The sequence below is a fragment of the Felis catus genome, chromosome F1 (assembly GCF_018350175.1).
Source record: "Felis catus isolate Fca126 chromosome F1, F.catus_Fca126_mat1.0, whole genome shotgun sequence".
Classification (NCBI taxonomy): Eukaryota; Metazoa; Chordata; class Mammalia; order Carnivora; family Felidae; genus Felis; species Felis catus.
Window position 1 is genome coordinate 39,976,218 of NC_058384.1, and position 69,001 is coordinate 40,045,218.

A 69,001-nucleotide genomic window follows, 5' to 3' on the forward strand; every position below is an offset into this window, starting at 1 on the left:
CGGGCCTCGTCCTCAGCCTTTCTCCTGTTCTCCTCCTCCTCCCGTCGGGCTCTCTCTTCCTGATTTTCAGTGGGGAGGAAGAGAGAAAATCAGGGGTGAGGGTATGAACCCCTGAGGCTGGGCTGAGGTCTGGGGTGTTTATGGGTCATGTGAGTAGAACTTTTCCCTCCATCAGGCAAGAAGCTTCCTGAGGGGCCCCCCAGCACGGGGCCTGACACACATGAGCTGCAAAGACTTTTGTTTATGAATGAGTGAAGAATGATCTCACCATCCCCTCAGGCAAGGAGCCCCCCACCCCCACCCCAGGAGGCCTGCTGTTCTGGAAGAACCTCCAACACCAGCACAGGAAAAGGGCCAAGGGACCCCCTGTTCCCAGGGAGCCTGCACCAGGGAAGGGACGCGGCAGGAGAGGACTTCGCTGCCTTATAATGGAAGTTTGTACCTTTTGGCCCCTTCTTACCCACCCCACCCCCCACCCCCCACCCCCCGCCTCTGGCAACCACCAATCTGTTCTCTGCATCTATGAGCTTGGCGTTTTGGTTTTGCTTTGGTTGGGCTGTGTTTCAGATTCCACATATAAGTGAAACTAGACAGTATTTTTCTTTCTCTGAATTGTTTCACTTAGCATAATGCTCTCTCCAGGTCCATCCATGTTTTTACAAATGGCAAGATTCCCTTCCTTTTTTATGGCTAATATTCCAGTGTTGGGGGGGGGGCTGAGTGTGCATGAGCATGCACACACACATATTTTTATGCCTTCCTTCATTGGCAGACACATGTTGCCTCCGTGTCTTAGCTCCTGTAAATAATGCCACAGCGAATGGAGCGCAGATGCCTTTTTGAATCAGTGTTTGCATCTTGTTCGGGTAAATACCCAGAAGTGGAACTGCTGGACGGAGAGTCTTGTAAAATATTAAGTTCGTGAAAACCCAGACATTTCGGTCTCAGTTACTGCTTATTATCAGATTCCAAACAGTGCCCCACATTCACCAGGGGCTCGTTGACTGAATCAATGTGAATGACTAGGGAGGGGCCTGGGGGCCTGGAAGGAGCTGGGGGCCCGCTGGGGGCTTCTGTGGGCCGTGGACTAGGGGTCACTCACTGCCAGGCGAGTCTGACGTTCCTTCTCCCGCTCATTCCGGATGCGCTGCTGCTCGGCCCGCTCAGCCCGTCGCTTCTCCTATGGGGAGAGGGGCACAGCCTGCCCAGTGCGTGCATATGGAGGAGGTGTCCCCAAAGGTGCAGGGACCAACCAGGGAAAGAGGTGGCAAGAAAACGCACAGGGGATTTTCCCCTCGGGAGCTCAGGGCAGTGAGTGCCCTTCCTCCAAGGGCTTCTACTCTGCCAGCTCCCTGGACACAGAGCGCCTCGACAGGTGCACCAGCTCAGAATGCCCTGGCTGAATAAAGATAGCCCACAGCAGGCGTGTGCGGGTGCCCCACGCGGAGCATTACTCATCGTGGGGTTGTCCTCAACGATTTGAAAAATGTCAGGCGGACTTCTCCCGTCTCCCACGAGTGCTGTGCCCCTGGCCCCGCCCTGGCCCCAGCCCCAGCAGCTGCTCTTGGGTTCACGGACAGATGGCCAGACCCTCAGCTGCCAGCCAGGGCGGCACAGCAGTGCCACAAACACAGCAGCGAGTCTGGTGGAGCGAAAAACAAAGGAGTCAAAATAACCCCCCCTGGTTACGATTCGGGACTGTAGAGGCCACACTCATCTTCCCTGCCTTCGTGAGGGGAGCTCCCAGTGGGAGGGAGTGGGGGGCAGAGGTGGGACAACAGGGATTTGACTCGTCACCCCCCCAGCCAAGGCCTGGGGCACCCGGAGACCATCAGCAGCTCTGGCTGCCAAGAATGGTCCGGTCTGGTGGGGACGGAAGGCAGGGACCCAAGAAACCACAGTGCAGGGCCTCAAGAGTGGCTCCTGGCCGCTGGGATCCTGATGGAGAGCCCATGTGCAGCAGGGTAAGGGCCCCCCCCCACCCCCGAAGGCGGTCCAGAGGAGGTGGGGCCTAACAAAGAGGGTGGACGGAGCGGGGTCTCTGGGGGCATTGCCACGGGAGGCTGGACACCCACAATCCTGTCTTTGAGGGAAATGAGCTCCTCTTCCTCTTTCTTCCTGTTCTCAAAGTGAGCCTCGATCAGCGTCTGTAGCTCATTCAGATCCTTCTCCATGCGCTTCCGGTGGATATCCTGCGAAGGCACAGCCGGGCTCAGAGGCTGCCAGGTCCATAGGTCCAGGGAAGAAGTGGTTGGGTAGATGCCACCCTCCGCAATGCAGGAGGGACAGGCAGGGCGAGGGCCTGGCCGGGGAAGGGGCCACCGTGGCCCGAACCCAGGATGAGGCCCTGCCGGGCCTGTGCCGAGCACCATCCTGCCTGCGCCCTCCGCCTGCCGGCCCCCCAGCTCACACGGCCTCTGTCTCCCGGCCCAGGCCCGTTCCCCCCGCAGGCACACTCACATCAAAGTCTACTCTCTCCCCATCGGGGATCTTGGGTGGCACCAGGTTGGGCATGAATGGCCTGTTGGAGAGAAGAGGAGGGAATCCATGAATGCCAACCCCATCCCGGACCCAAGGGGCTCTGGGTGGCCAGCACAGGAGGGGCCCTTCTCCGTCCTGCAGACACTCGGCCGGGCAGCAACAATGACAGCTCCCCGCCAACGACAGCACCTCTCGGCACGTGGGCACACTGCAGCCCTTTCGCGTGCGCCCTCTCGTTTTATCCCCCTGATACACCCCTGACGCAGAGACCCCCCCCAATCTCACTGAAGAAAACGGAAGCTCAGGGAATGACTCGCTCCGGACCACGCAACGAGGACGTCACAGAAGCTATGGCGCGTTGAGTCCGACTCCGAATTCCCACGGCCGGCCCGTGAACCCCTGGCATCCTGGGGTTTGGTCCCCGCCCCAACACATACTTGCTGTGTGACACCAGGTCCAGTGGGCTCCTCAGTTTCCCCGTTTGCCCTCAGGTCTGTGAGGGGCCGAAATGAGATACTGCCATCCATACAAGTGGCCGGGGAAGGGAAAGGTGCGGGACAAATGAACGGGGCTGGGATTGTCTCTGGGGCTGGTGTTGGCGGGGGGGGGGGGGGGGGTCCCAACTTGGGGAGCAGCCTGCGACTGTGCTGAGGCGGCATCTGCGACAGGTTTGGCATCACCGAAAGGGAGAGCCTCCCTGGCCCCCTCTCCACCTGACACCCACCCCGGCAGCTTCCAGGTGGTTTCATTTTGCGGCACCAGGCCGTCCTGCCCCGCCCCTTTGTGACACTTTGAAGCCAGCCAGGCTGGCACGCTGTCACTGCTTGGCTCCCCCAGATTTCCGTCCCTCTTCCTTCAGGTCCCACTTCAGCCGTGCCGTGAGACAGGAGAGGCTATCCATCCAGGGCCACAACTAGTCCACCCCTTTCCTCTGGGTGAACACAGTGCTTTCCATGCTGGGGTACGCAATTGGTAATGGAGCGTGAGGTGGATTGCAGCCCCCCTCCTCCCTCGGGCCAACTCTTGTGCAGTACACAACCTGTACAACCATACAGGTGCCTGCTGCACCCCCCAGCCCATGCCCACTGTATCACACTGCACTCCTGTCCTTCCTCACTGGCCTTCTCCTCCCAGGGCTTCACCACAAGTGTGTCCCACTCACCTGGGCTTTGGTTTGGACTCCTCCACTGGGCCATCTGGGGAGGAGAGAAGCACACAGCCACAGGGTCAGAAGGCCCCAGATCTGGTCCCAGCTCTGCCCCTGATAAGCTGGGCACCCATGCACCTCTGTTTCTCCATCTGCACAATGAGTTCCTTCCAGCCCTGGGGATCCCCGGTTCCAGGAGCATCACGAAGAATTAAAGCAGCAGAGCCACAGACCCCACACTCCTTCTCCCATAGTGGCTCCCAGGGGGTCATCTCAGGGGACAGCTGGGTCCTGACAGGAAGAACACCCTCCCAGAGTGAAACTCCAAAACCTTCTCTCATTCACCGGTTTTGGGCACTGTCCCCGGGGGATCCTGGCCCCAGAGTCCCCTCCAAGGCCCTACCTACTTGGTTGCTCCCTGGACTTCCTGGCCTCCAGGGGACCATGCCAGGGGACATGATTTCAAGACCTAGCTGGCTGCCCCTCCCCTCCAGAGCCAATGCACCCTTGGTAAAGGCTGCAACATGACAATGACCACTGCAGTGACCCCCCCCATATGGGCCATCTACATCTTGGGATTTCATCCTATAGACACCACACCTTACGAGTGGTTTTGCCTGAGCTCCAGGAGCCTTGTATGTGTAGGCGACTTCTGGGGCCCTGTCCAGATTGGGGACTGGACACTGGTCCCCTCTCCCACAGGGCACCACCCAGACAGCTTCTCTGGCACGAGGGGGACAGAGGTTTGAAGGCCAAGACCCCAAACCTGCATGGTCATCAACTCTGTCCTCTCCTCCCCTGAACCCCTCCTCGCCCACCTCCCTGGAGGGAGCCCTGTGGTCAGTCTCTCCTAAAGCTGCTTGGAGGGGCTCCCTCGATGCCCCAGTACCTCTCTCTTGATGTCCAACAGTCCTCACCTTCAGTTTCTTTAGCTTCCTCTTCTTGTCCGTCTCCTAAACAGAACGTGAGAAATTAGCAAAGATCCTTGTTCTAGACCCAAGTCCCCCCCTTCCAGAGTCTCCCCCACAGACAGGTCCTAACCAAAGTGCACCCTTCTGGTTCCTGGGCTCAGGGGATGTCTATTCGCACACATGCCCCCGGGCCCAAGGCTCTGCCTGACACGAAAGGAGCTCACAGTCAAGGTTCATTGATCGAACAACTGGGGGCTGAATCCCAGCCCAGGCAGGATGTACTATTGCATAGGTTGGAAAGCAGGTTCCAGGTGGATTTCTCACGGTCATAGGAGTGCCTCTGGGGGCTCCTGCCACCCCCCCCTCCACACCATGAGCAAGCCCCCCCTCACCCCAGACAGGGCCTTACCTTCTACATTGGTCTCCTCAGTCTCAGCCTCACCTTCAGCCTCTTCTGCTGCTGCCTCTTCCTGCTCTGGAGAAGTGAGCCAGAAACAGTGAATACCCAGGCCCTTACTTAGGCTAGCAGGCAGAACCCAGATCAGAGAGGGGTGGGGATGGAGGTCAGCAACATCCAGGATCCAGAGGAATGTTGGAGTCACCAATATGAATGACAAGGGGCTGCTCCGTTCTTGGTTTAAACCAGAAGTTGGCAAACTATGAGCCAAGGGCCAAATCTGGCCCCCAGACTGCTTCTGTAAATAAAGTTTTATTGGAACACAGCCACATCCACTCATTTATATACTGCCTATGGCTGCCTTTGCCATATTCTAGCAAAGTTCAGTAGTGACAACAGACCCTGGTAAACCATGGCAGAAGGGCATGATCAAGCTTGTGGAGAGTGCTTTTGTTCTAGACTTGTCTCTCTGGGAGTTTGGGAATTGCAAGCAGGCCTTTCTGAGCATGGAGACCTGTTCTGTACGTGAAGGCCACTGGGAGGGCCAGAAGTCTGGGGTAGGAGTGTGTTAGGGTGCGGGGGGCGGGGGTGTTGTTGGTACCAGCAGAGAAGGGCCTGCAGGCCCAGAAACACTCATTGCTGGGGTGGGAAGGTCTGGTGGCTAGCTATTTCTGCCTCACTCAGCACCTTTGCCCAACAGCCTCCCTGGCAATACAACTCCACCCTGTTCCCCAACTTTCCACCCCCAATGTTCCACCCAGTGATCTGACACCACAGGATGTATCCTGCTTAAGATGAGGTGTTGGGGAAGCTCCTGTCCTCGACTCGGTAACTCTAGGGACCCTTCATCTGTATCCCAAAGAAACCCAAACAGCAAGACAGTGGGAGGGTAGATGAGGTGCCCACTGTGTAGACATTTGTACTGCCCAGAGAGTTGGTAGGATTCTTCTATTTTCATCCCTTTGCTTGGCAGGATATGGACCCCACCCAAGTCAGGCACTTGGAGTAGACAGATCAGACAGGATGACGCCAGGCTCATGGCTCTGCCCGTAGGAGGCATCTGGTCATGCTCACTGGCTGATGGGCTGACAAGTGTGGCCTCCTGGCAGAGGGAGAGGAGAAAGCCTCAGGAAGGGACAGAGAGAGGCCATAAGGAAAGAAATGTTGGCCCCCAGTCACTCTGTTCTCTGTCTTCTTTTCCTAGTCTGGGCCCGGGGATGCCTCTTCTTTGATCCCCACAGGAGCCTTACCTCAAAGAAGATCCTTCCAGAAGGGGCAAGAATAGAAGACTGGCCAGCAAGAATATGACCAGTTGTGGGGTCCTCTTCAGGCCATCTTGTTAACCCCTGTCCCCACCCCATCTAATGTGTCAATTCTCTGTAGAATACCCCCCGCCCATGCAACACGCTCAGTGAGGCTCTCCTGGCCTCCTCACTACATCTTGAGACATCACTATTAGAAACTTCTTTCAACTTCAGCCCAAGTCTGTCTCCCTTGCCCTAGTCCCACTCCTAGGGGCTGGAAACAAGTCCCGCCCCCCCCCCACCCCACCCCACAGCAGTGCACATTTGAAGGCTGACGTCATGTCCTTTCTGCCCTGGCTATTTCCAGTTCCCCCAGCTGCTCTTCAGATCGCTCTGTCGCCAGGTCCCTCACACCCTGGCCACCCTGCCTGGGTCCTGTCCACTTGAGAGGGAGGGCCCAGTATCTGCAGCGGGGGCAGAGAAAGGCCACTCCTTCCAGACATTAGTCGCCTTCTGTGGCCACATTCGGAGCAGGCCAGGGGACAAGCCAGCCTGGGTTCTTCCCACCGCCCAGCCCAGGAGAAAGATCAGAAACCAGGGGAAAGAAGCAGCCACCTGGCCCTTGTGAGGCTGAGAGGAGGTGACTGACCCACTCCACACCTGTCCCTCCCCCCCCGCCCGGCCCACCCCACTCTGCCACAGAACGGGGCCCGTCCACGGCAGCCAGGCTCAGGACAGCAGGGAGCAGAAAGCACAGGAAAGTAAAAGCTGTACTACCGTCTTCGTCCTCTCTCCAGTCCTCCTCTTCTGAGGGTCAGGGAGTGGCCGCGGCAAAGGGGAGAAGCGAGACAGGTTAGTCTTAGCAGAAGGACGGGGACAGGAGCAGGGAGACAGCGCACGGTTCTGGGCATGGGCTTTGGAATTAAGCTCCGGTTCCAAGTCCTGAATCACTACTTCTAGCAACTGAGGCAAATCGCTTCCCAGGCGCCTTGTCAGTATAATGGAAAGAATGATCCTCGGGTCTCCGCCCGTGATCTAGCAGGCATAGAGCACTCAGTGGGAAGGCACTCAGTAAATGACGGTATCGGGCCATCTCCTCCCTCTCTAGACACGAGGACAGAGACCCTGAAGAGCAGAGAGTGGGAACAATTCCCGGCTGTCAAACTTCTCCCGTGTTCCTACCCTGAATGAGCCCCTCAGGTATCCCACAAAACATCTCCAATTTCCAGGAGTCACAGTTCTGAGAGCCCCAGTGGAGAGCCTGGCACAGGGCAGTTTTGTTGGTGTCTTTCAAGGAAGCAGCCCCATCTAAGGAAGGCACAGCATTATCACACTGAGGACACAGACCAGCCCACGGCATGCAAACACCTGCCCAAAGAAATAGCTCACAGCAGAATGCACCCTTTCTCTACTGGAAGAAGAGACAGGGCATCGTCCATTCTGCAGGCTGAGTGGTCATCCATGTAGACCTTGCTCTTTCTTGGTCACGTATAGCCAGGGACTTAGCTATGAGGGAGGCGGGTAGAGTCCCTTCGAGCAAGGTGATACATGGAGCTCAGTCCACCATCACAGTGCAGAACCGTTTTGCTAATTCACAGCCAAATCCCACTGTGTGTAGCAGGCAGATGAGCCCCAGATCCAAAGGTCTGTATCTCAAATATCGCCCCCTAAAATGCACAAGCTGGCCAAGCCTCCAAAGCGAAGGAAAACCTACCACATCGAGAGTTTATGTGGGTCACGCAGCAGAAAAGTGGAGCCAGCTAGATTTTTTAAATTCACAACATAGTTCAAATAGCTTCTAAAGTATCTGGTGTTCCCGGAAAACCAAAGCGACGCCCATGGCCCCTCTCAGTTTCCCCTGTGAGTTTCTCATGTGTCTACTCTTTGGCCAGGCACCCTGGAACAGCCTTAAATGAGAGTTGAGAGAATTTGCTGAGCCTCTAAGGGGCAGGATGCAAGCTGCCAGGCCTGCGGAAGCCTGAGGGGTCTGAGGGCTCCTCTGGGCCACTTGGGGCCTGGGTGGGGACTGGAGTGAGGCCTCGTAATCACGTCGGTGTGTCAAGCACTCAGGAAGGCAGAAAGGTTAGGGTGTTCTCGCGTGAGATATGAGGCACAAAGCTGAGGAGAAATGTGAGAACAGATCAGAGTAGGAATGGGTCTATGGGTCAGAAGGGACTTTCCAAGGTGTAATGATGTCTTCGTGTTTAAATAAAATGTTCCAGATAACGGAACAGTTCTATAATCTCATTTTGAAAAATTATTAAATTGAATGCATTTAGGTGTGATAATGGTGTAATGGTTACGTCTTCTCTTTTTAAATTTTTTTTTTCAATGTTTTTTTTTTAATTTATTTATTTTTGGGACAGAGAGAGACAGAGCATGAACGGGGGAGGGCCAGAGAGAGAGGGAGACACAGAATCGGAAGCAGGCTCCAGGCTCTGAGCCATCAGCCCAGAGCCCGACGCGGGGCTCGAACTCACGGACCGCGAGATCGTGACCTGGCTGAAGTCGGACGCTTAACCGACTGCGCCACCCAGGTGCCCCAACGTCTTCTCTTTTTAAGTAGCGCTTATCTTTTAGCGCTTAAGTACCTACTGAACTATTTAAGCATGATGTCGGGGGATGATTTGTGATGTCTGCTCTAAAATAACTGAGGGGAAGGGTGCCTGCGCGGCTCCCTGGGTTAAGCGGTTAATCGACTTTTGATTTCGGCTCAGGTCATGATCTCATGGTTCATGAGTTCGAGCCCCGTGTCAGGCTCTGTGCTGACAACTCTGAGCCTGGAGTCTGCTTCGGATTCTGTGTCTCCCTGTCTCTCTGCCCCTCCCCGACTCACGCTCTGTCTCTCTCTCTCTCTCTCTCTCAAAAATAAACATTAAAAAATAATAATAATAAAATAAAACAAACTTTTATAAAAATAACTGAGGGGAGATGAAGCATAAGTGAAAAAAGATTGGCCATAGTTGATGACTGCTGAAGCCGGGTGATGGGCGCGTCGTGAGGGAGGGGAGGGCGTTATTCTATCTTGCTACTGTTACATGCATTTAAAACTTTTCATGGTAAAACAAATAGAGAAAAAAAATCACACGTAATTAATTGGAAAAAGGGGGTGATTCTGTTTGAACAAAATGACAGACAAAGGAGACAGGTTTAAACCTTTTGCCTGAGACCTGAGCAACCGAGGCTAAAACGATTCCCATCCAGGGGCCATGGCTGCTGAAGGGTCTCTGCTCAGCTGGGAGTGAGGGGCAGGCACAAACTGTTTTCCCAAGGCCCCCAGAATATTGGATTCCTGGGATCTCCCCTTCCCGGCCCTCCCTCTGCCCGAGCTCCATACCTTCTGCGGCTTCTTCTGCTCAGGAGAGAAGACCACGGCCGTAAGAGAGGAGACAAGAGGCGGGTCAGTTTCCAACCACGCTGCCCTCCATCCACATGAGTACACAGGCGTGTGCTTACCTTCCTGCTCCCTGCCCGGCAGAAGGACACGTTGTCAATAGCGCATCGCACACACACCACACGCACACATTGGCCTTTTCCCGAAGATGACTCCGCTATTTCCCTCATTGCCTAATGAGGCTCACCCCCCCCTCTGCCCACCTATAAAGGCACCCCCTAACCTGGCTCAGCCTTCTCCGCCAGGGTTACCCACTGTCCCCAGCAAACCTCTGCCTGGGCCAGCTTGCTCTCTCCAGCGTCTGCCCGCTTACCACTCTCTCCCCGCTCTGAGTGTTGCCAAGCTGTCCCCTAGAATGCCCTTCCCTCGCCCTTCACTATCCAAATCCTACCCAGGTAACCCCTCTTGGTTAATTGTTTCCAACATGTAACATCTTAACATCCACAGGAGAGCACGCTCTGTGAGGGCAGGCGTTCTGCATCCTGATGCCTCTGCAGGCTCCCTGGTGAGCACCACCCCCAGGAGATCATTGTGAGACCGGCTGCCAGTGTCCCACCCCCAGGGTCTCCCAGGCGGGGCGGTGGGCGGGGCACTCCAGGAGGAGTAGGTTCCAAGATGAAGTGCTAACAGTGAGCTCTGATTTGGGTTTCATGGGGTATGAGCAGCTCTGCGGCCTCGAGACAGTCACTGAACGGCTCTGGATCCGTTTTCAGGAGACACAGCTTCCAAGCTCCTCTGCCTCCTAGTCTCTGAGCCAGACAGGACCCCACCTCACCCTGGGACCTGAGTGTCTCTATTTCCAGAAGTCTCCCAGACTGTGGCCAACCCAGGGTCCGCAGCGCAGAGGCACAGAGGCACTTCCCCAGATCAGCAACAGCCACTCCCCTCCCTATCCCAGGTGGCTCATGGCCCCGGGGGGGGGGGGGGGGGGGGGGGGGGGGCGGTAAGGGGCAAGGTAGGGAGGGGTCAGCACCCCAGACAGGATGCTCCAGATACTCACTCCTCGTACTCTTCCCCCACCTCTTCCACGTCAGACATGGTCTCCGCTCTCCCTCCGGAAAGAGAAAAATGTCAGTATGGGCAGAAGGGGAATCCAAGCCCTCTTCAGCTCTGAGAAGAGCTTAGCCTCAGGCTACTGCCTGAGACACGGGGAGGTGATGCTAGCCCTGCCCCTCATCAGCCTGTGACCTGCAGCCAGGAGCCTGCTTCTCCTTCTGTCAAGGGGGGATAACAATCCCACATCACCTCAAGGGCAACCGGTCCAATGTCCATTTCACCCATTCACCTCAAGGGCAACTGATGATGTCCATTTCACTCATTGTTCTGCAACAGATACACTGTTTGGAACTTCCCTGCTCTGGTGCAAATCATTGCAACTCTCAAAACAATGTTTCTATAGTTGCTCAACCTTTCCTGTCCACAACCTTGCCAAGCATTCAGGGCAGCAAAGCTGTGCAACCCGTACCCCGTGTAGTTTGCTCATCACTGCAGAACGTTCCCCTGGGAGAGTGGGTACATGGACTGTGGCACATCCATAGCGTGGAATACTTTCTCGGTGATGGAAAGGAACAAGGCGTGATACCCAGGACGCCTTGGATGAATCTCTAGGGAATTACTCTCACTGAGGGGGAAAAGGCCAAGCGATATGATATCATTTATATGACGTTCTTGAAATGGCAAAGTTACAGAAATGGAGAACAGATCGGTGGTTGTAGGGGGTGGAAGGGGAGGACAGGTGGGCGTGCTGACCCAAGGCACACAGGAGGGGCACCTGGCTGGCTCAGTTGGAGGAGCATGTGACCCTTACCTTGGGATCATGAGTTCAAGCCCCACATTGGGTGTAGAGGTGACTTAACAATTTTTAAAAAGGTGCACAGGATTTTTGTGGTTTTAGAACATTTTAGTGTCTGGAGTGTGGTGATGAACACATGAACCGACACAGATTAAAGCCATACAGAATTTCACACACACACACACACACACACACACACACACACACACACCTGGTCTGAGTAGAGCCGGGGAAATCTGCGTCAGATTATGGCTTCTAGCAAATGCCCATATCCTAGTTGTAACCTGTACCATAGATGTGCAAATACACCATTGAGGGGAACTGGGCAAAGTGTGCAAGAAAACTGTATCACTTCTTAGGATTGCATGTTAATCTACTACTGACCAATAAAAATTCCAATTAATGTCTGCCTGGAGAACTCGTTTTGAGATGCACCCTTAACTGGGATAGGAACGGACAATCGATATTCCAACCCTCTTCCATCAGCTTAATGAGTGCGTTTGGGCAAGTCTTTGTTTAACGTCTCTGAAGGGCAGTTCTTTCTCTCTACCCTGGAGATAGACCCTACATATCCTGGCTACCCAAGGATCGTTATGAGGAGTAAATCGACATTAAGGAAATTGGAAGGCATTAGGCAGTGTGACGTTTTGTTTCCGTGCAATTGCAGAGAGAAGCCACAGGGAGACGGGAGACAAATCTGGTTTTGAATCCTGGCTCCACCTCACGTTTGCCTGTGACCTTGGAAAGGTCACTTAACCTCCCTACACCCCAGCTCTTCTGTGAAATGGCTCCTCCTCTGGGAGGCTCAGAGCTCGTGTAAAGTGCCTGGCCCAGAGCAGACCTCTGACTAATAACTGTTATAACCCAACCCTCCCGGGCCACATGCGTGTACAGCCCCGGGGGCACCGTTCACATTGGCTGAAGCGTGAGCGGCGGCCCCGCGGAGTTGTGCAGCGTGAGAGCTCTCAATCTTCCTGAGCAAGAAAAGGGATAAGGTGATGTGAGGGTGAGCCTACAGTGAGGCAGGAGTAGAATCAGAACAAAGGACACGGCCACCCTCAGTGAGGCTTCTCCTGGGCCCCTGCCTGCTGTCCCAGCCGCGTCCAGCCACCAACTTCTGACTCAAGCCACAGGTGACAGGGGCAGAGGGAGGGCACCGCTCACTGCCCTCTCCGCCTCTCCCTGCACATCCTACTGGAGTGGCGCCCCAGGCACCCACCTGATGACATCCAGTGAGTCCCTGTTCTGATGGGGTGGGGTGACGTCAGCTGCTTTCAGGCTGAGGGATCTGAAGGATTCTCTGCGCCCAACTGCCCCTCTGAGTGGAGAACTCTTCAGACCCAATGCCCCCTTCAGCCGCCGGCCGGCTGGCTACTTATCTGAACCTGCTCCCAATATCCCCGGGTCCTGCTGGGTTCAGGACAAGCATGGCTGTAGCGAGGCAGGCCCCTCTCTAGCTCCCTCTGCTGGCGCAGGGTGGGGGCAAGTGAGGGAGGGTTTACACAGAAGATTTGGACAGAAACTCTGAGCCACTTTTTGGCTCCATTTGGATGGAGGCGGGTGGGAAGAGATGTCAGATGCATACAGTATCATGCCGGGGATGGAACCTCATTCTGCTAAAGAAAGACCCAAATGCCAGAGCATCTCCAAAATAGGTCTTCAGATGAGAGTGGCCAAAGAGAATAGCCCCCTCACCCCAGATATGCACTGCCCCAAGCACCAGGACGGTAGGCAGGAAGAGAATCCTGGGAGGAATCTGTCACCTCAGGGAGGACAGAGAAGTTTCTCACAGGGGCTACGCATGCCAGCCTGGGGCATGTGGCCTCTAGCTTTCTCCCCTCTCTTGCCCTCCCTCCTGCTGGCAGGACTCTGGGCTCAGAGGAAGAAAGAGCAGCTTGGAGCCCTCTCCCTGCTCCTGGGAGCACCATCCAACTCCCAAAAATAGCAAACTGACCATGGAGAGTAAGGGAGGGCTTTCAACCAAGAGGACAGCAGGCAAGCCAATTGCCCGAAGGCAAGACTGATGAAGGGGAAGGCGATAGGCCGAGGCCGGGGCTCTGGAATGAGACATAATCAGGAACCTGGCAGGACCAGGAGTGAGAATGTCCTGGAGCAGCTGTGTCCTCACACCCAAACCCTCACCTGCTTCCACAGACGGCTTTCTAGCCAAACTCCCTTACAGCCAAGAGATCAGGGTCACCTTTCTTGGGGAGTAAAGCAAAAACAATACAGGGCAGAAAGAACACTGGCCGTGAGGTCAAAAGGTCCGGGCTCAGGGGCACCTGGCTGGCTCAGTCTGTAGAGCCTGAGACTCTTGATCTCAGGGTCATGAGTTCAAGCCCCGCACTGGGCATAAAGATTACTTAAAAAAAGACAACCTGGGTTTAACCTCAGTTTTTGCGGTGTGACCTTAGCTAACTCATTTCATCTCTCTAGGCTTCTCCTATCTATAAAATAGATGAGCTTCAAGTTCTAGTCTCACAGAAACAAGTCTCTGAGTTTCTGAGGAATGTGGGCCCCATCCCTCAGCCCTTGTCCCCAACATCCAGCTGGAATCCTCCCAAGCCTGCAGCTGTCAGCCCACCAGGAGAGCTAGGGGACAGGGTTGAGGGGGGCCAGCAGGCAACCCGATCCTCTCAGATTCCTCTTCTGCCCGGATAGGGCTTGCCCTATGAGACATGGGTCAGAGGAGGAATTCTGGAGGTCAGATGGCTTCCCAGCTGCAGTAGGCCTGGAATGTGCATTGACACTCCTTACACGCTAGGCCACCCCTTCCCTAGATGTTTCCTCATTCGGCCCAGGAGAAGCTGGAAGTCAAGGGAATATCCTTTCTCTGCCACTCCCAGACCCTGAGCAAGGTCTGTCCCTACAGGGCATGTTGGGATGGGGTGGGACAAGGGTCCACGGGGGGCCAGGGGGCAGCTGGACTCTAACCCCTGGAGCTGGGTTCACACCCCATAGAAGGATCTCTCACTGGGGTCTCTCCCCCATCAGCCCCCCCCAAATGCTACTTCACAGGGCTTTCTCTCTGGGGAGGAGGGTGGTCCTGGTGGAAGGCAGATGAACGTCACATGTCTGCTCACAGAGGTGCTCCCCCGGTCCCTGCCTACCTCCGGACATGGGCTCCTCCTCAGCGCTTACAAGACAGTTTCTGAATTCCTGGAGATGTGAATTTCACCACCGGGACTATTCTGATTGACATGACTGCAGTCTTGCTCTGCTCTCTGGGAGTCAAGAAGGACCTGCCTGGAAAGGTTTAGGGGGCCCTGGGCCTGGAGGTGAGGGGCGGGACTGAGCAATCTGGGGGAGTTCCTGTTGCTTAGAGCTTCACTGTCTGTAGAGCAGACAGAGACCTAGCAATTGTCTCCCCCACTCTACAGATGAGGAAATTGAGGCCCAGGGAGGGAAAGGCACTTACCCAAGACCTGCCAGCGATACAGTATCTTTAGTGGCAGATCTGGGACTCAAATCCAAGTCTAACATTTCTAACATACTGCCCTACTGTGCTAGTCTTGGAACCTGATCCCTGTGACACCCCTGTAAAGCGTGGCCTCTTCTCACAGGGAACGTGGGCCGCTAGGGACTCTGACGTCCACTCCCCGCGGACGCAGGCAGACTCTGGATACAAGTGCCAGGCTGCAGGACACCTTTCCTCTCCTCTCTGCTCTCCCCATCTCGAGCCGCACCCGGGTCTTACCTCAAACCAGGAGCTGCCGACAGATCCCGAGGTATCTGCTCCGCCTCAGCAGGGACTGGGTGAGGGCAGGGGATGGAGAGGGCTTTAAGCAGGACTGTGGGCTGGGGCCTTGTAAGCCAAGCCCTGCGGTGGGAGGAATGTGCAGCAGGAGACACAGCGGGGGCGCGGGGGGTGTTGGCTGCTATTTTGTCAGGTGCCAGGGACAGGACTAAAGGAACATGCACCCCACGCCATATAAGCCCATGTGGTTGTCCAGCTGCTCAGATAAGCTATTTAAAACCAGAACAGATATGCGGGGAACAGAGGAGGGAGCAGGCATGTAACATAAACCAGCTGTCCCTCTTAAGAATCCTGATAAAGCAGGTGCCAGAGGCCCAGGCCCGGGAAGGCAGGCTGGGAGCAGTACTGGGGGGCAGATGGCAACCTCTAAGACACTTCATGAGTCTCTGGGCCAGGGGTCTGGCGGGCAGGGGGAAGGGCTTATCTGCAGCTGCACGTAAAGTGATGCTGTGGGTATAGACGTCTTCCAAGCTACTGGCTGCTTCTAATGGGCCGAGTGGCCTTGTACAGGATGCAGGCTCAGCAGGCCTCAGTAAGGACATCTGCAAAGTGGGTCTTTTCCATGACCCCCCAGAGCCAGGTGGCAAGTCCTCCTCACTGGGAAAGGACTAAAACTGATACAGAATGTCAGACACAAGGTAGAACCTCCAGTCAAGAACGATGGTTGTCCTCGGACAGGCAGCTGGGTTGTGCGAGGGGGCTGTGAGGACTGCTGAAGCGCGTCCCCGCGCCCCGCGCCCCCCACCCCCCGCCACGCCCAGGGCTTTAAGATCAAGCAGTACAGGACCGTGATTGGCTAAACCTACTAGACTGTGAGATACGTAGGTCAGGGCCCAGGGTTTTTTGTGGTTTGCTTGCATGGATATGCCCACAGCCCCTAGCACAGTGCCCAGGGCATCTTGCAGCCCAGTACGTGATGGAAATAAAACGGAGGGGGAAGGCAAGTCTGGCAGCAGCCGAGCTAACTACCCCCCTCAGTGTCTCTGGGTCAAGGCCCGTGTCCTACCTCTGAAGAAGGAACACCCCTCCTCTGGGCCAGGCCCACTCCTCCCGTGTGCCCCCCGGCCCTTCCAGCCCCTGCCCATCAGGGATGTACACTCTTGTCTGTTTCTCTGTGGATGAAGAAAGCCAATCTCCCCCTCCCTCCTCCACCCCTGCCTGACCACACACCCATGCTTCCCAGTCCTTGACTCTCCTCTCAGTCTTGCTGCCCTGGGAGCCACTATGCGGCACCAACAGCCATCATTTCTGCATCCCCTGCGTGCAGGACTTCCACTCGCTGCTCATCCACTCTATCACACTCCTGCCCCATCACCTCAGCTGAGATTGTCCCCTCCATGGTCCCCAGTGGCCTCTGAGCCCAAGGGCCTGATTCCCCCACCTCCAGGCTGATCCCTGCCATGTGGTCCTCCACGCTGCTGGGAGATCCGTGGCATGGCAAGCTGGGGCCAGGTGCCTGCCGGTCAGCATCCTGGGGGAGAAGGACCCCAGGGAGGCAGAGAAGAGGCAGGGAAGAGGCAGGTGGTGGGAGCAGACTGACAGAGGAACGGTGAGCAACCAGGCTGTCCGGAGAGAGATGGAAGAAAAGCATTATCATCCTCTTTCCTGTCTAGCCCACAACGGCCCAGCCTTGCTTTGTGCCCTGGCCTGGAACCTTTTAGAATTTAAGAATTGTTGGTCTTAAATTTTCCCTTAACTCGAGTCACTTTAAGTGGTTTACTGTTCCTCGTAAGCCCAACAGTCCTTCAAACGGGCCATAATTTGCACAGATGCCTGGGAGAGGGACCTGGGCACCTCAATTGCCACAGATCCCCAGGGAAAAATCCAGTAGGTTCTCACTGTTCATGGACTATGTGAGGCTCTCACAAACCGTTCTAAAGCAGGGAGTTAATTCGGAGAACGGGGAGGCAGTGAGTCAGGGAGAAAGTCTAGCCACTTTCCAGCAGCCACATCTTGATACGACAGGGCTGTTCCCGACCTGTCCGTGGATGCCCCTGTCCCTGCAGGTGGATATACGGTGCTAGCGATAGCAAGGAAGGGGAGACAAAGGCTGGTCCCCACCCAGAATTGCACTGGAAGAAGCGTATACTGGAACACTGCTTGCAGATTCAAGGGCCCACGAGAGAGCGGGCCATGTGTGAGGTCCCAAGGCCATGAGGGCAGGCAAGCAGGTCAAGGAGTGGTGGGGGGATGCGTGGGGGGACCTGCTCTGTCTGCAGAGGGTGCTCGATGTCACCTCCTCCAAGAGGCCTCCCCTGTCCACTCAGCCAGCCAGTCACCGCCGTGCTGCATTTCATCCTCACACCCGTCCCCAGCTGAAATTATCTTGTGCATAGATTTGTCTCCTTGTTGGGGGGCTGGCCCCCTGACAGGAATGAGGTCAGGGCCTTTGTAGGGGGGGATCCATGAATGCTAGGGACAAAGAGTCACGAGGTCGTGTCCCTCAACACTCTGTCCTGCGGCCTGTCCTTGATGGTCACCCACAGAGAGGGTGTGCAGCTGCCAGGACACCCCAGACACCCAGGACGAAGCCATCCCCCTCAGGCCCCACTCAGGCCTCTACTCTAGAAGGTTTCTGGGAGCCTCTCCCAAGAAAAGTCTATGCGAGGACAGTTCTTGTCTGCTGAACAAATTCGCCCGCCAGGGGACTTTCCAAAGATTAGAATAGACCATCATAAGTCTTTAGGTCCCTGTTTGAACCCTGAGTTCCCAGCAGGTCCTTTGAGTCTCTGGGCAAAGCTCATCACACTTCTCCCCTGCCCCTGGTTTTGTCCAGCAGTGGAGACCATGGGGAGTGAGGAGGGCTAAGCATGTGGGCCGGGAGACAGAAGAGAGGAGTGGGTCTGGGGTCTTCCCTCCCAGGAAGTGAAGGGGCCTGGGGGTCCCAAGCCCCTCCACAGTCCGCCTTCGTCCCCCAACCTCGGGGGGAGGCAGTGGGGTACAGGGCAGTGCCTCCACGTCCCACTGTCCCTAGCTCAGTGCAGGCACAGGACCAGCCACAGGAGACCCAGCAGCTGAAAATGGGCCAGTCTGGGGTCACTGGGAGGTCTGAACAGATGGGACCCTGAGGGCCTTCTGTCCCCCAGTCCACAGGACCCAAGGTAGGAGCCCTCACTCACAATCACAAAGGCTGGGACAAGGCTGGTGGTCCCTGGCTGGCTGCTTCTGTCCCACAAGCTTTGGGAACTGGGGCCTGATGATGGCCTTAAGGGCGGTGTTCTGAGAAACCCTGGAGTTTTCCAGGTATGTCTGCAGGCAGAGGACAAAGGGGAAGCGCGCAGGGCTCTGCACTTATTCTCCCCCACCTCCCCCAGCTGGTTCTGGGTAAAACCAGAGCAGTCTGGAAGAAGAGTTCTAATGAAGTTCAAATGAAAAACTAAGTAAACGTGTGGGTGTGTGTATATGTGTGTGCATATGTGTGTGTGTGTATAGTACATAGTGTATACGTGTGAGATATGTGTGTGTACACATGCATGTGTGTATACACACACACACACACACATATATATTTTTCAATTACAGCATTAAAGGGTTGGATAGGGCACCGGACTGACCAGGTTGGGTTTGTCCTAGATTCTCAGAAAGCTCAGCAGTCTCCAAGCCCACATGGGCCATGATGCTGGGGAGGACTGGCTTGGGGGAGAATGTGTTTGGGGAAGTGTGACAGCAGGCCTGGTATTGTAGGTGGCAGTTCTGCCCTCCACCAAGTTCCCATGCTAGGATAGGGCAGCAGCCCGCCTGAATGTGAGGAAAAGAGGGGCTGCAGGGAGAATGGCAACTGACCCCTCCCCTCAGTCCAGTCACAACAATGATGAACCTGGTTAAAAAGCACATCTTCCAGGAAGGAATCCATTTTTAAGGTATTATTAGTCACTTACACCTGAGAGTGAGCGAGTGTATCAGACCTTTCCTGAGAACAGCTTTTCCAGAAAGAGGGTGAAGGGGCGCACAAAAAGGCACTGAGCTCCCGGCCAGAGCCGCAGGCCAAGGAAGTGAGAGGAAAACAAAGCGGGGAGGGGGGCGCATGGAAGACAGTGCAACTCCTTTACAACCCAGCCGATGGGCCTCAGCAAGCTGGAAGCAGGCCCGGGGGCTAAGGTGCGTAAATCCAGGCCTCAGCGAGGGACACCACAGGCACGTGGAGGCACCTGCTGGGAGCAGATCACAGAGGTGACCCTGAGGTTCTTCAGAGACAGAACCGCCCTGACCCTGGACGTGAGCGGGAACTATCTCCGGACGGGGTGTGGAGGTCACACGGTGCTGACGAGAACCAACGCTGTGCTGACACTGGGTCCCGGGATCCGCTGCGCCCGCAGTGGGGTGACAAGGTGCCGGGGGACACCTGCCCCCGGATGCTGGGCTGGGCAGGAGCTGGTTGAGTCTCCCCGACACTCCCGGCCCCAGGTCCAGAGCCAGAAAGGGGGCAGGGGCAATGAGAGACAGGAATGCTGCTGGAGACAGGGCCCGGCCTGAGGGAGGGCCCCTGAGATGATGCAGACCTTGCGGGTCTGTCCCGGCAGAGGGCTCGTCACACCTGTGGGGGCAAAGGTCTGTCAGAAAAGACAAGGAGGTTCCTAGAGCTGGGAGGGAAAGGGGGCCTCCGGACAGGAAGGCATCCCTTTGCCCAAGGCCCACACTCATACCAGAGACCCCAAACCTGCTGGTTGATGTTGGGGGCAGGGAGGGGCTTTGCAGAGCTGCAGGGAAAGCAAAGCCAGATCGGGGTTCAATCAGCATTCTCAAGTCTGGGTCAAACAAACTTGAGAGCAGAACCAGGGTGTCCCGGGTACTAGCCTGTGCAGCTGGAGGCCAATTAGTGTGTACGTGGGGGTGAGGGGTGGAGTCTCCCCAGGCCCGGCCCCTCTCTGCTCCCCTCACCTCTGCCTCCAGGAAGGAATCTGCTTTCTTTCCCAACTGGGTCCTCCTGGTGGCTGCCGGCTGTTTCCGCACCTCCTGGTTTGGGACATCAGGGTTTGGGGGGGGGGGGGGGGGGAACCAAGGCTGACTGCGGAGGGACTCGGGAACCCCAGGTTCCTCCCCTTCCTGAGAGGGAAGACCCCAGACCCACTCCTTCTCTCTTCTGCCTTCTGGCCCACACGCTTACCCTCCTCACTCCCCATGGTCTCCACTGCTGGAGCTCTGTTTCTCTCAGGGCTGTCCCTTCTCTCACCCGGGTCATTCTACCACAAAAGGCCTGTAGCACGAGATCTCGGGGAGGGACGAGGTACCTGGGGGTTCTGATCTCCAGATTCCTGGGTCCTGCTGATCCACAGGTTGAGCCTTGATGTCACAGCCCCTGAGAGCCTCATGTTCTCCTGAAAAGAAAGCCTCACATCTCAGGGCTTGGGGCAGCTGGCAACGGGATGGCATTTTCAGAGGTCCTGGCACAGGGACATGACTCTGCCTCACTGCCGTATCCACCTAGCACATGCCACATATACCCCGGGAGGCCCCCGACGCTCCCCCAGGGAATGCTGCACACAGCTTGGGAGATGGGCTTATGAACAGCAACTCGAGTCAACAGTAAGTTCTGCCAAAACGGACATGAGAAAACGTGGAGCTTTCTTTTTGAGAGAGCGCAAGTGGGGGAGGGGCAGAGAGAGGGGGACCGTGGACCTGAAGCGGGCTCTCTGCTGAGAGCAGCGAGCCCGACGTGGGGCCCGAGCTCATGAATCGTGAGATCACGACCTGAGCCAAAGTCGGACGCTCAACCGACTGAGCCACCCAGGCGCCCCAGAAAACACGGAGCTTTCCAGTATTGCCAGGGTCAAGTTCTGCATTTGGAGGCCTCAGGCCTAATCAGCCCGAAGACACCCAGCTGGGCCTGAGCCCCTCACCTTCCGGCTGGAGGCTGGGTCTGCTCGGCTCTGGCCCACCAGCTCCTTCTCGAAGAGCTGGCGCTTGCTGGCTACGCCCACGGGAGCCACAAAGAACTCGGTGCGGGAGGAGCCTGGAGACTTGACCGATTCCGACCTCTGGAAAGAGAACACTGATGGCTGGCCCACGAGGGTGACGTGCACAGACCACACTTACCACGCTCATCAGGTGCCCCGGCCCCTCCACGAGAGCCCTGCCCACCTGAACAGCGGTGTGGTATCTCTCCAACTTCTCGCCTAACTTGACTGTGCTGGCCGGGAGCCTCACGCTGGCGCTGCGGGACGGGAGGACGGGACAAAACAGGTGAGACGGCTGCGCCGGGCCCACCTGGGCCCCGAGCCGTACCCACCTACCCTTTTGGCAAAGAGAAGATGGCCTCCATCACTGAATGAGGCGAGAATGACTTGGCCAAAGTGAAAAACTACAGGAAAGTCCAGGGACTTTCATCACCTCCCCAGAAACACCCCCACTCAGCAGGACACCCCCAGGGTCAGAAATATCTGCCATTCCCCCCCCCCCATTCTTGTCACCGGACCTCACACACATCTCCTGAATCTCCTTCCTCTCTACCTTCCGCAGCGCTGCGGTCCCCTTCCCCGACCCCCTCTGCCGGCCACCCTGAGCTCTCCCCCACTGCCACCAGACCACTCCTACCCCAGACAAAGCCCAACCTGTCCTCAACAGCTCAAACCTCGCAGGCCACAGGGCAGGGACCAAACTCCCTGACACAGCATACAAGGCTCTCACGGTCTGGTCCCTGACTCCTCCCCGACACCAGCGTCCACCCCACCCCCGACCCCTTTCTCCGCGGGCTTATGTGCCAGTTAGCTAGATACCTCACGCTTTTCCTACTCTGTGCTTTTACTCGTGCTGTTCCCTCCATCTCAAGTCCCAGTCAGGAGTCGAGTGCTCCGTGATGTACTCTCCAGCTCCCGCAGGCTGGGCGGCTGCAGCCACTTTGGGGTTCCATTCCTGTCCCTGCACCTCCCTGCCGGGGCGGGGGAGGCGGCTCTCGCAAGTTTAATAGTCTGATGTGAGGTGCCGAACAGAAGCAGCCGTGCCTCATTCATATGTGCACCCCGTGCCACCACCGTCACCCCACACCTCGCCTGGGATAGTTGGCCTCTACAAATGTTAGGGGCAGGTGGACACAGCACGAGTGCACAGGATTCCTCGTGCTCGAGCACAGCTGCTTTCCAGACCCCATTTCAGCTTCCTTCTTTCAAAACACAGTCCTCAAACTACTCGCGTCAAAATTATGGGGCACGGGGATGCTTACGGCGCATGGAGACTTGCGGGCCCCCCTGCGTTGGGTCTGCTGAAAGTCGTGGCTTCCCCTTCCCTGCGCTGCTCATGGTCCTCCTCCTGGAAGGCCCTCCTCCCCCTCCCCACCCCAACCTCCTCCACCTTCAGAGCCCCACCCAAGCCCCGCCTCCTCTAAGAAGCCTTCCCCGTTCCCCGCCCCCCCATCCCTGTTCCATCTCGCTGGGCCTCGGTCCCTCATGTTGGTACAGTCTCCCCGCAGGGTCTGGAGCCATGGCCGAGGACTGCACCTTCCCCTCGGGTGCTCTATGGCACAGCCTGGCACAAGGAATACGGGTGGCAGTCGCTCAGCAAACACAGACTGAACATGACCAGATCAGACAAAGCCAGAGCCTCCAGGCCCCTGACCTGCGTGTTAAGGTTGTTTCTGAGTTGTCTTTCCTGGAGTTCATCTGAAACAAGAAGGATAGTCTCTGATGAGTGACAGTCCCCAGGAGGCCAGGGCCCTCCTGGAGGGAAGGGCTCAGCTTTCTGAACACTTCCTCTTCCTCCAACCCCCAACCAAACCTCCGTTAAAGATCCTCCTCTTGTCTGGGAGACACCTGCTTCCACCCACCAGGCCAGGTCAGAAGCCCCTCCCTGGCCCCACCACCACCACCAGCTCAACCATCTGTTTTCCTGTCTGCCTCCCTACTGCCCATGAGCCCTGCCAGGCAGGGACCAGCCCTGATCAATATCAGGCATCCAGCTTCCTCCCCAGGGCCTGGCACACATCAGGGGCACAAAGCAGTCAGTCAAAAATAAGTGAACCACCCAGTGAACCAAGGAACTAAGAGTAAATTATCAGAAATTGAGAAGAGAGTCCCCAGTCCATACCACTGTACCACTGGGGCAGAGGCAGAGTAGGGAGCGCTTGGAGAGCCCCACTGCTCTTGGCTCCTACCCTTCCCCGCTGCTCAAGCCTCCTGGGTGGGATCAGGAACTGCTGAAGGCAGGGGTGGGGCCCCTGCCACAGAACTTGCCTGGTGCCCTCTTCCTGCAGCTCTGGCCTTGTCCACTAGGTGGGGCTGCTCAGTCTCATCCACACCAACCCTCTGGGTCATTAACTGGCTCTCCTTCACTTAACCCAAGTCATCTGCTCTTGGCTACCCATGGGAATCCAAAACACCTCTCTATCCAAAGGATCCGCTTGATATCTAACCTAAGGCTGGGATAGATGCTGGTTTCCCCAGGTTGCCCTCCAGGGGACTGGAGACAAAGGTACCCTGGGCTCTCACCCGAAAGGAGATGGTCCTGGGGCTGGAGCGTTTGAGGGAGCTGCTGTAGGTGGCCTGAGTGGGTGAGGGTGTGTCCACCTCTTCCTCCTTGCTGGGGACTTTCACCTGGATGGAGTGGGGGAGTGTCATACGGGAGATCGGGGGAGCCCGAAGCCCAAGCTGCCATGGGGACCCCATGTGGCCTGGCTCATCCCAAGAGCTGCAGGAGGAAGAGGAGAAGAAAACCGTCCTGCCCCTCTGCCTCTGCTGTGGGGACGGTGGACACAGTTCCGTGGGGCTAGGCCACCAGGCAGAACTTTCCAGCAGAACTTCTGGAAGGACGTGAGGTTTCCCCAGAGTCTGCCGGTGTCCTGAAATCCAGGCCCTGGATCACGAGGGGGTTCAGGGTGGCAGGTGCTCCCCGGCAACACAGCTGATGCCCTTTTCAGCTGCCAACTGCCTGCCCTTGCCTCAAGCGTCCCCTATTCTGACAGTGATTGGAAGCAGGTAGGGAGAGAGGAAATTGCCAAATCCAGCCCCACGGTGAGAGGACAGGAGACAGCAAGGGAGCCAGAGACCACCCAGAGCAGGATGAGAGGGGCACGTGCAGGGATGGGAGGGGCGGGGGCACTGCCAACCTGGAGTGTGATGGGCGGGAGGCGGGAAGTCACAGTCGGAGAGTCTGGCACGCCCTGTTCTCCCAGCTCCGCCAAGGACGGGGGGCTCTTCTCAGAGAGGGCACTTCCCCTCTGCTCTGTGGTGGTGGGCTGGCCTCCCCCAGAAGCCAGCCGCCCCCCTGCCTGGGGCTGTCCCAAGGCTGCCAGCCTCTTTGGAGCCAGCTTTGTCTCTGCCGCTGAGGTCTTCTCGGACACCAGAGACTTCTCAAAGAGCAATGCTTTCTCAGAAACCAGTCTCCTTTCTGAGTCTGATGTCTTCCCTGGGGCTGGCAACTTCTCAGAGCCACTTGTTTTTTCTAGAATGGCCTTCTTCTCTGAGATGGCTCTTTTCTCTGACACAGAAGTTTTCTCAGGTCCCGGGGCCTTCTCCGAGATGGAGAACTCCTCTGAGACCAGTCTCTTTCCAGGGGCTAGTGTCTTCTCTGGGATGGAGGACTTCTCTGAGATAGGGGGCTTCTCTGAGACCCCCTTCTTCCCGCCTTCTGCCTCTTGGCCCACCAAGCTCTCCTCCTCCCTGGCCCAAGGGCCCCGCTGCTCCCGGCTCAGTCTCCGGCGAGGAGGCAGCTCTGCCTCCTTCTTGGGCATGAGGGGCTGCGGCTTGCCCTGCCCTGGGTCAGAGCTGTCCCTTCCCTCCTCTGCCTCCTGCTGGACAGGGGCCTGTGCAGCCTCCACTGCCTGTCGCCTCTGCCTCCGCTCCTGCCGTGTCCTGAGGGTGGCCTGGCTGTCCTCATCTTTAGAGGCTGAGGTCTGCGGCTTGGGCACCTCGGCTTCCTCCATGCTGGGCAATCTAGGCCAGAAGATGGAGAAGGGGTGGGAAATAAGTATCAGAGGCTATCAGAGACGGGAGACACCCTGGGGTGTACCTGACCCAATGGGGATGCTTCCAGGGCCACCGGGGAGGCACCCCACCCCCCATCACTTAAAGAAAGATCACTTTTAACCACCTTTACATATTGGGTTTCCACGAAGTCATTTGAACAATGCACACCACGTTTTTAAAAAGTTTATATACCCCTATAAGGTCCAACTCTGCATGTTGAGACCCAGTCAACAAACACTGACTGAACAAGTTTGTCTGCGCTGGGCCCTGTGCCGGGTGGCGGAAGTCAAAAGGAATAAATGCAGTGCTCGCCCCCTGAGAGCTTAGATCAAGACCAGAGACGTTCGGGGACTTGTCAAAGGTCGCACAGATGATCAGTGGTGGAGCTGAGAGGAGAGCGCTAAGCTCTGACACGCCATCCTGCACTCCCGTTAGCCACGGTGGCGGCCACGGGCACTGGGGCAGCTCGGGGCGCACACCCTGTTCCCCCTTCTCTTGGGGACCCAAGGGAACACGAGCAACATGAGAGGACTGTCCTAAACCCGTAGCACTTGACCTCCAGCAAAAGGAAATTGTTTTCCTTCCTCACCACCCTGCTCTCCATGTGAATTGGGGCAAGTGAAATCACTATCTAGGCCTCAGCGTCCAAATCTGCAAACCAGGCCTGTTGGGCGAAACGAGACTCATTCCACGTAATGCCCAGCACAGTCCTGGCCCACAGGGGACTTCCATTCCCTCATAACCCTAAAATCCAGGCGGCAAGAGTAGCCACCGCATCCCTCCCCTCAGAAGTGAATTATGGAGGTTCCGGGTTACAGGGGAGACAGCCTGGTTGTGGAAAGAGTTGAGCCCACAGAGCCTGACCGATCCGGATGGCGAGTCCGGCTCTGCCAGCCTTAGGTGCGCAATCTCAGCAAGTCACCTGTGTGTGCTCTTTGACCCAGTTTCTCCATCTGTAAAATGGGTTAATGATACCTCTCTCCTGGGGATACTGTAAGGATTAAATGACTTCTATCCACCAAATGTGCAGCAAAGTATCGGCTCACGGATAGCATCAGCGTATAGTGATTCTGGTTCCGAAGAGGGTGGAGGCGGGCAGCGTGGAGGAGGGTCTAGGGAAGGTGAGGAGCTTGAAGGACATCTGCGGACCCTTCATCTCATTCCCCGGGCACCCCCAGTACTTGGTCTGTCTGGGGCAGCTAAGTCCATCCCGGTCACCTGGGACAGGGAAATGGTGCCTCGTCCCCCACCCTGACCCGAGCACCTCTGGGCAGCCGGTGTGTGTCCATTCTGGGCGAGCTTGGGAGCTTCCTCGTCCGTGGCCGAGCTCAGATTGCGGTGTCGCCGCCGGCGCTCTCGCTCCTGCTCCTCCTCATCTTCTAGAGTCCACTGCCTGGCCAGGCTGGGGGAGGGGGGGAGGAGAGGATCAGTGCAGCCCAGGCAAGACTCCTGGGTCCCCGGATACCTGTTCCCAGGGCAGACCCCTACGGGGCTGGGAGAAGACAGCAAATACCCTCTAAGCCTGGGCAGTCTGTAGGTGGTTATGGCGCACTTGAAAGATGGCTGGGCTGGGGCGCCTGGTGGCTCAGTCGGTCGAGCGTCCGACTTCAGCTCAGGTCATGATCCCCGGGTCCGTGAGTTCGAGCCCCGCATCAGGCTCTGTGCTGACAGCCCAGAACCTGGAGCCTGTGTCTCTGTGTCTCCCTCTCTCTGACCCTCCCCCATTCATGCTCTGTGTCTGTCTCAAAAATAAATAAACATTTAAAACAATAATAAGAAAATAAAAAAAGAAAGAAACATGGCTGGGCTGAACTGAGACGTGCCAGAATTGTAACACACACAGGTAGTCCCAAGACGTAATATGACAAACAGAATGTAGAGTATCTTGTTAATAATTCTGCTTATGGGGCACCTGGGTGGGTCAGTCTGTTAAGCATCTGACTTCAGCTCAGGTACTGATCTCTCGGTTCATGAGTTCGAGCCCCGCATCAGTGCAGAGCCTGCTTTAGATCCTCTGTCTCCCTCACTCCCTGCCCATCCCCTGTACTCTCTCTTTCTCTCTCTCTCAGAAATAAACATTTAAAAAATAAAAATAATTCCATATATTGATTACACACTGAAATAATATTTTGGATACCCTGGGATAAATGAGACCTATTATGAAAATTAATCATCTATTTCTTTTCACTTTTTTAGTGTGTCTCAGAAAATTTACAATTTTAACATGGTTCATATTTGTGGCTCATATTACATGTCAATTAAATTTCAAATAAAGGTACTACAAGGATTTGGATCAGACCAGAGTTTCCTATCCCGGGTACCACTGAGATTTCAGCTGGGTAACTTCATGCGGAGGGGCTGTGCTGAATTTAGGATGTTGAACAGCATCCCTAACCTCTACCCACTAGAGATACCTTAGCACCACCCCCCACTTGTGACAACCAAAAATGTCTCCTGTCTTTGCCATGTCCCCTGGGGGACAAAACCACCCAGGATGACAAACACTGGGTTGGACTTGACTCTGGAATCCAGAGTGGGAAGGTGGGGCCTCCCTCTCTAGGGGTGACTAGGAACATGGGAGGGTGGGCACAGTTCTGCCCGAAGGAGGGAGATAAACTTGACTAGTTCCTTTTTCTTTTGGGTCCTGGATTCTTAGATAATATTCATCAATGGACAATGGCAGAGAAACTTTCTCAGAGGTTCCCAACAACCCGCGGGATTTCTCAGCCGTTCAGAATGGGGAGACTCACAAATAAGGCCAATTACACCTGGGAAAGGTTCCAATATCCACTTCCCTTCTCAGGAGCTCTTTGGCCTCTCTCACCTTCTAGACCCAGCTTTCATTTGTCGGGGAGCAAGGGGACTCCATACACTCTATTTTGGGTTCCTGCCCCCAGTCACCCTGCATTCACAGGACCAATCAGGCACTCCCACAGCCAGTCACCCACCCACCCACCCACCTCCTTCCGCACTCACCACCTGCCCATCTAGCCACCTGTCAATCCAAACAGCCATCCACCCAGTCACCCCCCATTTCCGTGCCCAATCCCGGCCACCCACCAATCATCTTTAGCCACCTGCCCTACCATCCCCCACCCCGCCTCACTGCCAGCCACCCCATCTTCCATCCAACCACCCTTGCATCCCAAGCGAAGAGCAAATACATCTCTAAGCAACTGCAATGGGCCAGCAAGTCATCGACGGGGGGGGGGGGGGGGGGGTTCACAGAACAAGGCAACGTCCCTTCCCTAAAGGTACTTACTACCGAGTGAGAAAGAAAAGCATGTCCACCAATAACTCCCCCAACCAAAGCAAAGAAATTGCTCTGCAGGGGAGAGAATGATTACTGTAGGCCAAGATTACCAAGAAAGGCTCACGGACAAGACTGAACGAACCTGGGCTGGACCTAGGGGGGTGAACAGGATTTTAATAGAGGTGACAGGGGGCTGGAGAGAATCTGGCAGTCCAGACAGAAAGGAGGGCCTGAGCAAGCCTAGAGGTTAGAGGTAGGGGGGTTGGCGGAGCAAGAAGATGTGCTTCACCCAGAGCCCTGGGAGAAAGTTTGGGCTGAGAGTAGCATGCCCGGAGAGTCAGCAGAGCAAGCCCTCTCTGGAGCCTTCCTATGACTCCCCCAGTGCTATCTGGGGCCCTACAGATAGGAAGAGTCTGGAGAAGGCCTTCTTCTTCCCTCCCAGAGTTACTGTAAGGCCTTCCTTTTGCCACTATCAGGTGTCTCTCCCAGCCTATCCCTCTGCCCAGCCCTATACCTTCTAGACCTTTTCCCCTCTTGCAGAGTATTGCCATGCAACCAAGACTCAACTGAAGGAACAGACGTGTTTTTGGGGGGGAAAAAAAATCATGCAAACCCACAAATTTTGCAAACAGAATCGCATATGAAAAGCACCTATGGAGCCTCCAAGGAAAGATTCCTCAAGGCCGCCTCTTGTAAGGCTGAGTCTACTCCTCCTCCCCTGGTGCACATCCCCCTCTTTCCTCTTCCTCGGTTTTCTTTACTAAAATGAGGAGAAGGAGCCACACGATCGATGACTCCGATCTGGTTTTCTAAGTCCAACATCGTGCTGATCCAACATTCACCAAGTAATTTTTGAGCACTGACGACGTGCCAGGCATAGTTCCAGGGATCGGCGTGCAGCAGAGAAGACGACGGACAGTTCTTCCGGCCACGGAGCACATAGTGCAGGGGGCCGGGGTGCGGTCAGTGAGCAAGGAAATAAGCACATGGACAAGGCAACGTCAGCAAGGGACACAGGACAAGAGAACCAGGTAAGGGGTAAGAGAGACACGATGACTGGGAGGAGAGGGCCCTCTGCGAAGAAGCCAGAGGAGCCGGATCTGGAGGCAAGGTGGCCCAGGAGGAGGGCACGGCAAGTGCCAAGCCCTGGGTGTGACAGCTGGCTGTTTGGAGGAAGGGAGACCCAGAGCCAGAATATGGCCCGCAGGGACCTTGGACAGGGAGGAGAGGCCAGAGAAAAGGCCTTCATAGACCAGAGAAAGAATGTGGGTTGTACTCAAGTGTGCTGGGGAGCCACTGGACAGTTTTACATAGAGGAATGACATGACAGAATTGATTATTATTATTATCTCTGGCTGCTGAAGGAAAAAGAATTGAGGGTGGCAGAGGGAGAAGGGAAACAGGGGCACCCATCAGGAGGCTCCTGCAATCGCCCAGGCGAGAGCTATGCTGGCGGTGGTGAACTTGGTAGCGACAGAGAGAAGGAAAAAGGGATGGAGTGGGAACACATTTTGAAGACAGAGCCAAAGGGGGATTGTGGATGCAGAGGAGAAAAAAAGAAGAAACAAGGAAAACTAGATTTCTGGCCTGAGCAATTCCTGGTGCTGTTAGTACGATAGGAAAGATCAGGGGAGGAAGGAGTTTAGGGAGCTGGTGGGGGGAGGAAAATTCCATTTCCGGCTTGTTTGGGGTGAGGAGAAGAAAAGGAGACCAAGGAGACTGGAGGGCGGAGTGTGAACCTGGAGGGAGGAATGAGGTCCTGTCCAAGACCACAGGGGCAGGGGGTGGTGGGGACAAGAAGACCAGCACAGAGTAAAGAGAACAGAAGTGTCTGGTCCACAGGAAGCCAGCTCGATGGATTGGGCCGGAGCCAGGCTGGACCAGCAAGGGAAGAATGGGAGTCAAAACCAAGGGACGGGTGAGAGCCAGCAACTCTTTGGAGAAACTTTCCTCAGAGACAAGCAAATAAAATGGGACAGTGCTAGAGCAGAATGTGGACTCAAGGAGTGACTTTTTTTTTTTTACATTTATTTATTTTTGAGAGAGAGAGATAAAGCGTGAGAGGGGCAGAGAAAGAGGGAGACACAGAATCCGAAGCCGGCTCCAGGCTCCAAGTTGTCAGCACAGACGCAGGGTTTGGCCCCGCGAACTGCGAGATCATGACCTGAGCCAAAGTCAGCCACTCAACCAACTGAGCCACTCAGGCACCACTTAAGAAATGATTTTTTTTTAATATTTTATGTATTGATATTTATTTATTTACTTACTTACTTATTTATTTATTTGGACAGGGCAGGGGAGGGGCAGAGAGAGCGGGAGACACAGAATCCAAAGCAGGCTCCAGGCTCTGAGCTGTCAGCACAGAGCCGAGGAGAGACTTGAACTCATGAACAGCAAGAGCATGACTTGAGCTGAAGTTGGATGCTCAACCGACTGAGCCACCCAGGTGCCCCCAGGAGTGGATTTTTAATTGAGGTGTAATTTATATACAATAGACACACATCAAGTTTTGTTTTTAAAGCCAGGCAAATGAAGGGGAGTAGAGAAGGTATGAGAAGTTAGGAAGGAAGGTGTGAGGCTGTGGTCCTGCAGGGAGAGGAGAGACCACGGGCCAGGGTACCTCTCATCTCCAGCATGCACCACGGCTCCTGGCACACAAGCGCCAGTGAATGTGGAATGAACAAGTGTGACCGTCGACTCTCAGATGTGCAGGCCTCTCCTCCTCCCTGAGAACCGAAAGCCTCTGTCTTGACAAGGAAAAGAACAAAGCAGGGACAAATCCTCAGCTCCCCCAAAGGCAACCTGCCCATCTCTTACGAGCCAGGCTCTGATGCCCTCCCATTCCTCAGCTGAAGTTGGTTCACAAGAGATCATCAATTCGTGTGTGGTAAATGAATGATCAATCTTCAGATACACATAGCCTACAGGGGTCATGTGAAGGCCTATGGGAACCTTGTTTAAGTTCTGAGGTCAAGGCCATAAGGCTTTGATTGCAGCCCTTCTCCACCAGACGTGGAAATGCCAACTTCATCGGGCTCTCATCTGAGGCCATGTTTTCAGCTCTCTCCTTCTCGGGACTTATTCCCTCCCCCTATGAACACTTTGGGACCAGCTCTCGTCCTCCAAAGCTGAAGGATCCATCCACGGGAAAGTGCCCCACAAAGCCGGAAGCTCTTCTCCCCTGACCACACCCAGCTGGGCTGGGCTGGAGCCTCCAGGATTCCTTGGTCCTGAGCAACCCCGTTCCCACACGCTCCTCTCAGCCCTGGGGGAAGCAGCTTATTTGTTTATTCTCCAGTGGGGCCATATATGGAGTGTGATCTGCCAGAGCCTGGTCTCCTCAGAAATGACTCACCAACCCCCCCCCACCCCTCCCCAGGCCAGCCCTAACCCTAAGGGGTCTCCAGGGCTGGAACTGCAGGAGGTGGGGCCCAGGTGTCCTTGAATGTCCACCAGTTTTAGGCCATGACCCCACAGTGCACCCAAGGTGGCTTGGTCACTCCCCTGCTGCTCACGAATCATGGGGCTGCCTTCAACCCCTGGCAAAACATGAATCACTTCACCTTCACCACCTTCACCACCACCCCACCCCGGGGAGAAATGCTATTGCCAATAACTTGCTATAAGATGAGGAAACGGATAGAACTGGGGGGAAGGACGGGCAGGTGTCAGTATCCAGGAGGGGCCTCAGCAGGTATAGTTGTCGAAACCCCCGTAATAAATAAATGGTAACGAAGGGCCTTAGAACCTTTAGCAGCACACAACTATTTGTGGAATATGGTAAGTAGCTCAATAAATGAAGGAACCAAGAAGTAAAGGTAGTAACATAGAAGTGCTTACTATAATGCCAGGCACTGTTCTAAATATTTTACAAATAACATTGACATTAAACCTCACAACAGCCCTATGAGGAAAGGTGATGTTATCCCCATTTCACAGACGAGGAAATGGAAAGTCACTGGGGCTAGTAAATTTCCCAAGATACCACAACTAATAATATAACAATAATAATAATAATAAGATTCCATCCTAGGTCAGCCTCTCACAAGCCCGTACCCTTAACCACAATACCAGATGCTGGTAAAGGATGTCCTGGGAGGGCTGTCCCTCAGCCAGAGTGAGGCCCCACCTTCTTAAGAGCCCAACAGGGTATATATTCAGAGGAAGGAGCAGGGGAGGCTGGGAGGGCCTCTGACCTTGTGCGCTTCCCCACCCCAGGACAGGCCAGAGGTCATGGGAGAGCAGAGGTTTGGGAAAGCCCGGTGGCCAACACATTGACCAGAGCCAGGCCCAGGATGGAACCCGGGTCCCACCATCCAGGAGTCCCAGTCACTCTCACCAGCTGATGCCACAGCCCTAGGAGGCTGCCCCACCACACCCACCTTCGCCACAACCCTTTCCTCTGCCTCCTGGCCTTCATTCGGAGACAACACCCCTGTCTTTGCCTCCATGGAGGGCTGCTACCCTCCCCAATACAGCACTCACACCGCTCTCAGCTGCTGCAGACCAGACAGAAGTTAGATCTAAGGAAGAAACCCCTTCTCCCCTGCCCTGCCGGGGACCTCAAAACAAGCTTGAAAAACAGATCAAGGCTCAGCTGCTCTGGTTAAAGTAGAGGAAGGTGGGGGAAGGCTGCCCCAGAAGCATCTGTAGAACCCCGGACCTCAAGGAGCAGGATTTGCAAACCTCTGAAGGAAAGAGGAGCTGGGAGGCCCAGCTCTGACTGGCTGTAGGACTTTGGGCCAGTCTTCAACCCCTGAAGGAGACAGGTCTCTGGTTCCCCTTCTGCACTATGAGGGGTCACCAAAGGTGGTCACTGAAGTCCCCTCTAGCCCTGATGGCCTAGGGAGAGGTGTCAGGGGAGGGCAGTGCTGGGAGGTGGGAGGTCTGCTCAAGGCCCAGGTAGGGAAATGATTAACCGCTGGCTACTCAGTCCCAGGCACTCTCAGACCCACCCCTCACCCCCTGCAGACAGGCCCCGCCCAGCCTCTACCGTCACCCAGCCAGCCAAGGGAGGAAAGGACGAGGCCACTAACCAGGGCGCCCTGCCAGCCAGCTCACCGCTGCCCCCAGCCCAGGACTGGAGCATCTGAATTCCTACTTCGCACCAAGGCTAGGCTGCAGGCCGCCCTCAGCTCCCCACCTGGGCCCTGGCTGGAGCCACACGGGTCACACCCTCACCGTAGTCCTCCCCAGCCTGGGAGACTCGGTTGACAGTGACTCACAGCCCTTTCCCTCCTGCCCGCTGAGGCTTGTTGTTCACGAAGGGAGCAGGGAAGGAGCGGTCCTCTGTTCCAGGTGCCTCATCAGGGTGACTGTTGGCAGCAGCTGTGTCTGCCCACGGGGCTCTGTGAGGGCTGGGGCCAGCAGGGAGGGCCGGCCAGGGGCTCCTGTGGCAGGACTGGTTCTCCAGGGCGTGCCTGGCACTGACCCTGGACCTCCCGTGGGAACTCGGCCCTACCCCAGCAGCCACAAGTCCATCTGAGCAGTGGACAAGCTAAGACCAGACCCTGCTCCCATTTGTAAAGTTCTCATGCCCCAGCTGCCCACCCACCACACACGCACACCCCATACAGATCCAGGCACGCTCTCAGACACAAAATCACATACATCCCACCCGTCTGTGAGCTCCTGAGGAAGTTGCGTGTGGTTTGCATTTTTAACCCAATGCCCTATACTGAGGTCTCCCATAAACATTCACACCAAACAGACTCAGACTCCTAAGGCCTAAACTCAGCCACATAAGAACCTACTACCCACACAGATGCCTCCACACCACACAGGCCATAAACATGCTCGCCCACACATACACCTGCACGTACACATACAGGCACACATCCATAGGCACAGATATGCCCACACCTAGGAGAAAAGACACTCCCACATCAACCCCCATGTACACTGACCCACACACAGAGTCCAAGGTCTGGACCCCCAAGCTCCACCCTCAGCACAGACCTTCCCTGGGGTGTGTCCAACCTCCCTGGCAGCCTAGGTTCCTGTTTTCCAGGGCACTGAGTTCCTTCCATTCTCGGGGCTTACTTTATCCCCTTTCTAGATCCCTTGGGCCCCTCCACCTGGGAGGTTACCTGGCCACTGTGCTTCAGAGCAGTGTGAGGTCTTGAGGGTCTGAGGAGGTGGGCCCCCAGCCCTGGGGAGATGAGACTGAGATGCTGGAGAAGCTCTGTGGCCCTTCTGGAGGGAGGGGAAGGAGATTCTAGAGCACTAGAGAATGCCTGAAAGCAGTCTTAAGGGGGAAAGCCTGGGGAGGGTGCTGGTCTGCCCCTGCAGAGACTGCCTTGGCCTCAGGATCCAAATGCCCACCTGGGAGGGTCAAAAAGGCCAATTTCTCCTTGGCTGAAGCCTACGGGATCAAAGGAGTAGGAATCCAGCTCAGAGCTACTACGTGGGCCTCAGTTTCCTCAAGGGCAAAATGGGTGTATGTGGCAGATGCTGCTGGGGATAAGGAGGTGAACATGCTCATGTGGACACTTCTGAGCAGAGGTGCAGGGTAGCTCCGAGAGGAGTCACCGGGGGTCACCAGCCACAGTGAGGGGCGCTGCCTCCAGGACAACCCCAACACCCCAGTTTTATCTAACCATCACAGGATGCCCAGCAGGCAGAGATTACATACCCGGTTTCCTGACCCTTTGAGGGACTTGCCTACAAATAAGGAACGAGGCACAAAGGGGAACAGCAACTATCCTAGGTGATCCAGCCCAGACACCACCCGAAAATGCCAAACTCAGAATCTTAGCTTCATGGGGGGGGGGGGGGGGGGAGGGGGGGGCGGTGTCTGTTGCGCCGTGGTCTCTCAATCCACTGATCCTTCTACTCCCGACCCTCCGAGGAAGTGGTGCCCCCACTCCTCCTCCGCAAGAGGGGCTGAGGGACCCCTCCCCAGGGCCCCCCTCTCCCAGTCTCTACCAGAGAAACGTGGCAGCAAGGGAGGCTTGTCTGGAAATGAGGCTCGGCGGCAGTAGCCCTTAAACACCTCCCCAAACCCCCAACGCGTCCCCGCAGGGGGTCGTGTTTGAAGGGGGCTCTCCAGGTCGGGCCCAGCCTCCCCCAAGCACCCCGTGTGCGGCCTCAGTCCCCAAGAGGAGGAAAGGAAACCGTCGGGGAGCGAGAACACCGCCCTGTCACTTAAGAGTTCCCCAGTGTGCCCCCGGGGCCGTCCCCCCTTACGGAGCAGCAGGGCCAGCAGGATCAAGGCTCAGAGCCCGCCTCCCGGGCGGGAAGGGGTGGGGGGTGAGGGGCCGGCGCGCGGAGGAGACCCCGGTGCGGCTCCCCGGGGCCCGCCGCGGCGCTCACCTGGACAGCGCGGACCAGTCCTTCCTGCTGACAGCCATGCCGCTGAGCCCGCGGGCCGCCGTGTGCGCGTGCAGGGCCCGGCGGCCGCCGCCTCACCTGCGCGCCCCTCCCCCGCCGCCCGGCCCAGGTAGGGTCACATGGCCGCTTATCTCGGCCCGCCCGGCCCGCCGCCGCGAGCCGCCTCTTCGGGGTGTGGGCGGCCCCGACAAAGCCGCATTGATCTCCGCCCCGGCCGGCCCGACCGCGCGCCTGCCAGCGCCGGCCAGCTATCCGACAGGCCGCCGGACGGACCCACGGACGCACAGGCCGGCCCGGGGTCGATCGGCCGCCCGCGGCGAGGGCGGGGGACTTCCTGCTCAGAACCAGTCGGACCAGCTCGGCGCTGGGCCGCCTCCTCTCTCACAGGGGCCTCTCGGGCCCGGGGTGGCGGGGAGTGGGGCGGCTGGAGGGGACCCGAAGATCAGGGTCAGGCCGAGCACACTGGCGGTAAACCGACTTAGCCCCGTGAAACTTAGGAGCAGAAGCCGAGCGGGAAAGTTAGAGCAGGTACCGTAACCTCGGGTCTGCAGCCCTGGGTGCCTCCCGGGGCCTCGGCACCCACCCCGCCCCTAATAGCACCCCCCCACCCCCACCCCCGAGATGAGCTGGGTCGTGCTTCCGCTATGCCGCATCCAAAACTGCCAAACGCGCCCCCTGTAAAGCCAGCATCTCCACAAAATGAGATTTAAGAAGATTCAATTCAGCAAACATTTGAGTGCCCACAGCTCTGAAAACACAATGATGTCAAAGGTACTGTCCTTGCTTTGCTGATACTGGACTTTGGGCTGGAGGGGCAGGGTGTGGAACAGGGCAGAGGAAGATCAGCTTTTCCCCCCGGAAGGAGTGAACCCCGATAACCAGGACTGGAATTTTGGAGCCACTCGAAGGCAACTCAGGCACCACCAGCACCCCCTGGGTCCCTTAAAGGGCCCATCTGGGCTGGTGGGTGTCGGTGCTTTCTAGCCAGGAACCAGCAGCAGGTGGGCAGAGAGAGGGCCAGTCACTGAGCACCGAGAGTCTTATCACCCCTGATGGATCAGAACTGCAAGGTCAGCAGCAGCTGTTCCTGGTCTGAGAGGGACGAGAAGCAGCCCCAGGTGCCAGGAAAAGATGGAGGAGAGTCAACTGCCTGCACTCCGACCTTGCTCCCCAGCCTGGCCTCCCTTTGGCACTGACCCAGGACTGATTGTCTCTACGGTGCCCTCCAGCTCTGAGATCTCACAGTGACCAGCAAGCCAGCTGCTGAGCAGAAGCCTGGAAACACAGACATAGCTAAGCATCTCCTTGCCCCCAAACACCCCCTCCTCCGGGGAGCCTTCCTTCCTGGCATAGGAGGTGAGGAGTGAAGTTTAAGGAGTGAGTGCTGAACTGGGAGCCTGGAGACTTGGCTTTGAGCTCTGATTCTGCCATTTATGAGCCATGTGACTTGGGCCAAATCACTTCTATGTCATGGAAATAATGACACTTTGCTTCCTTCCAGATTGCAGGGATCAAATGAGTCCCATCACGGAGTGTTGGGGAGCAGCGTTAAGGTTGACAAGGCCCCAGAGAGTTCTGAACAGAAGCCAAGGCAGGACCCAGAGCCGTTTGCTCGGCCAAGGAAAGACAGGGAGGGGATGGTCGTAAGCTGTGTCCCTGGATACTCCGATACAGGGTCTGACACTTCCCAGGGAGCCTGCTGTCTCCCTGGGGGCCTAGGGAAGGGAACTTTCCTTCCAGGGTTTGCCAGTGGTCCTCAACTTAGGAAGAAAAATACTCCTAGTCATTTGATGCCTGGCCCTTCCAGGGACACTTCATGAAGCCAGGGGACAGTCAGGTATCTGTCAGTCCAAAATCCAAAACCCTCTCTATGGATGTAAAAAAAAAAACAACACCCCAAAGACACGGAAGGTCGGTACGCAGATGACTCTAGAAGTAAGGAAAAGTGAATTAGGTACATCTTAAAGTCCGGAGAGTTCTTTGGGGGCGGGTATTGTATATTTTACTAGGCACTTTCTATGTGCCAGGCCCTCTGCTTGGTGCTGTGCCAGCATAGTGGTTTCCTCGAGCTGCTTGGGACAAAGCGCCACAAATTCAGGGGCTTCGAACAACAGAAATTTATTTCCTCACAGTTCTGGAGGGTAGAAGTCCAAGATGAAGCTGTTGGCAGACAAACTGCCTCCTCAGGCCCTGAGGGGAGAATCACTCCTTGCTTCTTCCTACCTTCTGGCGGTGGCTGGCCATCCTGGGAGTTCCTTGGCTTACAGTTGTGTCGTTCCAAACTCTGCCTTTGTGGTCACATGGAATTCTCCCTATGTCTAGGTGTCTGTGTCCACAGTGCCCTCTTCTAATAAAGGCACCAGTCATGGGGCACCTGGGTGTCTCTAGTGGTTAAGCATCTGACTCTTGATTTTGACACAGGTCGTGATCTCCCCGGTCATGGGATCGAGCTGTGCATTGGACTCAGTGCTCAGCCCAGAACGTGGAACCTGCTTGGGATTCTTTCTCTCTCTTTCTCTCTCTCCCTCTCTCTCTGCTTCTCCCCCGTGCACACTCAAGTTCTCTCTCTCTCAAAATAACTAAATAAAACTTAAGTAAGGCATCAGCCATTATACGAGGGCCCACTTCATGCAGTATGACCTCATGTTAACTTAATTACATCCACAAAGACCCCATTTCCCAATAAGGTCACATTCTTAGGCACCAGGGGATAGGAATTAAATGTATCTTTCGGGGAGACGTAATTCTACCCACTACAATCAACAAGTAGCTTTGATTTCAGTGACACAAAGATGACAAGGATTCAGTTCCTGACCTCCAGACATTCTCACTCTAGCAATGGGGACACACACTCATTTCCACAAACACCCGCACACCCAGGCCTCTTGCCAGAGAGACCTTCATAAAAAATGGAAATTATGTCATCAGGAGAGATTAATAGAGGGATTGGGAAGTCCTAAAGAGGAAAGACCATCTGGTTGGGCCTTGAAAGTTAAGTGGAACTCAACTTCCAGAAAAGGCAGTCGAGCATCCAACTACCAGACACAGTGGAAGACGTAGGGGCAAAAGTGGAAGGTGCTTATGGAACAGAGAGACGACTCATATGCCTGAAGCTTCGAATGCCTTCCAAGGCTGACGGGAAAGATGGGGGGCAGCTGGTGAGGTCCCAGTGTGTGGTGCTCAGGAGTTACCTTTTCGTGTGGAATATGGGGAACTTGAAGAAAAAGGGTTCGTGGCCTCTGAATGGGAAAGGTCATGAGGTCAGCTTGGAAGGAGAAGGCCATTCTTTACAGTCCACAAAAGAAATGAAAGGGGCTTGAGCAAGGGCAGCCAGGGAGAGGGAGGGGAGAGGCGTTGGAGGGCAAGAGCCTTGGAAAGTTGAATTGTCAAGACTGAGTTGGCTGATGGCAGGTGGTGAAGTAGGAGAAATCCAGGAGAAATCCAGAACTCTCACCTCCCTAGCCTGAGGGGCTGGGTGAATGCAGGTGCCATGGATGAGACTGGGACGCAGGGGGAGGAGGAGGCTTAGGGAGGAGGGTGACTTTAGACCACTAGGGGTTTTTCAGCCTCCGCATTATTGACATTTTGGACCTGATAATTCTCTGTGGTGGGGACTGTCCCTGCATTATAAGATGGTCAACAGCATCCCTGGCCTCTACTCATTAGAATTTCAGGTTCCTGGAGAAAGCCAGGGGGAGCTGTCCAAAGATGGCTGGCTGCGGGAGTGTGGGTGCTCAGAAGACAGCTTCGCCTGTTTTCTTTGGTGGGGCAGGCGGGAGGATGGAGGGATCCCTGAGGACAGGTTGGGGAGGGACGTGTTAATGTTCAAGATATCTGTGCCCATGTGCTGACAACCTGAGTGTCTTGTGAGTGTCTTGAGAAGAGAGCAAATGCCTTCTTCACCTCAGTTTCCCCTCAACTCTATGCCTAGTGTAGTAGGTGCTTGGTAAAGGATTGGAGAGTTGCACTCACTTGCTTTGGGAAGAAGAACAGGAAAGCCCAAATAGTCTGAAAACCCTGCCGAGTGTAACTTTGGGAGCTGGGTCGGGGAGAAGCTGAGATCGGGGTGGAGGTGGGGGGACTCTAAGTATCCCTTGGCCTCCAGGATGGGGCAAAACCAGGATATCAAGCATCAGCAACTACCACAGTTGCCGGTGAGGGTGCACGTGGTACAGACTAGCAAAAGTGAAGATATCATTCTTGGCGACCCAGCAATTGCACACCTGGGGAGAGAAACTCTCGAGCAGGAGCGGCAGAAGAGAGGCTCGTGAGTATTCCAGGCAGCACCGTTTATAGTAGCAAAAATCTGGAAACCACCTCAGTGTCACCAACGGGACCACGGATGAGTCAGCGATGGCATTTTGGTCATTTCACAGCACTGGAGATGAGCTACAGCTAAGTGTATCCACAGGAGTGAATTTTACAACCCTCATCTTGCAGTGGAAAAAGCAAGAAGCATGCATTTCTGTCGGGTTTACACGCCCCACCCCCCGCAAATGCAAAAGTAAACGATATCTTGTGTAGAAATTCCGAAATGCGGAGCAGCGCTGTAAAAAGAACCAAGAGAATAGTAAACACAGAGTTGAGGATTGTGTTTACCTTTGGGGAGAGGAAGGGCCTTTGAAAGTATTTGCAATCCCCTCCGTCTTTACGTGAGTGGTTGGCATAGGGGTGTTCATTTCATAGCTCTTCAATGTACAGACATTAAAAACCGCAGGCATGTGCCGGTCACTTCCTCTGGGGAGAATCCGCGAGGGTAGGGCATGTCACATGGGGAATTCCCAGGTCAAAGGCAAGGGGTTCTCAAGACTTCCCAGCCAGCAGTGGGGGAAGGGGTCATCTCTCTCCTCCCCTGCCAGAACTGATGTCTGGAATCCCCACCCTCAACCCCTATCGACAAAGCTCCTAGGGCAGCTTCCCCTTCTCTAAAGAGGCCAGAGTGGAGATTTAGGGGGATCCCCTGGCCCCAAACCATCAGATTTGTAAGTCACACCCTGACATTTCAGTTTTATTCTCATTCATATATACCCGCTAAACAACTGCCAGACCACTCTCCGGGAAGGCAGAAAACAAATAAGTGAAGTAATCTCACACACACACACACACACACACACACACACACACACACAGCAGTGGTTCCCTGGCTTTGGGTTTGGGTTTTTACAAATTCATTATACTTTTTAAATACGAATCCCCAAATGGTGTTGCTACCATTTTATTTAGCAAAGGAAGAACATTAAAAGACAATTACCACCCACCATCCTCTGCTCCATAAGTAAAGAATATTTTAATACTAAAATAGTAAGATGAAGGCATGCATACGTCCCTCCTTGTCACTGAGTACAGTTAGCTTTGTGGAAACTTCACCCCAGGGGCCCTGGCTTCCTCAGCAGCACAGTGGGGCGGTTGAAATTTGGGTCACAAAGAGCTCCTGAGGAGAGTTGCATCCGCGAAGCACCAGTACAAGGGACACGCGGGCGTCCACCCCACTCTGTGACAGGCAAGCCACTGCATGCTGTGTGCACACATACCTGGCTCACCTTCAGATGAACAGCTGGGAATGTTCACACACACACTCCTCCCCCAGGGGCTCCCAGTTTGGAACACGCAGATGAGGCCATGCGTCTCTCCGAAACCTAGAGGGTCGGGCTCACCCAGCCTGTGCTGGCCGGTGACAGGGGTAGTTGTTGGCACTGGAGCCAGACGGGTGCTGAGCCAGGCCAGAGGTGGGCCACCCACTCAGGTCACCAGGCCTCTGCCTCTGGCTGGGATAGCAAACCTCCACCCACATCCAGTTTTCTCAGTAGACTGGGGGTCCAAGGACCTGTGTTTTCATCCCCAATTATGTCTGTGACCTTGAACAAGTCACTTTCCTTCTCTGGGCCTCCAGATGTTGACTGCAGTTCTCTGTGCCGGTGCCAGGGGATTATAGAGACTCACACTGCTCAGCCAAAGGGACCCACTGGCCAGCTTAGGAGTGTGTCTGGGGAGTAAGAGAATACCCTTGTTCCTCAGCTCCAGTGAAGGAGCCTCAGGCTGGCAAGCTTCGGGGAGTTTTGAAGAGAGAGCACTGATGCGGTCATGAGAGGAGGCTGCCGCCTGCACTGGTCCCAGCAACCTGTCCCAGCCTTCAGTAGTTTGGTCACCCAGCTGGAACGGAACCGCCCCCCTGGCTGCCCAGCCCAGATCCCTGCGGGGAGTCTGACTTACTTCGTGGGGGGCCTCTGGGGCTAATGTTTAACTCATCTCCCTCCTTCAGCAGGGCACTTTAGCCCCGGCAGCCCTGGACATTGGGCTGCCCTGATCAACCTGCTGGAGGTGGGCTCCAGACAGACAGGGGGCCTCGCCTCCTGCCCCCATGGAGATAGGGTGCTCGTGGGGAGGGAGAGGCAGCCGCTGGCCTCCCGAGGACTCTGGGGCAGGCAAGGGCGTTCGCAGGTGGCATTCTGCCCTAGCCCTTCCTACCAAGGAGAGAGGCGCAGCAGGTCCATCTCGAGCTGCAGGGGAGACGTTTACCCGGCTTAACCACAGGCCTCCCCCAAGAAATCGCCCCTCCCTCCGCCCCCAGTTCTGGCCCCAGTGTTGGAGGAAGACCTCTCCTTGGCTCAGTTGGGGGACATTTGTATCTCATTTGAATGCCTTCCCTTTTGGTAGGGATTTTGGGATTCCTCAGGTGCATAGGGTGGGCCCCTGACCCCCCCCCCCCCGCCGTGTCCCTTCCAGAAGGTGGCTGCTTGGGCTCTTTGTGGTAAGTCAGGCCCCAGGAAGCACTACCCCAAAGGCAGGTTGACCGAGGCTCCAGGCTACCAAACCCTGTGACTTGGGGTGAATTACTTCACCTCTCCAAGCCTCCACGTCCTCACCCACCAATCCAAGATGAGAGGATCTATTTGTTAGCATTTTGGGAGAATGTAATGATATAATTCTGATAAAGCATTGAACATCATATTTATTCTTATTAAAATAGTGACTAAGCATACGGGTTCTAACAGACTGCCTGGGTTGAATCCTGGCTCCTACCTGTGCGGCCACGGGAAGACGCTAGCCTCTCTATGCCCCAGGAATAGTGCCTTTCTCTTAGAGCTGTTGTGAAGGTCGTGAAGCTGTGTACAGTGTGGTGCCTGGCACTTAGTAAATGGGCTGCATGTGGGATCTGTTTTCAGTGGGAGGCCCAGGTCCCAGCTCAGCTCCCCCTGTATCTGGTCCGGGTCGTGCTGGCCCTCCATGGGGAAAGGGGCGGAATCGTGGCTCTCCGGATACCATGCCTCCCACCCAGGCCCTGTTCACAGCTACAACGAAATGAGCAGCCCCCTCCCAAGGTTGCTGTCCCACCCAAAGCAGCCCTGTGACGACACCTGCCTCTTCCCTCACCCACTCAGTTCCCGTGGTTTTGGCTTTCTGGAAGCGTTTTGCCTCTTTGCCCTTGGTCCACCCTCACGGGAGGTGGATTAGGTTCAGCCGTGCAGGGAAGCAGGAAAAACCAAATGATGACCTCCGGAAAGCCTTTGGATGCCCGTGGCCCTTTCCCAGAGGGCACCCACCTTGGGTGTGTTGAGTTGGCCCCAAGGGCTCTCTGCACCGAGGTGTTTGTTTTGAGTCAGACCTGAGGCTGGTCTCCTGCCTCTGTAGGGCAGGGTGGAGACCCCAGTCTGCCAGGGCCCCAGGTTAACAGTCGACTGGTGGAACTGATGTTTGGCTTTGGAACTTGGGGCCAGGCTCTCTCAAAGGGCTGAGAAGAGGCAAAGCAAGGAGACCATGCTCTGGACCCAGGCCAGCCGGGAGGAGCCCTCTGAGGCAGGGAAGGGTGGGTTTCTGTGGCTGCCCGGGCACGAAGCCCAACCCCATCCTCCGTGTACAGACCGGCCCCATCAGGTTCTCCAGCTTCGTGTGTGCGTATGAGAGAGACTGGGTGTGTCCACGCCTAAGGCTTTCTGAGTATGGTAGGACCTGTGCTCTTTGCACACATCTGCCTTTCTGCCTACTGAGCCGGCTGTCGCAAGAACCCCAGGCAGAGTGTTGCCTTCCCTAAACGCATCCCAAGCTGCTGGTCCTTCAAGGGGCTGGCAGGCTGAGCAGATCTGGGTCCGAGGGCCTGCCCCAGGAAGTAGCTGGCGCTGCACTTTGTACTCAGCTTCTGGCATTTGTGGCAGATAATACCCTGGGAGCAGAGGGCAGAACAGGGACTGGCAGGGTGGGAGGAAGGGGGACTCCTCAGACAGCTCAGCCTCTCTGGGACCGGGGCTGAAGTGATCAAAAAGTCAGAGGGCGCCGGTCGGGGACAGCCACTTTCTTTGTAGGCTTAATTCAGGAGTCACCAGGACACCGCCCTGAAAAGCCCGGCTCTGCTCTACCCAGAACTTTGGTCTCTGTTCCATAGGAGCCACTCTCCTTGGTATGTGGGAGGGCAGCGGGGGAGGCTGTCCCCTCCCCTGATTCCACCCCAGCAGGCTCACACCCCTCATCAGGCTTTGGGTCCAGGTATCAGTGGAATGGAGAAAGGACCTCACCTAGAGGGCAGACCACTGGTCGGCCCACCCCGAGGCAAGTGGATATGGAGGATATGACCAGTCCAGGAGTGTGAAGAGAAACTGGGAGGAAAGTGGATGAAGGTGGAGGGAGCAGGGATCAGATGGAAAGGACAGCCCCAGGGATGGCGATGGGGAAGGAGCCACCTAGTGGCCAGACTTAGGACTGCGAGTTGTCCCTCCTGCCTGGGCCAGGGCGCTGAGTAACTCTTGCCCAGGCCTGTAGGACCAGGTAAGGGGCTGAAAGCACCCTGACCTCTCAGCCCAGAATACTCAGGAATATCCAGCAGCTTCCAGGGAGAGATAATGTAGGTTTTCAGAGAAAGGGAACTGTGAAATCAAGCAGGGCAAGGGGCTTTGAATGCAGAAGCCCATTCTGCTGGCTGGAATCATTAGGCGGGGCTGGGGCTGTTCCAGAGGCTAGGGCCTGGGTAATCTGAGTGTTCTGGATGGTGACAGGGTGCTGTTTGATGTCACTGGGGCTGCGCAGAAGGGGTCCCAGACGGACCTTAGCAGGCAGCTGCCAACTCCTTAGACCTCCACTCGGACCCTGAGCTCATGCCTCGAGCCCAGAACAGCCATCTCTTCAGACTCCCTGTCTTTCTTTTTCTTCTGAGCACTCACAGCCAGAGCTACAGAAATGACCAGAACCCTGGTTTTTAATGGAGATGTGATGCCTGGGGGCACCCTACATGTCATAGAAGCAGTGGTGGGATGCAGCATGGGGCCAGAGGGAAGATGTTCTCACACCTCTTCCTCCTCAGCTTGGCTGTACCACGGCTGGCCAGGGTCTATACCCTGCTAGGGTGAACTCTTCAGACACTGGTGTGTTTGTCCTCTTGGGTGTCTGTTTAATCCCATTTCCAGAGGAGGGCACTCAGGCTGGAGGGGAGAGGTGGGAGCAGGATGGGATGTTCCAAAATGCAGGGTGGGATGCAGAGAGGCGGGTGAGGCAGGCTGGAGGTAGGAGGGAGAAGCGGAAGCTCAGAGCACAGTGCAGCAAGCCGGCCTGTAGGGACAAAGAGGCAGAAGCCATTTTACAGATTTACCCGCAGGAGATACAGTTCTGGAACTTCTCACCCCTAGCACACCCGGGGCTGGACCACCATCCAGAGGGGCGCCTATGAAGCCTCAGCTTGGCAGCCCAGGGCCCAAGCTCCCTCCCCTCTCCTTTCTGAAGCCCAATCGCTGCTCCTCCCCACTGTGGCTCCTCCTCCACCACTGGTTAATTTCCGCTTCTGGCTCTTACTTGCACATCAGCCTTCTGACACGCCCTTCTCCTGTATCTACTAACCCTTGCCCATCACTTCCTCAGGGAGCTCAGAGCTCTGGAAAGCCTGCCCTGCCAGGGCTATTTAGCAGACCTCTGCCCTACTGCACATCCCCTTGGCACTCCCATGGGGATTTTATGAGGCCTAACTTTGCTGCTTTCTCCAGCAACTTCCTCAGAGAAGGGGGGGGGGGGGGGGGCGCCTCGTCTTCTCTGAATAGAACCCTCCTGGAACCAGAGACTGTGATTTGGGGTACTTTGCCAGGAGATATTTTAAAAAGCTTAGATGTTCAGCAAGTCAGAGCTGGGGGGCCCCCAGGGATCGTCTCACCCAGTGGCTCTCAAGGTCTTGCAGGAGAATACCTACAGGGCTGGCCCACCCCAGAGTTGCTGATTCAATGGCTCAGGGGTGGGGCCAGATCATTAGCAGGTGGTACTGATACCACTGGTCTGAGGACCACGCTTGGAGAACACTGATCTGCTACAGCCTCCAGTTTTATAGATGGGGGTAACAAACAACGCCCCAAAGCAGAAATGATGTGCCCAAAGCCTTAGGTTGCTAGAGCCAGGGCTGAGTTGAGCAGAGTTGAGCAGTGCACCACACTGGGCCCAACCCACCAGCCATCGTTCTGGAGCCCCTGTTATCTGTTAGATTCTGGTGGGCCCAAGAAGAAGGGAGCTGGTCTCTAGGTACCTCTACTGTGTGGTGGGAGACTTGGCGGCATCAAACATCTTCTTCCGGCCTTCCATCCCAGACATGGCTTCCACGTTCTTCCTCCAGTCGCCCACCTCCACGGGCCTCTCCTGTGGGCAGGCCACACACACATCAGAGACTTAGCAGGCCAGAGGGCAGCCAGGCCCTCCAGACATAAAAGAAACTAGGTGCTAGAAAGTCAGACTCCAGGGGCGCCTGGCTGGCTCAGTGGGTTAAGCGTCCGACTTCGGCTCAGGTCATGTTCTCGCAGTCTGTGAGTTCAAGCCCCGCGTCGGGCTCTGTGCCGACAGCTGGAGCCTGTTTCGGATTCTGTGTCTCCCTCTCTCTCTGGCCCTGCCCTGATTGCTCTCTGTCTCTGTCTCTCTCAAAAATAAATAAACATTTAAAAAAAAAAGAAAAGAAAAGGAAAGAAAGTCAGACTCCTCGGGGCCCCTGGGTGACTCAGTTGGTTAAGCGCCTGATTCTTGATTTTGGCTCAGGTCATGTCATGGTTCATGGGATCGAGCCCCATGTGGGAGCCCCAGTGTGGAACCTGCTTGGGATTCTCTCCCTCTCTCTCTGCCCCTCCCCTGCTCACACATGTGCATGCATGCTCTCTCTCTCTCCCAAAATAAATAAACACATTTAAACATTAAAAAAAAAGAAGGAAAGAAAGTCAGTCTCTTCAAGAAGAGGAAATGCTGACAGCCCAACCCAGCTGGTGAGGTCCAAGGACACATTCAGAGATAGACACATATCAAGCTCCACAGGAAGGAGGAGGCTGTGTCAGCTGGAAGTTCTGGATGATTGGGGCTAGTTCCCACCCCAGTGAACTCACAGCCCAACATTGCCTCCAGACCTACACCAACTTCCTGGTCTGGTGGCTCAAGGCAGCTCAAGGCCACCCCTTCTAACCTACCTCCTCATAAATTGGCTCATGTCCCATTTTATCAGCGTATTGCCTGGCCATCTCTTCTCTTTATGAAGCTTCTAGGGCCAGAGACCATGCCTTTCATCCATGTTCCTTCTAGAGCCCGATTCTGGGCACATATATTGAGCTCAAGCTCAAGCTCAAGCTTTGAGTGATTTGTTCCTGAATGAGTGATTGAACTCAGTTTTCTAATTTCTGTGCTCATGGGTCCTGTGACCACAATGATCTGCTGTCTTTTTCCCCAGTAGCGACAGAGGTCACTGTCTCCCTTGTCATCGTAACTCCACATTCTCTTCACACTGGGTAGAGTTTTTACTTTATTGCTTGGTCTGGCTTTCTTCATGTCCCAGTTTCCTCCTCAGATTGAGAGCAGGCTGAGAGAAGGGAGCAAGTCTTCTTTCTTCCAAAACAGAATAAGACTTCATCACTGGTCTCCCAGAGGGTTCTAGAATGTTCTAACAGGCTGCCTGGCTTCCAACAGGAGCTCCTGCCTGAGTCTATGTGATAGAGTGACTGGTAAAGGCTGATGGGACAGGGAGTGAAAGGTTCTGAGAAGAGGGCTCCTCACCTTCTCTGTGTCTTCCTTCTTCACTGACTTCAGGTTGGCCCGCAGATCCATAGACACCTTGTGCTTGGAGCCCAGTAGGGCCCGGAGCATGGCATCAGCTGAGACCCGGACCCGACGCAGTGGTGGACGCTTGAATTTCCCACGGAGGTCCAGTACCTTCAGCTTCAGGTCCTTAATCTGCAGGTGAGAAGAATCGAGGGTTCACTGGAGAGACTGCGTGCACCCCCAGGGCACCCTTCCTGAGGACCTCAGACTTCAACAGTTCCAGCCAAAACCACCCCCCAAATTCTCCAGCTTCCAGGCCAGACCCTCTGGGACACTCAGACCCACTCATCACTTTGCAAATAGCCACAATGTGTTTGTTGACAAATGAATGAAAGAGTAAATGGACAGATAAAGCGCATTAGCCCTCTCTGTCAGGGTAGGGTGAATAGATAGGGCAGTCCCACCAAACTCAGCACAAGTCTGATTTGGAAGCCCTGTTTGGGGGGGGGGGGCTGCTGCCTCTTATTCCTGTGGCCCCATTTCTGCTTCTAAGTAGCCCCTCCCAGTGAGCCGTCAAAACAGTTCATTGAGGGCACAGCCTTGGTCCAGTGGGGCGGATGAACTCCACTCCAGGGTGCTATCTCTAGAGGGAATTCTGGGAAGATTAGTGATGCCACAAACCATCATTCCTGATGGGAGAAGTAGGAAGAAACAAAGTGGTGTCCCATCCCACTACGTCCCCTCCTCCCTGTTTGAACAAGCACCCAGGAGCAGCTCACTACAGCATCAGGAGTCCTGCCCTTCTGAGTTCTGCCCCATCACACTGGAGCAGGGTCTGGACTGAGCTAATGCTCCCCCGCCCCACACCGAGGGAGCACAGGGCACTGCAGTGGGTGGGCGTGGGGGCGGGGGGGCAGCGACCAGACCTGGTCCCACAATCACCACTGTGTGACTTGGACCAAATTTCTCAGCCTCTCTGAACCTCAGCGTCCCTCTTTGTAACGTGCAGATAATAGCACCTACTTCATCCACGGGGGGCGTAGGGAGGATCAAAGGGTGCAATGCACATGAAAGCCATTCACAAAGGGAAGATGTTATTAACAAGCATTTGATTGTTTGTGTGGGTGAACAAAGAGGGCAGCTCCTCTTAGGCTGAGGAGCCCGTGTGGCCGGTTGGGAGGAAGTTTGTGCTTTTCATCTGTGTGATTATCCTCTCTGCCCATCTCCAGTCCTAGGGGCTGGAGTGGAGAGACCAGAGCTTCCCAAGTGGCCACTTCCCAGACCCTGCAGGAGAAGGGGGACCTACCTAGTCCACGGCTGCAGCATCATTGTCCCCCCACCTGCCCCGGACATTGGACATCGCCCCACCACGCACCCAGCCTGCCCTCTCCTCCTACAGGCTCACCTCCCTGGTGTTGTGGAGGCATTTGGCCTCAATGTCATATCTCTCCTCATCCACCACCTCCACCTTGGCGTGCAGGTCCCGGCAGAGGTCCTGGAGGAAGAAAGGTTAATCAAGCACAAACAGAAAAGAGGGGACAGGAGCTTTGGGGACCCCAGCCTTTCTTTTCTGCCTCCATGCCCAGCACCTTTGCAAGATTTACATTCTGGAAAGGACCTGACCATCCCCTTTTCTCTGAGGTTCATGGCTTCTGATAGCTCAGTGTGTAAGCCCTTTGTTTTCCTTTCTGAGTATAACTGTTTTCTTTAAAAAGTTTTCTTATAAAAATCAGTTAATTGTGGAAAATTTGAAAACTATGTGTTAAACAAAAAGAACATAATAAAAATAACGAGTGGGGTGCCTGGGTGGCTCAGTCGATTAAATGTCTGATTTCGGCCCAGGTCATGATCTTGTGGTTTGTGGGTTCGAGCCCCGTGTTGGACTCTGCACTGACAGGTCAGAGCTTGGGGCCTGCTTCAGATTCTGTCTCTCTCTCTCTCTCTGCCCTTCCCCTGTTCTCTCTTTCTCTCTCTCTCTCCCCCCCCCCTCAAAAATAAATAAACATTTAAAAATTTTAAAAAAATAACGAGTGATGTCACCAGTAGAAGATGACCATTGGTGACATTTTGGTATATTTCCTTCCAGTCTCTTTTCTCTGCAGCCACTGGCATGTAAACAGGTATCAGTGTTTTACAAACATTAAAAACCTATTTGCAGGAGAAGGGGAGAAATGGGGCCTCCCAAGATCCCCCCCACTCCCACCCCACTGCACACCTTCCAGGCCCTGGCACTGGTCTGACGTGGGGCCCCAGCCCTGGCCTGGCCCCACCCAAAAAGCTGCTCCTCCCCGCTCTGAGTCTCCCTTCCTGCGCTTGTGACATGGGATCTACCAGCACCACCTCCCAGGGGTCTATGAGATGACATGAGACCTTGTAAGGGAAGAGCCACTTGTAAATGAACCGAGCTTGGAGCCAGTGTTAGCTCAGGCTCCTGCCAGCTGGGCCCTGGGGTCAGCCGTGCAGACTCACCTGCAGAGCACTGAGGGACAGGCCACGGGTCTGCAGCGTGGGGATGCGCTCGGCCAGGTAGCGTGCCTTCTCAGCCTCCCGCTCCTCGTGCTCCTGCTCCCAGCACTCCTTGGCCTTGGCCAGCATCAGGCTCTAGATGGGACAGAGCCTCCTGACCCCGAGGCCTGGGGCCCTCGTATTCCCCACATCCTCTCCCTCCGCCCCCCCGCCCCCAGCATCAGGGCCAGAGTGGAAGGCTCTGCTCTTGCCTCTGACTCTACAAGCAACGTGTTCTCATACTGGTCAGGGCGCAGCCCAGGCAGCCCCGGGAGAGTACGAACAAGATAGTCCCACGGGGTGTGCAGGTGTGTGGGCTGGCTGCAGGCAGGACCATGTGAGAGCAAGCACTGAGAGACCGCACGCAGCATTTCTTGGACCCCGGAACTTGTTTTTCCCTCAGTCTCCCTCTTACCCACTTCTGGTCTGTTCTGGGCCACAGAGCTCCAAAGAGAGAAACTCTTGCCAAAATAAAGCAAGGCCCTCTGCCTGCCACCAGGGGATTGTCACCCTGAAGCTGGTCACTGCCTCCTGTCAGGAATCTGGGCAGGTGCCAGGACTCCATAGATTCAGGTTCCCACTCACTGACCACCAGTCTCAGGCAGTGGCTGAGTCCCCTCTGCCCCCTCATCACCCTCACTTTGGCCTCCTTCCTCTTCACCCCCCCACGACCCTCCACACCCCCACAGAGTCTGCACCACATGCCCTCCTCCGTCTCCCACTGGATGTCCCCCAGAGCCAGCACGAAGCCTCACCTTCAGCAGCAGTTTGCGGGAGGCAGTGATCTTGGGCTTTCTCTGAGAGTGAGAAGGAGAAAGACAGGTGGTGAGGTAGAGGCTGCAAAACCGGAAATGTGGTCTAGGCTAGGATGCGTGCGTGCCAGCCAGGTTCACCATCACTACCTGGAATCCTCGCCATAGGGTCCCTTAACAGGTCCCTCTGTGACTGAGCCCCTCAAATTCAGAGAATGCTGTAGTCAGCTACCTTGACTTAGAGGCTGAAGCCCCCACTTTCAATCCTGGTTCTAACGCTGGTGGGAGCCTACGTGGGTCACATGACCTCTGTGGACACCTCCTTCCTCGTCTGTAAATAAGGATGCTGAGACCCACCTTCCTCAGTCCACAGAGTTATTACAGACAGAATGACATCGTGGACGTGCAAATCCTTTGGAAGGCATGAAAGAGAGGCACCCGTTAGTGCTCTACATAGTAATGTACCAACACCTTGATGATCTGTTATGTCAGAGGAACAAGCTGTGAATTTCATACGTGAAGAAGTATATCTTTATTTATTTATTTATTTATTTTTTCAACGTTTATTTATTTTTGGGACAGAGAGAGACAGAGCATGAACGGGGGAGGGGCAGAGAGAGAGGGAGACACAGAATGGGAAACAGGCTCCAGGTTCTGAGCCATCAGCCCAGAGCCTGACGCGGGGCTCGAACTCCCGGACCGCGAGATCGTGACCTGGCTGAAGTCGGACGCTTAACCGACTGCGCCACCCAGGCGCCCCAGAAGTATATCTTTTTGGCCATCACAGCTTTTTTAATGTCAACATCAGCCGTATTCATCTTCCTCAGGTATAAAAACCTCGTTTTCTGGGGGCACCCAGGTGGCTCAGTCGGTTAAGCGTCCGACTTTGGCTCAAGTCATGATCTCATGGTCCATGAATTCGAGCCCCACGTCAGGCTCTGGGCTGACAGCTCAGAGCCTGGAGCCTGCTTCGGATTCTGTGTCTCCCTCTCTGTCTGCCCCTCCCCCGTTCATGCTCTGTCTCTCTGTCTCAAAAATAAATAAACGTTAAAAAAAATTTTTTTCTAAAACCTTATTTTCTTATTAAAAAAAATCCTTGATATGTTCCTGCCAACTGGACATGTTCTCACAAGTCTTAGCTCTACGGCAGCGTTCCCCTCGGGGGAGGCGAAGGTGAAGCGGGCTGTGCAGTTCCTAACTGATGAGGCTTGAGGCCTCCTGAGCATTTGTATCTCTTCTTGACCACAGGCTGTCGATTCTCATTGTTACCAGCGAGCAGCGTAGACTATACCGCGCTGCGGGCCGGGAGAGCGTAGCTCTGGTTTGTTAGGCTAGTGTATAAAGTAGAAGTCAGCAGGATTTGCGGGAGAAAATGGGAGAAAAATGACCTTACATTTTGTGCGTGGAATGTGTGACTTCTAATCCGACTGGCGAGAGCAGTTCTGTTTGTCCCTTCACCTTCTCAAGCGAGGTTGGGACTGCGTCTCAGATTGGTGTGCTCGTGGGAGAAACGGCCCGTGGCTATAATCATTACCACTCACGGTTTACACACTGTGATGTACTCATGGAAAGGTTTTGTTGCAGTATCGTTCCCCCGATGTTTGGTGAGCTTATGGGACACCTCGTTGCATCATCAATCAGTGGTGACTCACTTTACTATGAGCCTCAGCAAAACTTAGACATTCATATGGTGGGGCGCCAGGGTGGCTCAGTCAGTTAAGTGTCTGATGCTTGATTACAGCTCAGGTCATGCTCTCGCTGTTCAGGAGATGGAACCCCGTATCAGGCTCTGCCCTCACAACGCAGAGCCTGCTTGGGATTCTCTCTCTCTCCCTCTCTCTCTGCCCTTCCCCTGCTCTTGCTCTCTCTCTCTCAAAATAAATAAATAAACATTAAAAAGAAAAAAAGAAATTCGTATGGCTATTGAAAAATGGTGTACTGAGAATCTCATTGAGAATCTCTGTGCCAAATGCCCCCTCCATCGGTGCTACTAATTCCCACCCTTGCCAGTTCAGAGTCCACAGCCCTATCCCTGAAGTTCCTAACCCAGGGCTGAATACACAGGCTGTGTTCTCAGCAGCCTGATAAATCTGGATTGTTTCAGAGTTACCTAAGACCTGAGGGGAGTGGAAGGACATCTCTGTGCTCCTCCCTCAATGTTTGGTCACCAGGCAGGGGTAGAATAGCCCAATGATGATGCCTTGTTACTCTTCAAATATGGCTTTGCATAGGACCAGCTCTGCAAAAAACAAGATGGTCCCCCAGGGCTGGACAAGTGAGCAGAACAAGTGAGGAAGTACTTGCTCCGTGCTCAGCGAGGGTGCACAGCAAGGCATGGGTGCAGAATCACCCCCAGCTGTGCCATGGCCCTAGCTAGCCCCAGGACGACCTTCCAGGGAGATTGTGCACTGGGGCCACCACCCTGGGCCCCAAGAAGCCCCTGCCCGGAATCTTCACCCAAGATTTCTATTCTCCGGGGACTTTCTTAGCCACTGGCCACCTGCCCTGCCCCCGCCCCCTGCCACACACACTGCTTATGCCACCTTTACCAGTCTCAAGACCCAACCAAAACAAAGATACCCCAAATCTCACTTACCTCGCTTCAGGCATCCACCACAGGAAGGACAGGAGAGAACAGAAGACAGAGCGTGAACCATTCATATTACATATGCAACAGTAGAACCATGTAGACAAGCTTGGACAGGGGCGGTGTGGTGACAATCATACACCGGAAGGAAATCAGGCATCAGGCAAGGGGACCAGCAGAACGGAATAAAAATCCAATGGCTCCCTGGGCTACTGGAGGTTCTCGAGGGGAGATACTAGTCATTGTAAGCCAGGGAGGAGGGGTGGAATTTCAGGGAAGCCTCAACACAGGGTTCCAGCAACGTGAAAGCTTCTGTCTCTGGCTTTGTGGGCAAATTTCCAATGCTTTGCTCATCTGTTGGGCCAGTGTCAAATCATGGCCTGGCACATGCAATTCATCTGATCGGTGCAGGGACAAACTCTGAAACAGGCCTCAAAGCTCTCCCCTAAGCAACCTGGAGCATGAGTTCTGCTCAAAGGCTAGGACGATGCACAGTAACACTGGGGACCCAGGCACTCAGGACTGGTTCTGCTTTAGAATCTGATCTCCTGGGGAACTGCTTCAGGGGTTGGACAGATGGCGCCTCAACTATGGGGCTGAAATCTGTAGCAATGGGCCTTGCTTTCCTGGAGTCTCAGTGGGGGCGGGGCTACTTACACTTCAGGCATGGTGGTGGCGGTGGGGGGGCAGCACCTACGGGCACAAAGCAATCATCAGTGTGGGAAAGTTACGACTCCTGCCTCCCAACCCAGCTGAGCCTTGGGGCTGTGTCAGCAGCCCAGCCTGGGAGTGTCCGGCAACAGGAAGAAGAAATCAGACATAATGGATTCCAACAGGTCAGAATAGGATAAATACTTGTCCATTTATTCTTTATTTCATTCATTCATTCATTCATTCACTCGTCCACTTATTCACTCACAAGAGAGAGAAGTCTTAGAAGAGCAAAGAAGCAATATCAGAACCCAAAGTGGCTCTGCTGGCCGGGCATGTAGGGCGGGGATCGGCAAATTACAGTCCACAGGCCAAGTCTGGCCCCCAAACTCTTTTTGCTTAAAGGGTTGGAATATAAAGAATATGCAACAGAAAGTTTTGTGACCTGCAGAGCCTAACATACTGATTATCAAGCCCTTTCCAGAAAAAGTTTACCAACCCCTGTGGGGAACAGAATGGAATCCATGGAACTCTGTTTGAAGAGTGAGGTCACGGGGCCCTAAACAACGTGCTGAGTTGAGAGTCTGTCCTGTGGATGAGCGTGGGCATGAAGTTCTCAGAGAGGGGAAGAGTCTGAAAGATGAGTGGCGCCGAGTGAAGACGGAATGCAGGTAGCCGCCATAGAGCACAACTCCAGAGGGCGCTGTTGACACTGTGCAATGTAATTGGGCCCGGGCATGCTACTCCCATAGAGGGCAGTGCAACCTGCACCCCTCGGGTAGGGCGGCGAGGGGGCCCTGGAGGGTGTCAAGCCAGGAGGCAGGGCAGATCCTGTGTTCTACTCTGTTCTTTATCCTGACCCTCTCCAGGCCAGTTTTCCCCTCTGCAAAAATCGAGGTTAGATAAATTGTCCACTTAAAAAAGCCTTTAAAGCCTTCGTTCAAACCAAATTTTACTTGGAAGTAACACAAATGTGATCAATAAGAGTAAACGGCCCAGGTTGAAGCGGGTTACATAGGAGCCCCAAGGCCTTCTTGAGGACCTCTGACTGTGCAGCACAGTTTGAAGCTCCTTGACTGGGTTATCCTGGGGCTCCCTTCAGTCCCAACAGTTGGGGGACCCAGGCCACGAAGGGGGTCCTCAAGGCTACACGAGGGGGATACTCCAAAGCCAGACCTGACTCACCATCTTGCCTGGGCCTGGACAAAGAGCATTCCAGTAGAGGGTGGGGATTGTGCAAAACATCGGGGAAAGAAGGGCAACTCGGGTGGGAGCAGGTGTGCAAGGCAGGACAGGAATCCCGAGCTGGGTTGTGAAGTGAGGAGGAAACCGGCGTGTGTGCATCGGGGGCCATGGAGTGCAGGATCGGGAGTTCGAATCTGGTCCAAGAACCTGGTTTGGTAGGGGGCAGGGCAAAATCTAAAGGACACTTGGAAAGTAGCTACCAGTAACTATTCCAGAGCCACCTTCTGCCTCTGCCTTAATTCTCTCCTTTCCCTTTGTGCCCACGAAGCCTCCTCCCCCACCCCACGAGTGGGACTTGGCCACCTGTCCTGAAACTCCCCACCCTGTCAGAAAGCCCTCTGGGCCCCCCACCTCTGCCCCTGCTGCCTGGGGAGGGTGAGGCCTAGGGTGGAGGAGGGGGAAAGGGAGTGTGACCCCAGAGTCTCAGCTGTCACCCTGGGGCACAGAGGGAGAGGTAGGAGCCAATCCATAAATTCCAGAGATATTTGGCTGAAATTAGATTTTATCACCAGCTGTTTATTCTGAGGGCTCCTCTCCTCTGAAGACTCCCGAGGAAGTCCAAAAAGAAACACTAGCTGGTAAAGAAACACCTCCAGGTCTGTCTATCCATCATCATTGCCTCCCATAATGCCAGTCTGCAGAGGGCACCAGGTCTCAGCTGAGTAGGGATGTGGCTCACCCTTGGTGGGCATTTGGCCATGTTCACACCTCCCTCAGACAGCCCCACTGTCACCAGCATGGGGCCTTACTTGCCCAGGCCAGTCCGGGCCCCCTGCCAAGCTCCAGGGTCTGCCCTCTCCACCCACCCCCCCCACCCCCCCCGCCCAGCTTGCCCCATTGACAAATGCCAGGCCAAGGGGTCCCCAGCCTGTGCTCTGATACCCACCAGACGGGACCCCTTGACAGGTCCTACGGGAGACAAGCAGAAACCTGATAAGCAGAGTCAGGATGCAGATAGCAGCAGCAAATGTGAGGCTGGAGAGCCAGCATTCCTTCACCCCCACAAGTAGCAAGCAAGGAGATAATTAGAAAATCCACCGCTGGAGGGAGGGAGGGAGCAAAAGATGGCCAGGGGTTGACTCGGAGCTGGGCTTCCCTTTCCCTGAGGCCCCGTGGGGTGGGACAGGAATATCAACTAGACTATGAGGCTGAGTGTGTAAGCGTCTGTGTAAGTGTAAGTGTATAAGTGATTGTGTGTGTGTCTTTACAGACGGGACCGATCCCTTTGCACGCCTGATCATCAGGGACACAAGTTTCTGGTTAGGCTCATGTGCTTCCCTCTGCTCCCCATTCCCTGACCTTGGACCCCAGTTCAAGGGCACCCCAGTCCTCTTTGACTATTAGCAAGCATCGTTACTCCCACACCCCCATCTTGAGCTCTTAACAGGAAAGCCTGATCTCAGGACGGCTGTGGGACAGTCTCCCAAACCTGGTGGCTGGTGCTGCCTTTAGCCCTCACCCCACCCCCAGCCACGGATCCCAATAGAAGGAGCCCTCTGTTATGCGTTCAGACTCTCATGCCCCAACCCCAAATGCTGTCACCATTGGCCTTCCCCCCTAGAGCCCCCCTACCCCAACTACTTCTACTCCTCAGAGCCAAGAGCAGTGGACAAGGGTGGGGCCCTCGCCAAGCAGTGTTGGCAGTCTGCCCTCACCTCTTCTTGCCCTACTCTACAGACAGGTGGGCAAAGGGAACTGAGCACGTCCCTCAAAGACAAAGAACAAAGAGACAAGATGGTTTCCTCAGTCAGCAGAGGCTGGGGTCCCGTGTTCCAGGCTCCCCCAGAGCTCCACACACCGGAGAACCTTCTTTCTTTTCTGCTGCAGGCATTGCCTACTTGTATTGCTCACCAGGCTCCTCCTAAACCTCCAAATGCAGCTCTGCCACCCCCGTTCCCTGATTCCCAATGCCACCCCCTTCCCCTCGGTGCCCTCTCCCTCCTGGGGCCCGCTGGACAGCCTGGTGTGAAACAGAATCCGCTAGGCTCTGCCCTGGGGCCCCTTGAGCAACCTTGTGGGAAATTCTGCTCTTGGCTCTAGCCTTAAAATGGGCAGGGGGGATTTTACCTCCAATCACAGTTTTACAGGAGAGATGTCATTGCACAGGATGAAAGCCTGCGGGAGCATTTGGGAGCCGTTCCACCAGCCAACCCAGTTGCACAAGCAAGACATGTCTCCCTCCATCCCCAGGCCCTGGGTGTCTCCTGAAACTCAAGCCCCAGTTTTTCTCTCTGGGCTCGACCTCGATCCAAAGTTCAGGGCTGCAGACACTTACCTCGTTCGGTCTCTGTGAGCTGGGCTGGCCCGTGTCTCGCTGTGGACCGCAGACTATGAGGGGCAGAGCAGAGGGGAGGCTATGAAAACTACGAGCGACAGCAACTGGCCAGTAAAAATAGAACAGACACACTGCCCCTCCTCCCACCCCCTCCCACCACACACACACCCCTCACAGAGCAGACACACGCCGCAGCACACACATCAGGCACACGCTGAAGACACGCATGTACAGGCTCAGGAGTGCACCCAGATCCTGTGCACACAGAGGTGACCAGCTGAGTAAAACCAGCACCCACCTAGGGGGATGCAAGCCGAAGAAGGGAGAGAATGAGTGGCCAGACCAGATGAGGCACTGAGCAGCGAGGAGACTATAGCAGAGCAAGGGGCTCTGGTGGGGGGCAGGGTGCCAGGAGGCCTGGGGGGGGGATGAGCAGGGATGGGGGGAGGGGAACTGTCTCGCTGACCTACATCTCTCACAGGGAAATGTGGAGATCACTTTTCTGGAGCCCATGCTCCAAAAGCCTAAGAGGGCTAAAGACTGGATTTGGGGGCTCTTGTGTGGCTCTGGTACACGTGCCCGAGGAGGATGCCTGGGCTTGGGGGTGATGTAAGGGGTGACGTAAACAGCGCGGCAGGCGGAATCCAATGAGCCTTCCTGGGACTGAGCTGAGTGGCAGGAGCAGTGGGGCCCACGCTTCCAGCATATGGAAGTCTGAGGGTCCGCAGATGCTCTGCACCCCTCTCCAAGTGGGTTTCCAGGAATCCAGGTTTCCTGGGTTCCAAATGGCTCCCCTCATCCCATGCCTGGAACTCAGACTCACTCACCTTCTCCCCTGCCTTACCCTCTGTCTCCAGAGTCCAGGGGGCTGGTGCCATAGAGGTTGCACCTGTTTACTGGGTATTTTTAGGACAGTTGATGAACACATAATACCCACCCTATAGTCAGAGAAAGACAATGCCTACTATGTTAATCCTGTGGCTATTATTGTCGGTCATCTCCTGGGCCAGGATCCCAGGCCGGGACAGGACAAGCAGGATACTGACCCCTCTTGGAGGCCAGCGAGAGCCTCACACGTGGCAGGAAGTTAGGGAGCTCTACCATGCTGCATGTTTGGTGGGGGAGAGAGCTGGTGGACAGGAGTATCCTAAGGAGACACACCCACAGAGCCTACAGAGGGGTGAAAGGCTCCGCCCTCCGGACATTGTCATTCTGGTGCCCAACAGAGGCTGCTCTAATTCAGCTCTGGTCAGGTCAATTTGGGAAAGTCCCCATGCTGGAATGCTGCCAAGAGAGAAGGGACAGGGTCTAGAAAGTTACAGGGGTTGGGGGCATGGGACTCTGAGTGGAGGGGCTAGAATGGAAAATAAGGGCAGGTATCAGCCAAGGAGCAGCTGGAGGTCAGAGAAGTGATTTGAAGGCTGGGATGAGTCTACTGGAGTTTATTGTATTGGCTTATTACGTTTGTAAATCATCCAAGAACTTTCTCTTTCTTTTTTTTTTTTTTTGTACATTTTAAAAAAATGTTTATTTTTGAGAAAGAGACAGACAGAATGTGAGCAGGGGAGGGACAGAGAGCAAGGGAGACACAGAATCTGAAGCAGGCTCCAGGTTCTGAACTGTCAGCACAGAGCCCGACGTGCGGATCGAACTCACAAACTGTGAGATCACGACCTGAGCCGAAGTTGGTCGCTTAACCGACTGAGCTACCCAGGCACCCCCCTATCCAAGAACTTTCTGACTGAGCTACCCAGGCACCCCCCTATCCAAGAACTTTCTTACAAGAACTTAAGACGCACCCCCAAAAATGAATTATCTGCATGGATTGTTCTGCTTTTTGGGAAGGAAAAACAAAGAAAACAGATTGACGAATGGAAGAACAAAAGAGGGTCTTCAGGGACCACGATGAATCGTGGACTCTGGGGTGTTATCATCCTCAGTCCCTGTGAGACAGAGCGGGGCCGGGATACCGCATCCCGGACCCCAGCGTCTTGAATGCTTCGACACGCCATGTGGTCCAGCTCTCTGCCCTCAGGTCCACCCCAACCTGTCAGCTTCTCTAGGGCCTCTTTCCTGCTGTGTGTTCACAGGTGGCCTTCAAAAATGGGACTGTTAGGCTCTATTGTCCTGGCGCCTGCCCCAGTCTTCCTTTGTGTGTGGACCACTCCGGAGGCCTCTGCCTCCGGAGCCCGCCTGCAAGGCTAGTGATCTCTGGCTAGGAGCTGCCCACACCCAGCTGAGGGGCCAGTGCTGGATGGCATAGGCCCTGGGTCCCACCTTCTGCCCCTGCCAATGTGCCTCTGCAGCCTTTCTCCTGCCCTCCTCGCTTATTGTCACCCTCATGAACGGTCACCCCCTTCTCAGTGCATATCTGCCCAGGGGCCAGGTCGCCCACCTGCCATTCTGCCTGTGGAGCCGAAGCAGCCATCCCAGGAGCTCTGAGGCCATGTCTGACACAGACGCTCACCTGGTAGGGAGGACCCTCCTCAAACACAGAGAAAGAAACAGTCCTCCTGGCCCCACGGGAGCCCCAGGCAGAACTCCCCGTGGTAGGCTGAATGGTGGTCCCTCAAAGTCGCCCATGTACTAATGAAAAAGATGTGCATCTTTCACCTTATATGGCAAAAAGTACTTTGCAAATCTGATAAAATTAAGGAGTTGAAGATGGAGAATTACCCTGGATTATCCATGTGGGCCCAATCTAATCACGTGGGTCCTTATTAGACTGAGGCATTAGGATCAGGCTCAGTAGTAGGACACCTGAAGAAGGAAGAAAGATCAAAAAAGAGACTATGCTGCTGGCTTTGAAGACAAAAGACATGACCATGAGTCAAGGAATGCAGGCAGCCTCTAACCGCTGGAAAAGTCAAGGAAACAGATTCTCACCTCCAAGCCTCAAGAGGGAAGCAGGCCGGCTGACACCTTCTCTGTTAAGTCAGCGAGACTGATTTTGAACTTCTGCCCTCCAGAACTATAAGACAATCAACTTGTGTTATTTTGAATCACTAAAGCTGTGGCAATTTGTGATAGCAACAAAAAGAAACTAATACACTCTGTAATGCTTTCCTGGGCCCCGGGACTTCATGGTTCAGGCTGTGCTCGGGGCATGCCAGAAAAGCCGTGGGCTTGGGGGATGAGGGGCTCCGTGAGAAGAATAAGCCCAGGTCCAGTGTCGTCTGGGCATGACAGCCTGGAACAGACCCTCACACATTCCTGGCCAGCCCATAAGGGCCTGGTCTTCCCAGAGGTCAGCTCTGAACTTGCTCAGAAGTTCACAGGATGTCAGAGCAGGAAGATTGTCCAGTGCAATCACTGTGCCCTTGAGGAAACAGAGGCCCAGAGAGAAGGGGTCACATGGTGAGCAGGCCAGGTCTCCTAATGGCCAGCCCAGTGCTCCCGTCACGTTGCACTTAAAGCATGTCTGTCCCCTTGAGTATACCCGGTCCTCATCCCACCATCCCTCCTTTTAACTCTAATATAACCCTGGCCCCACCCTTGACCCTAACATTCGCCAGAGGCCCATAAGTGCCCTCAACTCACATTGGGCAGGTATGTGGCTTCTACAGCCAGGCCTGGCCTTCATTTCAGGCCTTCTCCTGGCCGCTCGGAGGTCCATGTGAGCTGAAGAACCCACCATCTGGCCGCACCTGGAGGCCCCAGCCCTAACCTGCCAGGACCTTCATCTTCTTGCTCTCTGTTCTCTCATTTGGTCTCCAGAGGTAGCCCTTGCCCTCCTGTGATCCATTCTGTGACCAGTTTTGTGTGACATGCTCAGCCTGATCTTGTTCACGTACTTTGTCCAGCTTCTATGCTGAGCCGGTGAGTCTAGCCTTGGGCCTCCCACCCCAACTTTCACATAATGCCGCTGCTGGCCTTTTCGACTGGAACCCCCTGTAGGGTCACTGCGACCGACCCAGCTGCAGTGTCCTCTCTGAACCTCGGCTTCCTCGTTCGGAAACTGACTTTACGGTGCGCGGTGACCTAAGGGTGAGCCTGGCTTCCACGGGGACTCCTCTTCCCTAGGGTGAAGCTGATGGCCTTCCCTTAGCCTCTTTTTAAAGTTCAGGGACAGGGGCGCCTGGGTGGCTCAGTCGGTTGAGCGACCGACTTCGGCTCAGGTCATGATCTCACGGTTTGTGAGTTCAAGCCCCGCGTCGGGCTCTGTGCTGTGAGTTCAAGCCCCACATCGGGCTCTGTGCTGACAGCTCAGAGCCTGGAGCCTGCTTCTGATTCTGTGTCTCCCTCTCTCTCTGTCCCTCCCCTGCTCATGCTCTGTCTCTGTCTCAGAAATAAATAAATATAAAAAAATAAAATAAATAAATAAAGTTCAGGGACAGTCTGAGGTAGCCTTGACCAGAAGCTGGGCCCATGTGGTCCGTGCCCTCTCAGATCTCCCAAGAGGTCCGAGCTCAATGGAAAAGAAAACAGTTGTTGGAGGAGAGGGAATGGGAGTCAGGACTCGCCAGATCTAGGGAGAAAGGGGCCAACCCAAGAAGAGGGAGCAGTTGGGGGTAGGTGAGGTGACAGGAGAAGACCAGGAGGGGATTCCAGCCTCTGGTCCCATGGGCTCCCAATGTCCCAGGGCTTGGGAGGACACAGGGCTAGGAAGGAAGTGTCTGGCCAGCGGAGCTAAGCCTTGTAAGGCCGTGGGTTGTGGAGTCAGGGCCCCATCCCCTCAGTGGCGACACCTGTCAGCCCGACTGCCCTGGCATTGTCTGGGAAGCTAGGAGCCCAAATTAGCAAGTGACAAGGCTCCGCGCCTCTGCCTTCCAGGCAGCCCTGCCCCTGCATGCCCTCCCCCACACTGCTCAACCGTCACTGAGGTGACAGCTAGCCCCCTCCCCGCCTCCTCCACCCACCCCATCTTAAGCCAGGGCTGGGTTTCCGGTGGCTGAGTTCTTAGAGAATGCAAGGCTGGGGGCTGAGAAGGCACCAGAGCAGAAGGAACAAAGAATCCTAAGAGTAATCACCCCTCAATTTTCTGCCACACATTAGCCTCACCATCAAGGCCTGTGGCATTAGAGACATAGCCTAGTACAGGGAACCCACACACAACTCCCTAGTAACGCTCATTAGTATGACTTAAGCCATTTTGCCCTTCCCAGCCTCTATGTCATTATCTGTAAAATGGGATAATAATAGCGCCTACCGCAGAGGGTTGCTGGGAGGCCTCAATGAGGTAACGGGTCTGGAGGGCTTTGCAAATGTCTGGCACAAAGCAAATGCCCCACAAATGTTAGCTCTCAGTATATTCTCATTGAAGGCTCAAGGTAACATTCGGAGGTAGGTACTATTATTAACTCCGTTTTAGCCATGAGGAAACTGGGGACTCAGAATGGTTAAGCAAATCACCCAAGATCCCACAGCAAGGAAGAGGCAGAGCTGAGACCTCTCTGTGCTCCTTACCCAGGCCTCACCCTGCCATCTGGCAGGGTAAGTGCTTAATAAGTTAGGAGCCATGCTTATACTCAGCCAGCGTGATGGCTTCTACCAGGAATTTGGAATGAACCAGGCTTGGGGCCCCCAAAGTCCCATAGAATTCATCGCAACGTTAAAAACCGTTAAGTGAAGCTTTGATTCCCTCTTCTCTCTCTACCTAATTGTAAGCGGTCTGGCTGTGTAGCAACAGATAGCATTAGCCACTATTTCCAGTGCTGTGAAACCGTAAGGAGGAGGCTCTTCCCTTCCCTCCCCTCCGGGAAGGCCTGCCTGGGGCCAGGCATGGGAGCAGCACAGTTGGGCGAGCCGGAAGCTGGGGAGAGGCCTCGCTGGGAGAGGCCCAGCAGCCTCCAGCACTGAGCAGAGAGGGGGCTGACCTCCAGCTCAACGACTGGTGTTCCTCTCGCCCTCTCCTCCACAGCTCTGCATCTACCCCACCACCTTCCCACACCTCTGACTGCCTCCCACACCCCTGCCCAAACCTACTGTGTCCTCCCTTCAGCACCCTTCTCTTCCAGTTCAGCATTGCCACCCTGAGTCCTCCTCAGCCCCTCTGCTCAGTTCCCCTATCAGCCCAGTGCTGTGATGGAGGAGGGGGACAAAAGGCCACGCCCATTCCCACCCCAGACCTCCGGTATGTTGCCAGCTAAGCCTTCCACCCAAGAGCCTGGGGCCGGCCCTGGCCTTGACAGGTCCCTGAAAAATGGGCTGCTGCTCCAGAAATCCCATAATAGGCAGGTGGAGTTTGGGGCTGACTCTGTGGGGTTGGGAGGGGAAGTGGGGCACAGAGGCGGAGAGCGAGCTAGCAAAGCAGGGGTGGACCCCACGCGAGAAACAAATTCTTTTCACACTGGCATGTGAGCAGTCAGCGAGGCTGGAACCGGGAAGCCAGCTCACTGTGTCTCTCTCCCAATTCTGCCTCCCCCTCCCCCTGTCCACTCCCCCCCCCCACCATTAGCCCTCAGCACCATCTCCAGCTGGGCCTGTCCTGCCCCCTGATTCCCAGCTTGCCCGCACCTCCATCCTGGCCACGTGAGTCCATTCCTGCCTCCGAGCCCGCATTCCATGGGTTTCCGCCTCTGCACCTTTGAGCTCGCAGCCTTCCAAAGCAGAAACCTTACTCCCTTCGGCTTTCACTCAGTTGGTGGAGTCCCTGCTGGGAGCCACCTCCTCCCGGAGGCCTTCCCAGGTTCTAGGTACCTCTCCCGCACGGGACTTCCTGTTAGTGCAGCTCCCTTGGTTCTAGGCATTGCTTCACTTCTCTCCAGGTGTATCGTTTCCCTTCCCGCTGAGAAAGTTGTCTGGGGACGGGGGCAGGTCATGGGGCTCCGACTAAGCGGGTGTCAGCGGGCCTCTGCTAGCCCCGTGGTTTTCAACTTTTACAGTGCATCAGATTCCCCTGCAGGGCTTGGTAAGACGCAGATTCTGGGCCCCACCCCCAGAGTTTCTGAGTCAGCGGGTCTTGGGTAGAGCCTGGAAATTAGCATTTCTAACAAGTTCTTGGGTGATGCTGGTACTGCTGGTCTAGAGACCATCCTTTTAAGAACTACTATAGTTATACGGATTAGCAAAGGCACCCACTCTGGGCAGACACAACCCTCTGGGTCAATGGCTCGACTTCAACCTGTGCCACCCCTCAGCAGAGCCCTTCACACAAGGCATGGCCCAGAATTGCCCTGCCCTGCCTCCTGCCTTTGCCCTAGTCCCCACCATGCTCCAGACCCAGAGGACTCTAGAGGTCCCACACAGCTGCCATCTATTCATCATCCGTCTATTCATGATGGAGGCCCCTGGGTCCCAGGCACTGGGGATACCGTAATAAGCCTCGGATCCTACCCCCACCACGGCCTGGGCCTGGCAGAGCCAGTCTTGGGCTCCTGGACACAAGTTTCCTGGGTGCTGGTCCTCTCTCACTGCTTTCCCTCTATTCCTTCTTCCCATGCTGCAGAAGACATTATTTTCTTCTTTGTCAGAGGGCTGAACTTAGTCCTAGGGCTAAGAGGGGACGGTGAGTCAGTGGGGACAGAATCTCAGCCTGCTGTCCTTTCCTGGAGCCAAATCTGTGTCTTGTGCCAGGGCCACCCCAGCATCAGACCGGGGTGCACAACTGCCTGTTCACCATGCTCGCTTGGCCGTCTGCAAGCCCCTCCTCGCACCCGGGTCCCAACCTGAACCCCACGTCCACCCCTCCTTCTGTTCTTCACGTCACAGAAAATGGCACAGCCACCACCACTCAGCCCACCCCCAAATCCCAGGGTCACCCACTGCTTCTCTTCTCCCCCCAGTTCCACCATCGGTTGAGCACCGAGTTCTGTCCTGCTCGCTGCTCAGGGTCTCCGACCTGCCTCTGCCATCTCGGGCCATTGCCTTTGTGCACCTTGCGGCAGCCTCTCCGGGCTCCCCGCACGGCCTGAACCATCTTCCTGAAACGAGGCTACACTCATGGCCCTTCCCGTTTCCCCCATCAGTGGCCTCAGGATGAAATGCAAACCCTGTGGTCAAGTTACATGCCATCTGGGATCTCAGTCTTGAAGCTTCCCTGGCTTCCACACTCCCTTAGCTCCGGCCACACGGAGCTGCTCAAAACTCTTGGAGCAGCAGAGGCCTCTCCGAAAGAAGGCGTTTCTCTCCCACCTCACCCCAGACCTACTGCACCTACCCTCCTCCAAATCTCAGCAGCACGCTGACTCCTCCAGGCAGTCTACCCTGACCACCCCTAACTGCATTAGGAGCTCTCGTCCACGCTCCACAGACCCTGGGCGTCCCTCGTTCCCTGCACTTAACCCATGATGTTGAAGTCACATATTACACATATTCTGGACAAACTTGAATGCTGATACTATGTCTTACTCATTTTTGTATCCTCAGTGCCCAGCACAGTGCCTGGCACATAATAGGTGTTCGATAAATGAACACTGAATAAATGAACAGACAAATGGACAACACAGAGAGAAGCCTTCTGCCCAAAGACAGTCCTTCATGGCTCTGGAGAATCCTCGCTTGTTCCCTGGTTGGGAACACTCCAATAAGGTCGGAGTGCTCGTGGCTAAGGGAGCAGGTTAAGAGATGGTTGGGAAGCCATCTTGTTCAAGTTCTTGGCACCCCAAAATGTCTGGACACCCTCCCCCTGGGAGAAGCAGCCACAGCCACTTACTGACCTTGACATAGGTGATAAACTGCTCTCCCCTCCAACAATGTGCTCGGACATACATAGAAACAACAGCTGGACAGCTGGGCCTTTGTTGATGGTAAACTTAGCCTCTCAGAGGTCACCCTGAACTATGACCACCTCCTCACCCCATGTCCAGGCTGGGGCCAGGAACGTCAGGGGAAGAGGCGCCAACACAGACAAAGGCCCCGCCTCGATGCCTGGTGAACACCTAGGTGCCTGCCAGCTTCGCCCTCCCCCCTCCATTCGGCTCCAAACCCCCTTCTGCAGACTCCAGCCCTGCCCCCACACCATCACTGTGTAGCGGGAATCTTGGGGAGGACTTGACCAGGAAGGGGCCTTTCCTGATCAGAAGTTCCAGTGAAGTTCCTTTAAGACCCCAGGCAGGGGGCGCCTGGGTGGCTCAGTCAGTTAAGCATCTGACTTCAGCTCAGGTCATGATTTTGCGGTTTGTGAGTCTGAGCCCCGCGTGGGGTCTCTGTGCTGACAGTTCAGAGCCTGGAGCCCCCTTCGAGTTCTGTGTCTCCCTCTCTCCCTGCCCCTCCCCTGCTCACACTCCGTCTTTCTCTCAAAAATAAACATTAAAAAAAAATAATAAAAGACCCCAGCCAGGATGAAATAACTTCTCTAAAACCCCAAGGCTGGGTTTCCATGGGTGCCCCCCACACCCCTTTTCACACTGGGGCAGAGGTAGGAAACCAAACTGGGGGTAGCAGTGGGGGTGGGAGTGAAGTGAAGTTCATTCTCACCGTCAAAGCAAGAGGGGGAGGTGATGCCGGGCCCTATAAGACATCTCTTCCCCATCACAGGCCACCCTGTGCTTGACCATGGCAGTGCTTCTCAAAGTGTAGTCTGCTGACTCTTGGAGGTACATCCCTTGCCTTTGTCATCACATTGGCCATTTGTGCTAATGGTGCAAAGGCAAAGGTGGGGAAAACTGCTGATGCCAAAGCAGGAATTGGGCAGTGGCACCGAACTGTACCAGTGGTCATTGTGTTCTCCCCCACCATACGTTCACTGGGGGGAGAGTCAGAGGAAACAGGAGAAAGTGTTCATTGTATTGTATTAAACCTGGTGAGCATACAGCGGGCTCATCAGCTGTATGCCAAAGTGGAATGGAATGTGCTAACTGCTTTTTCCCTGGAGAGTCATTTTCACTCGAGAGAACAACTAACAAAACCTATGGTGAGTTGAACTGGAATATTGGTAGATATTGTCTCAAAAATATAAAAAAAAATTAAAAAAAGAGCCTGTCGCTTCAAAGAAAACAGCTCAGTGTATTTGTTGCCAATTATAAAATTCAAGCTTTCAGATGAAAGTTCAAATCTTACAAAATTTGCGTCTGCCTTTGTGAGTGCGAGAGCTTCCCAAATAGGTAGATTTTTCTGGTGAGCTCAGCAGTGATATTAAAGAATGTGATTTTTAAAAATCATTGTATAGGGGGCGTTTGGGTAGCTCAGTCAGTTAAGTGTCTGACTTTGGCTCAGGTCATGATCTCATGGTTCGTGAGTTGGAGCTCGGCATCCGTCTGGCTGCTGTCAGCACAGAGCCTGCTTCAGATCCTCTGTTCCCCCCTCCACCCCGCTTCTTTGACCCTCCCCTGCTCATGCTCTCTGTCTCTCTCTCTCAAAAATAAATAAACCTTTAAAAAACACAATAAAATAAAAAATAAAAATCACTGTATTTGTGAAGTGTGTTAACATTTGGAAGATCTGCATAAATCAAAATTCCAATATATTCCAAATGCCCAATATGTCATGCTACAAAATCATGCATGGGCAAAAGACCCATTCAAAGTGGGACATAAGCCATTGGATTTCAATGTAACAGGCTGTGAAAACTTCATTATATGGTTTCAAATTCCACATGGTAGCTAACCTTAAAAAACTCTCTTTCGGTCAGTTTTAATATAGTGCCCAAGAAGAATATCCACAATTTGGGGCGCCTGGGTGGCTCAGTCGGTTGAGCAGCCCACTTCGGCTCAGGTCATGATCTCAAAGTTCGTGGGTTCGAGCCCCGCATCAGGCTCTGTGCTGACAGCTCAGAGCCTGGAGCCTGCTTTGGGTTCTGTGTCTCCCTCTCTCTCTGCCCCTCCCCTGCCTACTCTCTCTCTCTCTCTCTCAAAAATAAATAAACACTAAAAAAAAAGAAGAAGAATATCCACAATTCTCTGAAAAGGCTATTAAAATACCTCTCTCTTCTAACTACATATCTGTGTCAGGGTGGATATTTTGTATATGCTTCAACCAAAATATTATAATAGATGGACTACAGAAGCAGCTATGAGAATGCAGCTGTCTCCTGTCAAGCCAAACATTGAAAGGATTTGTAAAAATGTAAAATAATAGTGTCACTCTTTTTATTAGGTACTTTCCTTTTAGAATTTTATTATAAAACATTTTATTTAAAACAAATAATGATAATTTATTTTATTTATATTTATTCTTGTTTATATGATTATAGCATTATATTTATTAAAATACTTCATTTATGTTAACATGTAAGGTGGGCTTATTATAATTATTAAATGGATTAATCAATATTTTTTAAATGTCTCAGTTTTAATTTCTAGAAAGGTAAATATTGATAGCTATGACCTACTTAAACAGAAATTGTTTAGGGTTCTCAATAAAGAGTGTAAAGGGTTCCTGAACCCCCCAAATTTGGGAACCACTATTCTATGTTTTTAGATTATTATTGTTATTATCCTGATTCACTTATTTTATCTATGAAATAAGTTAAAAAAAAACAAAAAGGATCAAGAAAAAAATGAAGTATGGTTTTAACTTTGTCAAATGACAGCC

General features: G+C 54.8%; 3 protein-coding genes across 15 annotated transcripts in view; all 3 read right to left on the bottom strand.

The window, feature by feature from the left end:
• The window catches only part of TNNT2 (troponin T2, cardiac type), a 19,347-nt gene extending 4,147 nt beyond the window's left edge, over nucleotides 1–15,200 (bottom strand). The window contains exons 1-12 of one of the 13 annotated variants that reach the window (XM_019821321.3): nucleotides 15,064–15,200; nucleotides 10,575–10,622; nucleotides 9,637–9,647; nucleotides 9,518–9,532; nucleotides 6,958–6,987; nucleotides 4,949–5,014; nucleotides 4,546–4,581; nucleotides 3,644–3,677; nucleotides 2,461–2,521; nucleotides 2,076–2,192; nucleotides 1,103–1,180; nucleotides 1–59 (exon numbers count right to left, since the gene is read on the bottom strand). The exon at nucleotides 1–59 is cut by the window's left edge and continues 52 nt beyond it. In XM_019821321.3, the coding sequence (XP_019676880.1) occupies nucleotides 1–59; nucleotides 1,103–1,180; nucleotides 2,076–2,192; nucleotides 2,461–2,521; nucleotides 3,644–3,677; nucleotides 4,546–4,581; nucleotides 4,949–5,014; nucleotides 6,958–6,987; nucleotides 9,518–9,532; nucleotides 9,637–9,647; nucleotides 10,575–10,612 (545 nt within the window). In that variant the 5' untranslated portion in view covers nucleotides 10,613–10,622; nucleotides 15,064–15,200. 13 annotated transcript variants of the gene reach the window in all.
• Nucleotides 15,201–19,512: 4,312 nt separating this feature from the next.
• Nucleotides 19,513–35,900, bottom strand: LAD1 (ladinin 1). The gene is made up of 10 exons (XM_023247261.2): nucleotides 35,584–35,900; nucleotides 26,281–26,418; nucleotides 24,158–24,983; nucleotides 23,541–23,645; nucleotides 22,672–22,715; nucleotides 21,202–21,274; nucleotides 20,961–21,098; nucleotides 20,352–20,438; nucleotides 20,002–20,076; nucleotides 19,513–19,657 (listed from the first exon to the last, which is right to left on the bottom strand). The coding sequence occupies exons 1-10, from the start codon at nucleotides 35,619–35,621 to the stop codon at nucleotides 19,652–19,654; spliced, it is 1,530 nt and encodes a 509-aa protein (XP_023103029.2). The 5' UTR covers nucleotides 35,622–35,900; the 3' UTR covers nucleotides 19,513–19,651.
• Nucleotides 35,901–44,759: 8,859 nt separating this feature from the next.
• TNNI1 (troponin I1, slow skeletal type) lies at nucleotides 44,760–57,642 on the bottom strand. Its single transcript, XM_006942848.4, has 9 exons — nucleotides 57,590–57,642; nucleotides 54,076–54,111; nucleotides 53,428–53,431; nucleotides 50,835–50,876; nucleotides 50,044–50,175; nucleotides 48,980–49,069; nucleotides 47,590–47,766; nucleotides 46,091–46,200; nucleotides 44,760–45,135 (listed from the first exon to the last, which is right to left on the bottom strand). The coding sequence occupies exons 2-8, from the start codon at nucleotides 54,084–54,086 to the stop codon at nucleotides 46,093–46,095; spliced, it is 564 nt and encodes a 187-aa protein (XP_006942910.3). The 5' UTR covers nucleotides 54,087–54,111; nucleotides 57,590–57,642; the 3' UTR covers nucleotides 44,760–45,135; nucleotides 46,091–46,092.
• Nucleotides 57,643–69,001: the final 11,359 nt, after the last annotated feature.

Bases quoted from the DNA above. Each gene is read 5' to 3' on its own strand.
- LAD1 (XM_023247261.2), bottom strand. From the start codon at position 35,621: ATGGCTGTCAGCAGGAAGGACTGGTCCGCGCTGTCCAG. The intron at 22,716-23,540 runs GTGAGAGCCCAG...TTCTTGTTTCAG, and splicing joins CCAGGACCATCTCCTTTCGG to ATGAACTCCAGGAAAGACAA. The intron at 20,077-20,351 runs GTACCTCGTCCC...GTCCCAAACCAG, and splicing joins CTGGAGATCAGAACCCCCAG to GAGGTGCGGAAACAGCCGGC.
- TNNI1 (XM_006942848.4), bottom strand. The intron at 47,767-48,979 runs GTGAGCCTGTAG...TCTCACCTGCAG, and splicing joins GCCTCCACAACACCAGGGAG to ATTAAGGACCTGAAGCTGAA. The intron at 46,201-47,589 runs GTGAGGAGCCCT...GCCTGCCCACAG, and splicing joins AGAAGGAAGACACAGAGAAG to GAGAGGCCCGTGGAGGTGGG.